Raw genomic sequence first — 60,948 nt, 5'->3', positions numbered from 1 at the left:
TCTTTCCAGAGCCGGTTCACGATTCCCGTCCTCCCCTTCCCCTCCTCCGCAGTCCCTCAGCCTCACTGGTGTCATTTCAGGAGGTCGTGGGCCTCCTGTCATCAGAAGGGATGGACGTGCATCCTGACTCCTCCACCCACTGCTCTGGGACCCTGAATTAGTTTACCTCTGGGGCCTCAGTGTTCTCATCTGTCAAATGGGTGCAGGCTCTACCCGTGAGGTCTCTGAGACCACCCAGGGACAAGGGGTCCAGCGCTGTCCCCACTGCCTGCCCTCCCCCCCAAACCCTGCGCTGTGAGCAGCAGACCTCCGTTCCAGGGCAAGTCTGTGACATGAACAGTACACACTGCCCAGTCCCCACAGCTGCCTTGAAGCAGACTAAGGACCTCTGTCCCTTCCCCTAGCCTGGCCAGCTGGCCTTGACCATGGTCCAGTGGCTGGCAGCCCCAGTGGATGAGGTAGCGTCTGTGCCGAGACTGGCTCTGGGGCCCGTGTGGCCAGGGCTCAGGAGAGGGACCAGGCGGTGCAGAGCACAGGACTTTGGGGGACGCTGGGCGCCGTGAGCCCCGCCCCCCTCGCCGGGGACCGCAGCCCCCATCTCTGCGGCAGGCGAGACACCTGAGCTGACCTCCTGCCCAGGAGACTGAGGGACGCAGGCACACAGAGCAGGTCACGAGGACAGGGGGTGTCACTCATTTACAGTAAAACACCCATAGCCGGCGACACTGCGTGGAAACTCACGCGCAGTCCGTGGAGGGACAGCGAGGCCTGGCAGTCATCGGCCAGCTGGCACGTCTGCAGCAGGTCTGAACCCCACGGCTGTGACACACGTCCCAAGTGAGCAGTGGGCTGTCAGGGCTTCAGCCACACGGCCTGCCGGTTCCCGTGCAGGAACCTCCCTGCTGGGCTCCAGAGAGGGGACAGGATGCGTGGCCAGGAGACTTGGCGCAGGGAAGGAGCACGGGAGGGCGAACCTGGGCTGCCTTGGACCCACAGAGAGGGGACCCCCAAGGCCTCGGAGGGACCACAGGCCTCGGTCTCCCCGAGTCACCCAGGCCACCAGATCAAGAGGCGTCAGCCTCTTCTGACTAAAAGCAGGAGCCTCGAAAGCATATTAGTCAGAAGTGCAGGGTGACAGGGAGCTGCCCCTCTGCAGCCCTGGGAGAGGGGCTGGGGCCAGGTGGGGGCTGCAGGGTCGGGCAGCCAGGAGGTCACCAGCACGTGTGACACACACATCCCCACTGAATTCACAGTTACACTCGCAGACTCACACTTTCTCACCCACTGGACTCTCTCTCTCACACACCCACATATACACTCTCACGCCCCGTGCAGTCCAAGCCCTAGGAAGGCGTGGGCAGCTCCCTTCTGCTCACCAGCTGGCACTGCGTCCCACACGCAGCATCTGAGCCTCTGCCATCCAGAGGAAGGGGACAGGAACACCACGCCCACTTCAGCAGGGCATCAGGACCTGCCCTCACAGCCCAGGACACCGACAGCCACCTCCCGCCTGCAACCTGCCAGAGCCAGGACGCTGCCCTCAGATGACCCCAGGCTTGCCTGTGACAGCAGGATGCAGTAAGGAGGAAGCCAGCTGACTCTCCCACAGGGAAGAGCAGCACATGGCCGCCCCCAAAGAACTGCTCCAGCACCGTTTCTGCACCGGGCCCAGTGCCGCTCCTGGGAGGCAGAGACTGTCACTGCCAACCAGGAGCTCTCAGGGCTGTGAAGGGGTTGTCTTCATCACTGGGGCAGCCCCACTGGCATTGGGGGGGCTACTGAGAAAAAAGAGAGCCTGTCTAAGAGTTATAGGTGGGGCCTGGGCCCCCAAAACACTGCCTGACCCCTGGATCCAGCGGTGCCTGAATCCTGATCTATACTTAGCCTTATCAGTCACTGAGTCAAAATCAATCACCCTTTGCCTAAGCTGGTTTGGACTGTGTTTCCACACCTTGTGACTGAGAGAGTCCAAACGAACCCCAGAGAGAAGACCTGGGTCCTGAGGATAAGTGAAGAAGCAGAGTCCTCGCATCAGGAAACAGTCGCTGGTGCATTTGCCCCACGTGCACCCCACTTGCCTACTTTGCCCAGGGCCACACAATGACTTCTGTGGGCCTCGGTGCTTCTGCTCTCATGGACTCCTTCCTTCACCAAAAAAAATTAAAATTGTATTTTACAACTGTGTTAGTACAAATATGAATGTGATCCAGGCCAGACTCATTGTTATATAGTATTACCACTTTTTCTTCTAATTTTTGTTTTGTTTTGTTTTTTTTAGGGCCTCACCCACGGCATATGGAGGTTCCCAGGCTAGGGGTCAAATCGGATGGATGGAACTACAGCTGGCGGCCTGCACCACAACCACAGCAACTCGGGATCCGAGCCGCGTCTGCGACCCACACCGCAGCTCATGGCAGTGCCGGATCTTTACCCCACTGAGTGAGACCAGGGATCGAACCCACGTCCTCATGGATACTAGCCGGGTTCGTTACTACTGAGCCACGATGGGAACTCCTTTTCTTCTAATTTTAAAATAAATTAGAGTTGAACATTCCCACGGGCTCCGGGAGCCTGGTGGCCCTCAGGTCCGTGTGTCTGCGCCCACTGGGGAGGCTGGCTCTGTCCCAGCCGGGCAGAGGCTCGAGGGCTGAAACCCCCAGCTGTGCACTCCACATGCACAGGGGCAAAGCGGACACAGAGGAAAACCCCCCTCCTGGCAAATCGTTCACGGAGCGGGTGGGTGCGGGAAAGCCACTCAAAACTCCCACCAAGGCACCCGTGCCCGAGGTGGACCCATGGACCATGAGGCTTCGAAGGAAGACCCCGAGGTGGAGGCCCAGGAGGCATGGTCCAGGAAGGGCTGTCGGAGCGTCCCAGGCAGGCCTTGGGGCACAGAGAGCACTCCTTCCCAGCACCTGGCCAGGTGACCCCCCAACCCTCCTAGCCCCATAGTCCCGTAGCCCCACCTGCCCCATCCCAGTCACAAAAATCACCCTGCACCACCCACCCCCTCAACCCCACCTCCAGGAAATGCACCAGTCCAGTGTCCCCAGGTCCCAAGAGTAAGAGCAGCTCCTTATTCCATCTTGCCAGCCTCTGCCCGTCTCCGCCTTCGGGACCACCCCTTCTAGCCCCGCTCACCTGCCTGCAAGAGAGGCTCCACCCACATCTGGAAGGCCCACCTGCCGCCTGGTTCAGCACCTGTGGCCCAGCTCACAGAGCATGGGACAGAGGGCTTGGTGTTGAATTAACAAGAAGCACGTTAAAAAAAAAAAAGAAAGAAACACGATGCAATACGTAGTGATTGGTAACTGAGGGGCGGGGGGAGGTAAGGCAGGCAAAAGCTATTACAGTACCTTACCTGGCTCTGCGGGCCGTTCCGGTCACATGATCGTGGGACTGGGACTCTGGCCACAGGCTTTGTGTGTGTGGCGGGGGTAGGGGTGGGAGGAGACCCTCTTCCCTGTACGGAACGTTCGGAGATGCTGACCAAGCTGAAAAAACAAGGCAGGGCAACACAAGAATGTTATTTAAGAGACAGACATAACTACCCAAAGAAGCCGGTTTTTAAAAAAGAGAAAGCGCTGGCTCTGGGGAAGCATAACTGGGGTGGGTGGGGTGGGGGCAGGGGGTTGCTGCTTTTGACAACAAGCCCTGGGAATGAGTCAACGCCTTCAATGACATGCACATAGAACTTTGATTTAAAAAGAGACTTGGGAGTTCTCGTCGTGGCGCAGTGGTTCACGAACCCGACTAGGAACCATGAGGTTACGGGTTTGGTCCCTGCCCTTGCTCAGTGGGTTAATGATCCGGCGTTGCCGTGAGCTGTGGTGTATGTTGCAGACGCGGCTCGGATCCCACGTTGCTGTGGCTCTGGCGTAGGCCGGTGGCTACAGCTCTGATTCGACCCCTAGCCTGGGAACCTCCATATGCCGCAGGGAGCGGCCCAAGAAATAGCAACAACAACAACAACAACAACAAAGACCAAAAAAAATAAATAAATAAATAAAAATTTAAAAAAATAAAAAGAGACTTGGAGGGAGACCAATATCCTATGATCTCACTTATATGTGCAATCTAATTAAAAAATGATACACATAAACTTACAAAACAGAAACAGACGCACAGCTCACGAGATCAAGTGTCTGGTTGCCAAAGGGGCGGCATGGGGTCGGAGGGATAAACCCGAAGTTTCGGCTTGACACCGACACGCCACCGTATCAAAAATACCCCGCAAGGGCCTGCTGTCGAGCCCGGGGACTTCTGCTCGAGACTCGGTAATAAGCGACGTGGGAAAAGAACCTGAAGAAGAATGAACACGCGGACACGCAAGATGGACTGGCTGTGCCGAGCACCGGAATCTAACACGACATTGTGTAAATCAACTCTATCGCAATACAATTTAACAAATAAAGAAATAAAAGGAGAACCGAGACCGTAAAAAAAGACTTAAACACTGGAGGAGCGCCTGTCGAGGCTCAGTGGAAACAAATCTGACTAGTATCCATGAGGACGCAGGTTCGATCCCTGGCCCCGCGCAGTGGGTTAAAGATCCAGCGTTGCCGTGAGCCGTGGTGTAGGTCGCGGGCACAGCTCAGACCTGGCGTTGCTGTGGCTGTGGTGCAGGCTGGCAGCTACAGCTCTGATTCACCCTCTAACCTGGGAACCTCTGTATGCCGCAGGGACGACCCTAAAAGGATAGAGAAAAGTAGAAAAGGTTTCCCTGTGGGCCATGAGTAAGAGGGAGATCAGACCAGGGCTTGAGGGAGGAGGGCCCCGGGGGCGGGGAGTTTGGAGACCCGGCCTCTCCCGAGAGGCAGGAGGGAGGCAGGAGGAATGAGATTCGGGGCCTGGGGTCCCTGGTGGAGCTGGAGACCTCCCAGCCCAGCGGGCAGCGTGGCAGGGAGTATCTGCCCCCACTGCAGCTCCAGGAGAAGCCGGGGGCCCCGAGATGCTGGGACAGGGACAGCGGCAGTGGCAAGGCCGTGTGGGGGTGCGGCCGGGTCTTCCCTCCTGGTCAACCCCCGCTTAGAGCCTCACTGGGGACCTCGGGGTGGGGCCGGGCACACGGCCCGGTGCTGTGAGCTGAGGGGGCCATCCTCACGCTCTGCCCTCCAGCTCCACAGGATGCATTTGGGTTCTGAGAAAAAAACGACATCCGGCCCCTCTGCCCCCGGCGTGGGAACAAACAACCCCAACGTGGCGGGGGCGGGGGTGTGTGGGCAGACTCACCCTCAGGGGCCCCACTTCTGTCCTCTGGGCTTTGGGCTACTTTCCCCCAAATTGTTGGCAAATTCTTCAGTTCTGACAACAGCTGGGAGCGCTTTGCTCGGTCTGTGCCCCACAGCCACACAAAGGGTTCGGTCGGCCAGTCCCGAGGCCCACCCCCAGCCCTGTGCGGCCAGGGACGTGAGGGCGGGGACCAGCTCGGGGGCTCCATGTGCTGGCCGGTGTCCTTGCTGCTCCGAGGGCGAGCGCTGCTGGGCAGCGTGGCGTCACTGCGAGCTTCTCGGAAAGGGGACTCGCCCAGCTGCACCCCTAGATCTACTCACTTGGGACCCACATTTGAGCAGACACTGAGGAGGTTAAAGCTCCGGGCCCCCTGGTTCGCAGGACTTTGTTCTCACCCCAATCACGCAAGGCTGGTGTGTCAACGTCAGCTGAGAAAAATGAGGCCCAGTGAAGCTGAGTGACTGGCCCCGTCACCCAGCTGAGTGCACCTGCACTGGCCTCGAACCCAGGGCCTGGCTGGCCGGGCTCGGCAAGGGACACCGACTGGGCTCAGCTTCCTCCCCCGGAAGGCAGGGAGAGTGCTATCCAGGGGCTCCTGCGTTTCTCACGCTCAGAGCCCGTGAGGGGCAGACACGGTCATGGTCGTGCGGGAAGGACAGAGGCCGCCAGATGCAAGCACCAGGTAGATGCAAACGCCTGTCCGAATCCCCCCTCTGCTCCCTGCTGGCTGTGGGACCCTGGGCAAGCCACGGGCCCTCTCTGGGCTTCAGGTCTGTGAACGGAGAACAGCTAGAGAGGAAATTCGGTGCCATCTGTAGGGAGCTTACAAGGGAGCCTGGCCCGATGAGCACTCTAGCCTTGTTTGTTAAACAGATATTCGAGAAGTGCTGGCTCAAGTTCAGCTCAGGGGGAAGGAGGAGCCAGCGGAGGGGCGGCTGACAGCCAGAGGGCAGCGGGGATCAGGGGAGGCTTCTGGGAGGAGGAGACCTTCAAGGTGAGACCACAGGGAAAGAAGGAGAAGGGGCACAGTCGGGCAGGGAGGAAGGAGCCCAGGGGACCCTCAGGGATGGGGTGCCCCGGGATCAGGGCTGGTTCCAGGGAGGTGCAGGCCCCAGGGGCAGGTGGGGGCGGTGAGGGAAGGCGGGGCCTGCTGGACCCGTGCCCACCTGGCCCATGAGACTCCAGACCCTCCAAGTCTGAGCTGATGCCCGGGCCTCAGGTGAGATGTTCCCAGGGGCGTCCTTCTAGAAGGAGCTGGACGACAGGCGTTGACCAGAGCGAACGCTGGGCCTGGGTCTTGGCTGCAGGGGCTGCACCCCCAGGCTCAGGTCGCAGGAGGGATCCCAGGCCGCTGGGGACGCAGAATATCCCCCGGCCCACCCTCCGCTGTGGGCGCCCCTCCTGCGACAGCCGTCACAGGGCGCTTCCTTCCCCAGGCAGGACAGCTGCAGACCTGCCGACGCCCAGTGAAGTGTTTCCAGGTCCAGGGACGCCGGCCTCAGGCTGGGCAGGGGCAGGGAGGTCGTGCAGGAGCAAGGGGGCCGCAGTGGTGGACCTGGGGGACCAGAATGACCCCTGGGAGCTCTGGAAGCAGCGCCCAGGGCCGGGCAGAGGACCGGCCTTCAAGAGAACCACCAAGAACCTCCTGCCCTGCGGCTGAGCCCAGACCCACCCAGCAGCGGGTGTCAGGAAGCAGAGGCAGACCTGTCCCTTGTCCTGAGTCAGGAGGTTACAGATGGCTGGGCTCAGGCTCCCCACCACCTTCCAAGTCAGTCTGTCCCCGCGGGGTCTGTGTCCTGGAGACTGTCATTGGCCAGCGGCCACCCCATCTCCCCCCCCCATCTCAAGCATCGGACCAGCAAATCCCGAAGGCTACACATCCAGCCGACCTGGAAGTTTCCCTCCACCTCTGCGGCTCAGAACCACCATCAGCTGGCTGGGAACACAGGAGGCCCCCCCCGCCCGGGGCACGGAGACAGGGAGGCAGAGTGAGGGTTGGCCTGGGAAGAGGAGTTGCTGGGAGGACAATGAGGGGAACAGTGTTGGAGGCAGTGGGAAGGGCCCATGCAAAGGCTCTGAGCAGGAGATCACAGCTGCCCCTCCATCCTCGGAGGGACGAGCAGGATTGTGGGAAGACAGCACTTGGCCTTCCACCCTGCAGTTCCAGCCAGGGGTGGGGGGAGGGGGCAGGGGAGGAGGGCAGGGCTCTGCCAGGACCGCATTCTCCAGCACAGCTCTTGGCGTTGTTCACGTGGCAGACAGCAGCCTGGCAAACGTGCTGCTGAAACCCCGCTTAGCTGTTTTGGTTTGGGTTTGTGTTTTTCTTTTTTAAGGAAAAACAGCTGCAAGGCTAGGAAAGAATGGAGGTTTGGGAGACTTTAGATGCCACAGGCCCGGCTTATCAACTCAGGGCCAGGCCCCAGAGCCCCGCGCTGGCAGGCAGGATAGCTTCCTTCCCCCAGGCCGAGGGACGCTCTCAGGAGCCCAACTGGTGCCCAACACTGTGCCCGGTGGGGCTGAGCCCAGGGCCATGTGGCAGTGTCTGGGGGCTGCAGGGCGGCCCCCAGAGCCCCAGAGGCACTGTTCTCCCCACTGTGACCCCGCAAGTGTCCCCTGGGAGCAGGGCCCCATCTCCTCATCCTCGCAGGAGCCCCGCCCCGTAGGTGGTGCCGCCCAGGTTACGGGTGTGGAAACTCAGGCAGCACCAGGTGTGTCGCTCCCCTGAGCCCGGGTGTGGGGTCAGGACCTCTGACTGCCAACACCCTAAGTCCCCCCCCGGTGTCTGGGTCCAGCCTGGAAAGGGGACAAGGAGCAGCGAGATCGAGGGAGAGTTCCTGGAAGTCAGAGCCTGGGATCGCGGCCGGGCTCCGACAGGGCAGCCCAGGGCTCCCCCTCCCTCGCCCCCACCCCAGTTCCAGAGAGGCGGTTCCTACACCCCTCTGAGGCCATGCAGAGCAAGAGGGGCTACAGGGGCCCTGGGGGCGGAGGCAGGGGACGGGCCCAGAGAGGGTCCGGGCTGAGGCTGGCCCAGGGCTTGGTGAGTGGCCCAGGGCTGCAGGACAGGAGGGGACAAGGGAGGGGTCCACAGAGATTCACCCTGAAGCCGCCAATCCCAGGAGCTCCCCACCCCCCGCCGACCCCGAGAGGTGAAGCACAGAGTGAGGCCTCCCCCCCAGGGCCAGGGCGATGGGTGCTGGAGGGAGAGGGGGTGGCGGTGTGCGTGGTTGGGGGGAGCCTCCCCGGAGAGGGTTCAGGACCAGGTCCTGAGGATCCGAGGGTGACCCTGAGGTGTCTGCTGTGGATCCCACGGCTGCGCCCTTCCCTGGGACAGAGCTGACCAGAGTCATCTGGGTGGATGAGACAGGGACCCAGGGCTCCGTGTCCACCCTGCCCCCAGATCCCCGCCACCCTTTCTCTAGTCCTGGCTGGGGGTCGGGGACAACGGCCCATCACTAGAGAGGGTGGAGAATAAAACCCCCTTTCAGCCTGGCTTCTCTGAACCACCAGGAAACACCGAGCAGGTGAAAGCCATGGGGCGGCGGGCTCTCTCTTCTCACCTACTAAATTTAAATGCTCTGAACTAGCAGTGCCCCTGCTGGGGGTGAGCTGGCAGCCACACTCAGAGCCTTGCTGTTGACTTTATAAACCGAGGTAACAGGGTGGACAGCAAACTTATGTGAGCCATTAAACAACAAAAATGTGCACAGACCTCAAGGCAGAAGCCCCACTCAAGAGCTCCTCCTGAGGAAGTAATCCCAACACACCGGGATGGGGGACAGGCACATGCCAATGCTGGTCCACCCTTGCTGGGCCACTTGTCAGAGCGGGAATTGGCGGGCAGCCCTCGGTCCAACCACAGGGAAGTGGCTGAGGCCACCGGGGCCCACTCGTTTGATGGAATGTCATGCAGCCATTAAAAAATAAATGGGTGGAATTTCCGTCGTGGCGCAGTGGTTAACGAATCTGACTAGGAACCATGAGGTTGCAGGTTCGATCCTTGGCCTCACTCAGTGGGTGAAGGATCCAGCGTTGCCGCGAGCTGTGGTGTAAGTCACAGATGTGGCTTGGATCCCTCATTGCTATGGCTCTGGCCTAGGCTGGCGGCTACAGCTTGGATTAGACCCCTAGCCTGGGAACCTCCATATGCCACAGGAGAGGCCCTAGAAAAGGCAAAAAGACCAAAAAAAAAAAAAAGAATAAATAAATAAAAAATAAATGGGTGCAAGGAGTTCCCGTGTGGCTCACCAGGTTAAGGACCTGACATTGCTGCGCACTGTAGTGTAGGCTGAGTATGTGGCTTGGATCCAGCATTGCTGTGGCTGTGGTGTAGGCCCCTAGCCTGGGACCCTCCATGTGCCGCGGGTGTGGCTGTAAAAAGTAAAAAAAAAAAATGGGTGTGAGTGCTACATGATGCCACGGAAAATCATTAGCAATGAATATTAATTAACAGAGGAAGCAAGAGGAAAAATCGTAATTACATCCAAAAAACTCACTGGAGCTGAACCCCCCACAGTGAAGGGTTCGTTATCTGGAGGGGAGTGGGTGAGGCTGTGGGTGATTCTCTTCCTTGAGTTGAGAATTTTATAAATGTTTGTGTTGTTTCTATGCTTTTAAAAAGAACCCTTAACAGAGAGAGGGACTGTGGGCTCAGGATAGAGCTTTGCGTTCAAACTCGCTTGTTTGGTAGATGGGAAGCTGGGGTGCAGAAGGGAAGGTGAGGGCTGCAAAGCATGGGGCCCCCACCAGCCCACTGGCCCCCCCAGAGGCAGGGACCAGGAAGGAGGAGGGGACTAGGGACCCCCTCAGGTGGAGGGGAGCGCTTCCCAGGGACCTGCGAGCTTTCCTGACGCTGACTGACCCTCGACACCCCCTCCCCAGCATCCTCAAGAGTCAGCTCTCCAGGGATGAGCAGGTCAAGCCTTGAAATCCTTAAGGGGAGAGAGTGAATGTGGACCCCTGCGCAGATACGGCCAGCCTGGGACGGCAAGGACGGGCGGGCCGAGGAGCAGGACTTCCTGCCGCAGAGCAGGCCGCGGATAACGCTTCACAGAAGGACGTGACCTCGCGGCCAGATGGGGGCTGCCCCTCCCTTCCTGCCACCAGGGAGTGTAGATTCAGACCCCCCGGCCACGGTTAATGAATCCGACTAGGAACCATGAGGTTGTAGGTGCGATCCCCGGCCTTGCTCTGTGGGTTAAGGACCCGGCGTTGCCACAAGCTGTGGTGTAGGTCACAGACACGGCTCGGAACCCACATTGCTGTGGCTGTGGGGTAGGCCAGTGGCGACAGCTCCGATTCCACCCCGAGCCTGGGAACCTCCCTGTGCCACGGGTGCGGCCCTAAAAAGACAGAAGGCGGGGAAAAAGAGTCCTGGAGTCTGAAGGTGGAGGCCAAGGTGGAGGCGGGGCTGTGCCCTCTGAGGCCTCTGTCCTCAACTTGAAAAACACTTGACGCGTCCTCACAGGTCGCCCTCTGTGCCTGTGTCCATCCTAATCTCCTCTTCTCAGGGCCCCTGTCGTACTGCACTAAGGCGCAGCCATGGGTCCTCATTATACCAAGTCACCTCTTAAGGCCCTAACTCCAAATGCCATCGCCCTTGGAGGTCTGGGGTCGGGGCTTCAACACATGGAACTGGGGGGACCACTCAGTAACACACGCCCCCGGCAGGCCGGCCACACCGCGGAGAAGACGGCTCTCAGCAACGCACCCATGACCTGCGGACCAGCCCCATGGCAGCGAGAGGCATGGGTGGGTGGGGGGAGTCAGGAAGGGGGAGCCAGAGTCGCCTGAACACCCAGCTTGGCCCGGCACAAAGGCAGCGCCAGGAGCACCAAGGGGGCCGGGCCAGGATAAGTGGGCGCTGTCCAGAGGGCAGCGGGAAGGGTGTTCCAGGCAGAGGGAACAGCCTCTGCAAAGGCCCGACAGTGTGCAGAGGGGCTGCAGGAGCAGTTGAGGGGCTAGAGCCTTTGCCTGGAAGCAGGGGAGCCCCGGAGAGTTCAGGAGAGGGGGATGAGGTCTGAATGGAGGGGTCGTGAGGAGGGAGGGGCGACGCTGGACAGCGGGACCCTGGGTGAGTACTGCGTGCGGCGGGGGGAGGGGGAGGCAGCGAGGATACCCCCGGGCCTCTGGCCTGAGTGGACACACAGTCATCGCTGCTTAGTTAAAATCTTAAAATTGCTTTAGGAGACCCCAGCAGGGAAGCAGCGCTCCCCCCAGGTCCCTGTCCTGCCCCGGTGGCCTGGATGCTGAGCTCGTGGTGCCTGAGTGGTAATGTGCTGCCTGGCTTGGCCAAAACGGTGTGGCCAGCTTACCGGAGGCCTCCCTGCCCGGGCCTGGGCAGGGCCATCTCAGAAGCCCCTGTGCAGGCTCCCTCCTGCGCCTCCCAGGGTCGGGCCTGACTCACGGTCAGGCTGATAAACGGACAGCGGTGACCTCACCGGCGGCGCCGCACGACGCCCGGTCTCGGCGATAAGGGATGGACAGAGACCCGCGACGGGGAAGGATCAGCCGCCGGGGACAGGCCGCAGGCGGAGAGCTGGCCCTGTCTGCCAGTGGGGACCACTGTGGTATTCCCCGGAGCCCCAGGACCAACACGGAAGAGCTTAGAAATGAGCCTCCAGGCCTTGGTGTGAGAAGAGCCGTCCACGCTACTCAGGGCGGTGTGTTCTGGGGGCGGGGGAGGCCCGGGGCAGCAGGCAGACCTGGCCCCTCACCCGAGGACCTGAGGTCAGGCCAGGCGGGGACCCCGGGGCGGGGGAGCATGGACAGCAGGTGCAGCCATGCAGGAGGGTGCTGCCCAGCCCAGGGGGGCAGTGCACAGAGGAGCAGCCTCCCCTGGCCGTCCCGGGTCAAGGGCTGTGGCTCAGCTAGATTTGTGGGGTTTTTTTTTTTCTTTTCTTTTCTTTTTAGAGCTGCACCCACGGCATATGGAGGTTCCCAGGCTAGGAGTCGAGTCAGAGCTGCAGCTGCTAGTCTACACCACGGCCACAGCAACGCAGAATCAGAGCCACATCTGCAACCTCCACCACAGCTCATGGCAACCCTGGATCCTTAACCCTCTGAGCGAGGCCAGGGAGCAAACCTGCAACCTCATGGTTCCTGGTTGGATTTGTTTCCACTGCGCCACGACGGGAACTCCAGGCTCTGCTGGATTTGGGAATGCCAGGCCACTGCGCTGGTGGCAGACGTGTCACATACTCCTCCAGGCCCACCGCTTGGGTGCACACTCCAATCCCAGACTTTGTGCCCACGGGACCAGAGAGCCAGTGGGCAGAGGTGAGGAGAGGCAGGAAAGGCCACCTACTGGCCAGCCCTCTGCAGGACACGTCCAAACAGTGGCCAGGTAGCGCCTCCTCTCACGGCTCAGGGCAAATGCTTCGTAGGTGTCTATTACACAGGATTGGTGGTGCATGGGGTGGGGCTGGCTGGATGGGGCCAGGCCCGGTGGGGTGGGGTGGGGGTGGGGGTGGGGGTGGGGTGGGGGTGGGGGTGGGGATGGGGGTGGGGTGGGGTGGGGGTGGGGGCGGGGTGGGGTGGGGTGGGGGTGGGGTGGGGCTGGATGGATGGGGCCAGGCCCGGTGGGGGTGGGGGTGGGGTGGGGTGGGGGGGGGGTGGGGTGGGGGCAGGGCTGGCAGACGGGGTGCTGATGGACGTGGCGGCTTTGGTCCACACACGCCTCGCCTCTTGGAGCCTGTCATCCCAGAGGTTTCCAGGTTGCTTCAGGGAAGCGTGGCGCCCTGGTCCAAGACTGTTGAAAGGGCTGTGGTTCTGGGGGCCCAGCAGCGAAAGGAAAGCTCTCCCTGGTGGCCAGACCGCAGGGGGCGCTTCCCCAGCCTGGCTGTGGGATGACTTCGAGCAAACACAGACCAGACAGGGTCTGATGCCAGCAGCTGGGCAGGATCCTCAAGCCTCCTTGCCTCCCATCCCCGCAAAGGGCTCTGTGTCCCCCTGGCGGGGCCGGTGTCCCAGCTTTCTGAGCAGTGTCCTCTCTGCTGCCTGTGACCCGTGTGGGCCAGCTGGGCAGGGCGTGGGGGCGGGGGGTGGGGGCGGGGGCGTCTTCGGTGGAGCGTGGAACTCTCACCCCACCGTGGGCTGCAGACCAACAGGTGAGGGTCCTGCAGAGGTGCCACCTGCTCCCTAAGGGCGTCCCCGGGGAGAAGGGTGCCTTCCTGGAACGGCCCACCCTCTTCAGGAGGCCTCAACCCATCCCCACCCCCACTCCCGCCCCGGCCCCTGGCAAGGCCCTCCCGACGGCAGACCCCAGGGAGCCAGTGTGCCGGATGCCCGGGGTTCCTCGCCTCCTGGGGAGGGTCAGTCATCCCACAGCCCCGGTGATTTCTACCCCAGCACTCCAGACAGAACCCCCACACCGGCCCTGAGGCCCCCGCTATCTCTGTGGCTGGAGAGGGCGGAGGAACCTTCCAGAAGAACGGTTTCAAGCAGACAGAACACGGCTGCCGGTCTCCTCCACACTCTTTCTGGACTCACGAACCTCCTCTGGACTCACAAACATCAGCCCTGGACGGGCTGCAGCCCCAGGCCGGGAGCCCCTCCCCCAGGGAACATGGAAGCACTTCGGGCTGCAGGCTGGTCACGTGAGCTCTCTGTCGGGACTTCAAGGCCCCTCAGGGAGACAGAACTCAAGGCCTCCGGGCAAGACAAGGCTTCACCAGACCCTTACCAGCACCCCACCTGTCTCCTTGCAATGCCCCTCCCCCACCTTGAGCAACCTCGCCCTCTCTGCCCCCACCAGGAAAGGCAGGTGGCCCCACTTCTCACCCTGCCCCTACAGGGGCCTTGTATGCCCCCAACCAACCAGTGAGTGTATCCTAAGACCCTCCCTTTCCCCAACCCATCAGCTGGTCGGCAGGTGTCTCGGGAGACCTCGTCTCCCTGGGCTACAAAGACAGACCCGCAGCATCTCGTCTCAATAAACTCTTCCATCTCTTCACCTGGCTATGCCGGAAAATTCCAACGGGCACAGACCATGACACTCTCAAGCGGCAGGGTCCTCACCCTGAAAAGGGGGACACCCGCCACCTCTGGAGCCAGATGAACGCTGTGCGTTGCGCGTGGCCTGTGGTTCCCCCAGCGGCAGCCCAGGGCGCTGCGGAGCCGGGAGCTGGGGTCTGCGTCCCGGCCCCTAACTGTGGGCTGCCTGACCCCAGAGCCCACTTCCTCGCTCTGGCCACCACTCCGGCAGCTGGCGGAAGGGAAAGGCAGACGGCGGACCGCTGGCCAGGACACTGGCCCCCAGGCCAGCCCCGCACGCAGCTCCTCCCGGCTGTTCCCTTTCAACATCCACGTGGTCCAGCGCCCACAGCCACGACTCCCCTGGACACACACATCGTCCCTCCGCCTTGGCCTCTTCCCTCTGGGCAGCAGAACAGAAGTCAGAGTGCCCGCTGCCAGAGGGACTTTGGACCGGGCACCAAGCCACCCTCTGAAATGGGTGAGTCACGGGGGCCCTGGCTGAGCTCGTGGAGGTGACACAGGTATGGACCCTTGTGCGTTAGCCGCTTGGGCTTCCAAACCACAGCCTGGGTGGCTTGAACACCAAAAACAGAGGCCGGACGTCCGAGACCCAGGCCCGGGCAGGGCTGGTCCCTCGTGAGGCCTCCCCCCTGGGCGTGCAGGTGGCCGTCTTCTCCCGTCCTCGTCACGCGGTCGCCCCTCTTCTTATAAGGGGCTCAGGACCCACATGTACGCCGTCATTTTACCGCAACCCCCTCATTAGAGGCCCACCTGCAGGTACAGCCACGAGCTGGCAGGGCGCACCCCTCGGCGTGCGGATGCAGGGATGCAATTCAGCCATAGCACCGCGTGCGGTCATTACTTCGGGAAGAAGGGCGTCAAATCTGAGGCGCAGCAGCAGCCGCCGGCGAAGGCGGGGGCACCGCCAGTCCTCTCTGCGGAGCCCCCTCCGGAAGCGGCCGAGGACGCGCCTTCCCTGGGGCCGCCTTCCCACTCCTGCGCCCCCCTCCTGCACGTGCTCCTCGGCGGCCAGCACCCCCTTGCTGAGGGACAAACGTGAGCCCGACCCCTGCCGCGTCCCTGGCCAGTCCAGAGCTTGTGTTCTCAAAGGCTTCATCCCGCGTTCTGTCGCGTGGCACACAATTCTCTGCACGGGGGGCAGACGAGCACACGTTAAAAAGAACCCCGTTCCTGAGCCGGGAGAGTGAGTCACTCTGGAAAAAGCCTTAGTTCACTTAAGACGCCTGGAGGGAGGGGAACAGAGGCTTTTGCTCTTTTTTTTTTTTCCTTGGAATGATTTTTAAAGAATTTTAACTGCAATGATATTGCAGGGGTCGAATGGGAGCTGTAGCTGCTGACCTACACCGCAGCCACAGCAACGCCAGATCCGAGCCGCATCTGCGACCTACACCACCGCTCATGGCAACACCAGATCCTTAATATGCACTGAGCGAGGCCAGGGATCGAACCTCGTGGATGCTAGTCAGATTCATTTCTGCTGAGCCACGACGGGAACGCCTCATTCTTTTTTTCACGAAATCCATTCATTCATTCGCTCACCCACACACAGACCCACCAGTCCAATCAGTCATCTCTCCGCCATCTACCCACCCGCCCTGAACCCACACCTCCGCCCAGCCAAGCAATCGCCACCCACCCAGCCACGCCTCCCTCCAGCCCTTGCCAAGCTCTTCCCTGTGTGGCTGGGAGCTGGGAGCCAGGACCGCACAGGTGCTTCAGACCTGGACCCTGACCTCAACGAGCTTCCAGACCAGTGGGAAGACGGGCTCCAAACCAGTCAGAGCCGCCCAGGGAATTGGGCTGTCACTGCGGAGAAGGCGGGTGTCCCATAATTCCTCCAGGCAAACGAGTGAGAACTCAGCAGCGCAGCTGACACGCACCCTGGCTTGGACACCAGGGGGGAAGCCAGTCTGCTGCCAACACCATGACAGGTCCACACAGGGGCTGCTGGTCGGGGGGGGGGGGGGAGGAGGGGCAGGGACAGGACAAGCAAGGTGGGAGGGAGCCGGGCTCCGGTGCAGCACCCACGGCTGTCCTGGAGTCAGGACACCACGTGGGCAGGCGGCAGTGGGCAGCACTGGGGACAGAGTGAACTGCCCCTGGATCCCTGGCCCTCGACGGCCAGGTGCTGAGGGGCCCTCACACAAAGACCACGTGACCAGGGCTGCCCCGCAACCAAGAGGTTTTTGGGTTTTGTTTTTTTGGCTGTGCCCATGGCATATGAAGTTCCCAGGCCAGGGATCCAACCTGCGCCACAGCAGCGACAACGCCAGATCCTTAACCCACTGAGCCACAAGAGAACTCTAAGGGTGGGCTTTCTGCGCAGCCTACAACTGGCAGAGAAGCGCCAGCCTGAAGCCGTGTGAAGCCTGTCCTGTGGTTACCCAGGTCCTTGGTCTCTGGGCCAGACCCTCCGTCCAGGTGAGAGGGGCTGGCAGCTGAGTGCAGAGCTGGTCCCTGGTACCTGCAGGCAGGTAGCGGGACCACACCCGGTCACCCTCCATCGCGGCCCCTCCCCTGTCCACAGGACCACTGACCCACCCACATTCTCCCCAGAACTCAGGCCCGCAACAGAGGCCAGGGTCCATACACTCTGAACACACCAGAACTGCCCAGGGTCTGGGAGGAGGGTGGAGTCCTGGGCCCGGCCCCGAGGGTCCCAGTCGGCGGGCCCAGGACTGCAGGGGACATCAGCTCAACCCACCCCACGCCCCTGGCGGAGAGCTGTCAGGACCCTTGCGGGAAACAGCTCTGGATGATTCAGAAACACGCCCAGGTCCTTGCAGCAGGGACCACATGGGACCTGGACCCGGGCCCATTCCAAGGCCTGTCCCTTCAGAAGCTGCCTCCAACCCCCGGCTGCCAGAAGAGACGCAGGCCAGGGCCTTTAGGGATGATGACGCGGGAAGAAGTTCCTGGAAGCCTTGCTCGGGGGCGAAGAGGAAGAGTTTCAAGAGACGTCCGGGATTTCTGCAAACCAGATTCGTGCATCTCGAAGACACCAGGGAGCATCTGGGTTCAGTTTTCCTGGGCCTTGGCCTCCGCAAGACAGTGCGAGCGCTTCCTCCTGCAGAGCCGATGGCCTGTGCGTCGCGGGCCTCCTCGGGGAAAGAATCGGGCTGGGACGTGCCCCCGATAAAGGCCGAGGGCCCCACTTGGAGCTCAGGGCCACCGAGAGGGAGCAAGGCCTCCGGTGCCGTGACAGTACATAAAGGGGGTGACAGGCCCACAGCCACGTCACAGGAGGAGGAAGCCGGTTCTCACCGAGCCTCACGGAGCCGAAGGCGAAAGCACCCAGAGGCCGCGGCGGGGCGGCCGGGAGCTTGCAGACCACCCCGTGGGGAGCGGGCCTCCCGCACAGCCAGCCAGGCCGAGCCGGGCTGGGGCTCTGGGTGTGGGTCGCCGGCCCAGCCCGCCGGCCGCTCATGAACCTGGGAGCTGCCGCCGCGCCCCTGCCCCGTGGAAGCAGGAGCACCTCGGTCCCTGCACCCAGTCGGTCCTGGCCGCAGCCCGGCAGGACCCTGGGCAAAGGACCAGGGGGCGGAGGAGTTTCAGCCAAGCCAGGCCCCGTCCTGGGCAGGAGCCCGGACAGAGAGGGGCGGCATCAGGAGGAGGCGGAGGCTCAGATTTGGGGCAGAAAGCCCACAAGGCGCACCACACGAGAGGGGACCGGCCCACCTGGGTCAGGCCTGAGCGCCTGGTCCAGCTCTGCCATGTCCTGGCCGTCCGGCCTACGGCAGTGGTTCCGCCTCTCAGGGTCAGTTTTCCCGTCTGTAAAATGGGCACAATACGGCCCACCTCACGTGGTCTGAAAGTCCGTGAACCATGAGCAGAAAGGTTCAGCATGAACGGCTCCTTGGACAGAGTCCCTGCTACCCCGGCGGTGCTCCTCGGGGCGGGGAGCTGCACCCCTTTTCTAAGGCATGAAAATTCAGGCGTGGGAAGTTAAGGAAGCACCCCTGCAACTCCAGAGTTGGCAATACAGTCTTTAAGAACCGAGTCTTGTCTTTTCTCTTAGGTAGGGCCGCACCTGCGGCCTGTGGAGGTTCCCAGGCTAGGGGTCGAATCAGAGGTAGCTGCAGCTGCCGGCCCACACCACAACCGCAGCAACGCGGGATCCGAGCACCACAGCTCATGGCAACGCTGGATCCTTAACCCACTGGACGAAGCCTGGGATCGAACCTGCATCCTCGTGGATACTAGTTGGATTCGACCAAGCCTTTCATGTGCTCAGAGGTTCTCTGGGCTCTTTTGGAAAAGGTGGGGGGGGGGGCAGGGCATGGGGGGCTGCTGGTGACAGATGCCCCGTCTCTCCTGGACCGATCAGAGGCTGAGGGAACGGAGATGGGGCCGAGAGCGAGGGCTCATCCACCAGGCGTTGTCCTGACTCGGGACACAGGAGTCAGTCTCCGCCACCCACCTCCCCCGTCTGTGCCCCTCTGTCCCCAGGGAGCTCACGGGCCGGAGGGCGCACAGCGTGGAGGAGCGTGGAGCAAACGCCCGGTGGGGCCAGGCACCATGGAGCGGTTCGCTGCCTGGAGGAACAAGCCGACTCACCTAACAAAGGGACACAAAGAACAGCGCACACAACCGCAAGGCTGGGACTAAAGGACCAGACGTTCAAATCATCATGAATTTATTTTTTCCATTGGAAACATTTCCTTGATGGAAACGTCTAGTTCCACATGAGAAAGTAACAAAACTGATTTTCTTAAAAATCTTCCGCTAGGTCATTTGGTGGCTCTACGGTGCATTCGAGTAAGGTTATGATACGGTTTAATTACAGGAGAAAGTCAACGCAGAGTGAACAGAGAATCAGACTGGCACTGCTCAGGGTTTAGCGAAGCAGAGCTGTGCTAAAAAACTTCTCAGGGGAGGGCAAAACACCGCCGGACCAGGAAACCCCGCATCCCGAGCAATCAGCTTATTATTCAGCATGTGAAAACAGAAGGTGCCAAAAGCTCTAATGACCAAATAGCGCCCAGTCCATCAGAAAGATGGGGTCATACAGGAGTTCTTTTCACCCAGAGAATCAGGATGCATGCAAATGAGCCCCGCCTGCTAGGCATTTACCTGCCCTGGTGGCACACGGGGGGACCCAGGCCAGGACGGGCCGGTCCTGCTCGGGCTCGACACGACAATCAGCCGGGCGCACGCAGAGCAGCAGGCGCAGCAGCGGCCCCGGCCCACACTGGCGCCTTCAGAGCTGGAACGCGAGGCCATGTCCTCCGGGGCTGGTGCATCTACAGGTTGGATTTCAGACCGCCTACGATGGGCTTGTTAACAAAGTCAGACCACCACGAGGCTCTCTCCAGCACCTTGCTGCCCTGCAGCACGGCGCCCCAGAGGTTTTTGTAGAGCTGCAAAACACCCCAACAGCACACACATAAGATTCCTTCCGCGGCAGAGTGGGTCCCTGCCCTCGGGAGCGTCTGTGAAAAACTCACGCAAGTTCTCTCCTGACCTTCCTGGAAACATTTTAAGCTGATTTAAATCTAATTAACATAACCCTTTTGTTCGGTCCGTGAGAACAATCGTGCAGATGCAGTCACAAAAGCCCACCATGGACATTTCTGATGGGAACACCCCGCTTCTGCTTCTCCTTGGAAATTCTCGGGGAAGGCGGGTTCTCTGAGACGACGGTTGCCGCCTGCTCTGAGGTCGGTCCTCTCGCACCCAGGTGACTGCCGCCTGGCAGGTGACAGCGCGGCCAGGCAGCAGAATGATGGCTTGTCCCCTGAGCCACCAGGCCCGGGCACACCCTGTCCCCTCTGCCTGTCCTGCCGAACCGCTGCCTCGCCCATTGTCTCAGAGGGAGGCGGTGCGCGGCCGGCAGCTGACCCCACCCGCTCCCAGCAGAGTCCGCCCAGCCTGAGGCCAGGGGACAGGGAGGGGCCGCCACTCTGTACCTGGCCGATGGTGAAGCTGACCACCCCGCACCTGCTAGGCATGCTGGGCACTTCCCAGGGCCGCCCACGTTCTGCTGTTCTTGGCTCCCAGAACACTGGGCTTTCTCTCCACAGGTCACATCCCACACTTTGGAGCACTAGGCTCCGTTTAATGCTCGTCTCCACCTCCTACAGCGCTCGTGAGTTCACCTAAAATGAATTTCTTCGCCTCGTTCAATCCTCAGCCCTTAAAACGGGGACGAACACAGGCTCTGTAACCCCCGTCGGGCAAGGCCTCAGGCCAGCTCTGGTCTCCACGCGGGCTCGGGGCCCCCATCTCAGAGGGGACGGGGTGGCCCTCCCTACTCCTCGGTCGCCTGCCCACCGAGCATCAGGGCTGCCTGCCCTGGAGCCACCGGGATGGCGCTCACGCTCCCTGCGCTCCGCGTCCCGGGCGCCCGTCAGTGTCGCAGCAGCCGGCCCCCATCCTGCGCTGTCCCTGGGGCCCAGGCCACATCAGGGTGCAAGGTCACTCTCTCCCGTCCCCCTTCCAAACAATCCATCTTACCCACGGCTCTGCTGCCTCCTGGCTGGGCAACCCCGCTGGGCCCTCCCTGGCAAAGCAGATGGGCCAAGGTGTGAGGTGCCCGCTGCCCAGCTGTGCCTCCCCCAAAGATGCACTGTTCTTGCCGCTCTGATTCCACAGGGACTCTTCCGTCCTGCCCACCCCAGTGCGTGCTACACCCATCCCAACCCCAGGTGTGGCCTGGGCTGGGCAGAGGTCCAGGGACCTGTCCCCCTGGATTGATTACAGTGTCCCCTGGGGGCAGATGGAGGCTCCTGCCCCTGCACTGTGCCCTGGGGACAGATGGAGACTCCTGCCCCCTTTCAGTGTCCCCTGGGGACAGAGGGATGCTTCTGTCCCCTGCAGTGTCCCCCATGCTCAGTCTCTATTTACACAGACTCTTGGGTCGGCCGGAGACCTCGCAGCGGAAAGAACAGGACAGCTGTGAAACCTCAGGTATGTGACTTCAACACTTTGAAAGCCATGTCTCCATGGGAACCCAGGGACAACAGCCCCCGAGTGCGGGGGGGGGGCCCGCTGCACAGACCCATGGGCATCGTTCAGCACGGGCACCTCCACGCGGTGGAGAAGGTCACGTGGAGATAAAAGCGGGCTCAGTAACAAGCACCGTGAGGGTCACAGAGCAGGACAGGGGGGCAGCCGGGGCCAGCACTTCAGCTGGAGGCCAGAGAAGACCCCTTTGAAGAGGCGGCATGGTCTGGAATGACGGGCAGTGCCCTGGGCAGTAGGAACGCAGGGGCAAAGGCCCCGGGGCGGGGAGAGACAGGAGGACAGTGAGACTGGAGGCCAGTGGGCAGAGGAGCTTGCTGTGGACTGACCGTGGACACCCAGGCAGAGGTCAGGCCTCGCCAGCTGGGGGTGCCAGAAGGGATCCGGGGGCCACTTCAGGGGGTGGGGGGTGTTGCTGGAATGGGGCGAGCAAGAGAGATCGGGGAGCCGGGTGGGGGCTGTTGGGGAGATGCAGGGAGATGGGGAGGGGCCTGGAGCCAGCACGGCGAGGAGGTCAGAGGGCCCCCAGGAGAGTGTGGGCTTGGGAGAGCAGGCAGGGCCCTGAGGTCCGCACAGGCTCCTGCTGACCATGGCAGCCCAGCCCAAGAGGGCAGTAACACCACCCCATCTCTCGGAGGAGGGCATGGGGGCCGGCTAGCCCACCCACGACCACCCCACTTCCCCAGCCACTCCTCCCTGCTGCCCAGGCAAGACAAGGGGCTCCGAGCCAGGGGCTCATCTGGGGCTCTGCAACCCCGGCCGTCGGGACCCAGCACAGGCCCCCAGCTCACACTCCGGCTCGCGGTGCCTCCCACCGGCCATGGGAGGAGGCTGCCTCTTACCTCGCCATTGGCTCTGCCAATCGGTGAGTCCAGGATGAAGTCAGGGGGGGCCATCACATCCACCAGGGCAACAGAGTCATCTTTCAGCTGTTAGAAAACAAGATCGTACCCTTGGCAACTCCCAGGATCTCCATGGCAACCACCGAGCAACAGAGCCTCCAACCCACTAGCAACAGCGACCCCAGGGGTGTGCGGCTCGGTTTCCAAAGCATCCTCTTCTCACTGGCCTGGATTTCAGATTCCCTGAGCGTCTGTCTGAATTTTTTCACCATGCTGCCATCCGCTCGGGGCTTCCAACGTCTGAATTTTTTTCAACAAGGTAGGGACTGCTCGTAAAAATGACAACCCTGCAGCTCAGCTGGCAGCAGTCTTCAGAGCAATCCATCTCTGAACCCTGACCTATCTGGGCAGCGGCTGTTTCATTAGAGGAAAACACGTCCAGAAGGAATGAGAGGGAGAAGAGGCCCTAGGAGCACCTGGAAAGGCCATCATTCGAGGACGCTTTGGTTCGCAGGAGTTTTATGGCTCTTTCGTTTCCATTATACAAACTATTCTTCAATATGACAAATGGAATTTATGAGGAGACTCCCAAGAATTTTCTTGAAATGCAAAAAAAAAAAAAAATGTTTTTTCTTAAAATAATTGTGAGACGCCATGGCTGTAGTGACTAGAACCATGGCACAGGGGCAACTGGAACCACGTAGGTGAAAGCCACCGGGGAGCAGAGTCACAAACCCACAAGAACGGAGGAAGGGTGCCCAGCGCCGGGGTTCGGAGGCTGTTCCTCCAGGCGGCGGTGGTCCTGGCTGGGGGGTGTGGGAAGGGCCATGCCTGCCCCCGCTTAGGTGGAAACGGCAGCAGAGCAAAATGAGACCAGGCGTTGGCCACAGGAAACAGCCTGGCCTCGTGGGCCACTGAGGGGCCATCGCATGCTCACCTCCTCCGAGACGGCACTGACGCCCCCAGAACAAGGTGCAGGGAACAGCTGGGCCAGGAGAGGAGTCGGAGCCCTCCACCCGGTGGCCCCCGGCCTCCCCGAGTCAGGACGAGGACCTGGATCTGCCGGGCGGCTCGGGCTACGTGACCACACACGTCCTCCCAGCCCGTCACCTCCCAGCGCCTCCAGCTCCAGGGGGCAGGCGGTGCGTTTAAGAGCAAGGGAAACGGTGTTCCTTCGTGGCTCAGCGGTGAATGAACCTGACTAGGATCCATGAGGTTGCGGGTTCAATCCCTGGCCTCGCTCAGTGGGTTAAGGATCTGGGGTGGCCGTGAGCTGTGGTGTAGGTCGCAGAGGAGGCTCAGATCCTGCGCTGCTGTGGCTGTGCCTCGGATCGGATAGGCAGCTGTAGCTCCGACTTGACCCCTAGCCTGGGAACTTCCATACGCCACAGGTGCGGGCCTAAAACGCGGGGAGAAAAAAAAAAAAAAAGGGATGGAAACAAGTGCTGGGTTTCTCACAAAGGCAACTGGCCACCGTGGAACACATGGTGTTTCGTCCCTGGTTTCACTTTAAGTAAGCCTGGCTGCGATGCGCCAACGCAGCCTCAGGTGCCCTTGCGTGGAGCCCATGTGGAGACAGACGGGCGCTCGGGAAAGGAGCCCTCAGAGAGGCTGAGCTATAATCAGAAAGCCATCGTCCCCAGCACGGGAGAGCACTGACGGGCCTGTCACCATCGTGATACAACGCTGGGGGCTCTGACTCTCATCTTCCCATCAAAAGTCAAGCCTCCAGGAGTCCCCTGGTGGCCCACTGGGTTAAGGATCTGGCATCACTGCCTCAGCTCAGGTCCCTGCTGTGGTGCAGTTTGATCAGGGACTGCTGCATGCTGTGGGTGTGGGGGAAAAAAAAAAAGGGAAGCTTCAGCTGCACTGCCCGATACGGCAGCCAAGACACGTGTGACAGTTTGATGGTAAAGAAAACTAAGACTCCTCAGTCACCCCGCCACGGTGCCCCTGCCAACAGCCCCTCCTCAGTCACCCCGCCACGGTGCCCCTGCCAACAGCCCCTCCTCAGTCACCCCGCCACGGTGCCCCTGCCAACAGCCCCTCCTCAGTCACCCCGCCACGGTGCCCCTGCCAACAGCCCCTCCTCAGTCACCCCGCCACGGTGCCACTGCCAACAGCCCCTCCTCAGTCACCCTGCCATGGTGCCCCTGCCAACAGCCCCTCCTCAGTCGCCCACCACGATGCCACTGCCAACAGCCCTGGGGGCCAGTGGTGGCCGCACGGGACAGCCCAGCCCCGTAGAAAGTCCCGGAGGCAGGGTGCCACCAGGACACAACGTGGGGCTGGGGCGGTCCGACTTTTTGGGGTAACCAGGTTAGGAGGATGCGATAAAAAAGTAAAATACCAGGAAATGAACCTAAGTTGGAGGCTGACTTTGAAATGCTCGAATCATCCACAGCTCTGAGGGGAGCAGAGAGTGACAGTGTGCAGACGCTGTGACAGTCCCCGAAAGGGGCCCTTCCTGAAATTTTTGACAAGAGCACATTCTCCTGTCACGTTCCCGTCTCCGCTCACCGTGGCGGGCCCAGGAGCGAGCAGGAAGCCAAGGCCAGGGAACACTAACGCGCAGGTGACACCGAGGAATAGGCGAATAATCACAGGTGATACGAGAGATGACAACTCACCTGGGCACACAGGGTCAGGATGGCGTTCTCGACCATTTTACCCGCTTGCTCCCCAGAAAAGTAGCCACCTGTAAGCAGAGCATCAGTGACCCTGGGGTCTGGTCCCTCACCCCCAAATCACCCACAAACAGCAACATCCTGCAACAGCTTTTCCGAAACGGCCCATTTTGTGTGAAACTGTCTGGCTACCGCTGCCGGAGCCCCACTGAGCCCCCTTGGCTGCCGGTTCACCGACACAGGCTGGGAGGTCAGGGCTGGGAGCTAGGGACGCAGAGGCCCGGGGCCCAGGCGTAGGGAAGGGTGCCTGCGGGGCGCCCACAGTGGGGGGGGCTCGGCAGAGGCGGTGGGCAGGCGGGGGCGGGGCTCCCTCCAGAGGAGGAGCCGGGACAGCAGGGCCCTGGGCGGCTGGGCTGGGCAGCAGCACGGAGCTACTTCCTCTGCCTGCCCGGGAGCCCTCGGCAAACCAGCCCCAGGGCTAAACGTGGGTTCTTGGCAAAGGGGAAGGGAAACAGCTCCCCCGCACAAGCCAGATACACACACCGGAAGTGGACAGATACACAGAAGAGCTGGCGTGGGAACACGTCATGGGGGCAGGAAGAAACTGCCTAAAAAGCCTTCTTGGGGGCTAATAAGTTAAACAAAGGTTCATCAAATAAAGACTGGGACACCAAGGCCTACCCTCTTCCCACCCATCTTCCAGGAATCAGCCTACTCATCACCTCCTCCAGGAAGCCCTCCCCCGGGGGCCCCCGTCTGGGCATTGCTGGGGGGGCGCCGCGGCAGCCTGGGCTCAGCCCTCTGGGCGCCCTCCTGACGCTGCTCAGAGGACCCCGGTTCGACGGCCCGAGGCTCACTCGGCTCAGCAGCCGGGCCGGAAGGGGCGCCACGCCGGGAAGAGCAGAGCCTCCCGGGGAAAGGGCCAGGGGCTCACCGCGGTAGAGCAGGGCCGTGTGCTGGTTCAGGGACCACAGGGCGTAGAGGGCGCTGAGCCGCCGGAGCACCGGCTGCAGCAGGGGCGGCACGTGGGGCTGGTGCGTGAACTGGTGGAACATGCGCACGACCGTGAGCTCCAAGTACGCCAGGGCCAGGGAGCGGCAGTAGTACACCTTCAACAGAGCACAGGGGACCGTCACGGCGCCCCTCGGGGACTCAGGCATCCAGACGCACCCAGGCCTGCGGGCCAGGGACTCCAAGCGAGGCAGGGACAGCACCCGAGGAAGCACATGGGACAGCCTGCAGGAGCACACACCCTGGCCGCAGCCACGTGGGACCGCAGGGCCCAGCCGCCAGGCTCGGCTCCGACCCGTCTGGATGCGCGAGGTGGCCCGGCAGCAAAGGCACAGACAGAGCGGCTGGCGCCCCAGGGGGTGAGTAGGCACAAGGTCAGTTTTCTTCTGCACCCCGGTCCCCGAACAGGCGCTTGGGACGGCTCCCGTGACCCCTGAAAGGGACGCCCCCGCTCCCCACATTTCTAGAAAAGCATTGGTTCTCCCCCGCTCACTGCGCACCCGGAAACCAGAGGGAAGGGCTGAGTGGGCACCAAGAAGTGAGGCCGCTCCCGACGGAGGCCTCGCGCGTGAGCCCGGATGCTGGCTCTGTCTGGGGGAGCAGGAAGCCGTCACGGATCTTTGGTCCCAATTTTCTCTTTGTTAACCAATATCCAAAACGCCTGCAGCTAGTCCCTGTGCTTGTCAGCTTTTCTTTCCCGCCTCTCATTTTCCACTTTGCCGGTTTCTCATTAGAACAGTTACAAATGCGGGGCTGATCTGTTGCCATGAAAATGTGTGGCCTTTGAAACTAAAAAATAACCCAGGACCGTGGTGACGGGGCCGGGGAGGGAGAAGCCCCATCCAGGGCCCCATGACTCTGCCCCAAAACATCAGCCAGAATCCGGAGAGCAGGACGGGCGGGCGCCCCGGGGGAGGTGGGGAGGCCCCCGCTGGGGGGGGTGCGTCTGATGGCAAGGCCTGCGCTGGACTTCTGGAGCAAACTCGGGCCCTCTGAGGCCTAGGCTCTCGGAGGGCCTGCCAGAGACCCTGCGGCCTCAGGAGAAAAGCCAGGGGGCAGGCTGCCTCCCCGCCTTGTGCCAGTCTGGCGGGTCCAATCCCAGACGCTGCTGGGCTTCTGATGCCACCAGGGCACCTGTCCTGTGTCCCTGCGCAAGGTCCTGCCTGGGGCCCTCAGAGCGGCCTCGCCCCCTCCCTCTCACACACAAAGTGGTGTGTGTGTGCCCTTGGCTTTGGAGGGTGAAGGCTGGAGGCGGGGGGTTACGGGAGGAGGAAGGCAAGAGGGAGCACCCCCGGGCCAGGCTCTAAGCTGAGAGCCCTCAATGCGTCACTTTGATCCCTGGATCCCGGGGTTAAAACAAGTCACACAGCCGGTAAGTCACACCCCAGACAGGCTGGCCCTGGTGTGCGCCCCGACCTACTCGACGGCAGCACGCCGTCACGGCGAACCCTGGCGACACCCCCAGATGTGCTCAGGCGCTGCAGGCTCAGAACTGACACCAAACTCTCCACACTCCTACTCTCTCCTTTTCAACCACGGGGACTTTTCAGGGTTAAATCACACTGCCTTCATCTCCTTTTTCCAGGACAGCAGCGCACATCCGTTTCGGCTACGGCATTAGCTGGTGCAGACCTGGCAAGGCAGCCCCGCCTGTGACAGCGCCATCACGACACGCACCTGCAGTCAGCTGAGCTCTGAACCACTGACCAGCAGCTCAGGCCTGGCCCTCAGAGTCAGGGGGCCGGCTTCCAAGCCCACCGGGCTTTTCCCAGCGTGCGAGTGGGGGAAGCACTTCTGCCAAGCTGAGCTTCCTGGTCTGCGAAGTGGGAGTGGGGCGGCACCTGCTTCCTAGCGATGCTATGAGGCGCATCAGACAGAGTGGCCCGTGTCCTGAGCCCGCCCGGGGCTCAAGGAGCTGCCCCAAGATGGAGGTGGCTGCGCGGCTCCTGCTCATCCCAGTTAAATTGGACACACGCAAAGCTGCCAGGTGTTCTGGGAGACGCAGGTGAGACCCGCAGACGCCTGTGGACACGGCCTCCTTCCTGGGCGCCCGAGGCAGCGGCTGGCTCAGCTCATCTGCACCTGACTGGGTGCCACAGGATGGGTGGACGACGGAGGTCCCGTCATGGCTCAGTGGTAAGGAACCCGACTAGGATCCATGAGGACGCAGGTTCGGTCCCTGGCCTCGCTCAGAGGGTTAAGGATCCTGTGTTTCCATGAGCTGATGGCTACAGCTCCAGTTTGACCCCTAGCCTGGAAACCTCCATATGCCACAGGCACGGCCCTAAAAAGACCAAAAAGAGGCGGGGGGGGGGGGGGGAATGGGCGGACAGTTTTCCTGACCCTGGTCAGGCCACCCAACCTGCTGTCTGAGAATCTGAAATAACAGCCATGGAGAACACGGTGTGAGGCCAGTGTGTCTGGGCCTGGAGAATCAGGTGGACCCAGGGTGACAGCCACACCAGGCCACAGGCAGGCGGGAAGGACGGCTGAGGGGAGACATGGCAGGGTCAAGGTTCCAGGAGCCCCGGGCAGTGGTGGGCCTCCCATCAGCTCCCCACGGCAGACAGGAGGCCCCACTGACCCCGGGGTTCTCCAGGGGAGCACTCTGCCCCCGGACACGTGGCACTGTCAGGAGACTGCTGGGGTTGTCACACCGGGGGGGGGGGCATCTGAGGGGTGGAGGCTAGGGGCTGCTGAGCACCCCACAATGCGTGGAAAGGCCCAAGAATCCTGTGGCCAAAGGTCCGTGGGGGTGAGGGCCTTGCTTCAGGCCCCCTGCCCCCTAATTCCCCCAAATCCTCACGCACGGTACTCGCCCTTGCCTCCTCCCGGACAGCCCGTCCTTGCTGTCAAAGACCGGACCACATGGCGCGCCCGTCGTGGCGCAGCGGAAACGAACCCAACTAGTATCCATGAGGATGCGGGTTTGTTCCCTGGCCTCGCTCGGTGGGTTAAGGGTCCCACGTTGCCGTGGCTGTGGTGTGGGCCGGGAGCTGTGGCTCCAATTTGACTCCTGGCCTGGAAACCTCCATGTGCCATGGGTGTGGCCCTCAAAAAAATTTAAAAATAAAAATAAAAGGTGGTGAAAGATATGGGCCACTGCCCACCAGGCGTCCTGCACGGTGTCCACTCTGGGGCCCCGGAAGGGACACACTCAGCTGTGGTCCTACCCACGGCACAAGCTTCTCCACGGCTGATGTTTCGGCCACGTGGTCATCATGAAACGCTCCGGCGACAGGACTCCTCGAAGCCAGGCTGGCCGTCTGACGTGTGGGCCTGGAGGGTGCGGCCCCTGTCCCTGCACGGGTCCCCAGGCCAGGCTCCCCGTCACATGAATCCCACCCCCAGTAAACCTCCAACCCCAGGAAAGGAATTCAGAGCCTGGCACTGATTTCTGGTGCGTGTGACCTTCTGAGAAGGTTTGCATTTTAACAAGGAACAAAGTCTTTAGGGAAAAACCAGACTCCTCGGCCGAGCCGGGCAGCGTGGGCAGGGCTGGGCTCTGGGCTCCGCAGGCCTGGGTTCAACGCTGGTCCCGGCAGAGTCCAGCCGGCGACCCGGGGAGTTTCTCGGTCCCTCACAGACGATGGCGTGAAACATCTCGTGTACAGAGCCGGGTGTGTGGCTGCTCCGGGCGCAGACGCTTCCGGAGGCTGTCCCGCCGCCCGCTGCTTCGTGGTTTCTCGCCTGGAGCATGTGAGGCTGTCCCACAGCCAGAAAGTGCAATAAATGCATCTAACTTTTTTTCAAGGATCCTGCCGTGGGGGTCTGGCTGCAGGTAACCAACAGTAGCGGCAGCCGTTGGGAGCAGGAGACGACGACGCTGACCCAGCGCCCGCTGAGTCACCCCGGGAGCTTGTACATCCTCACACAACCGCCAGGAGGCTCCTCCGCAGAGCAGATGACGTCCCACCCTCCACTGACAGCGCACGGGGGCCTGTCCAGGGGACTGGCCTGTGACCTGCACATCCCCAGCCCTGCTTCACGGTCCGCGACTGCTCTGGCTGCCCCCTGGGGCTGATGGCAGGTTTCCGGGCCAGGCTGGTCCTCAGCTGGGGGACACCTTCCCACCATCGGGGATGTTTCGTGCTCCCCCAGGCTGGAAGCTGTCTCCTGACAGTACTTTTATTTTATCTTTAATCTTATTTTATTTTGCTTTGCTTTGCTTTTTAGGGCTGCACCTGCAGCACATGGACGTTCCCAGCTAGGTGTTGCATTGGAGCTGCACCTGCCGACCTCCGCCACAGCCACAGCAACACAGGATCTGAGCTGCGTCTGAGACCTACACCACAGCTCACAGAAACGCTGGATCCTTAACCCACCGAGCAAGGCCAGGGATCGAACCCATATCCTCATGGATACTAGTTGGGTCTGTTTCCACTGAGCTGCAGCGGGAACTCCCGGTCTTTAAAGACTGTTTTGTCTGATATGAGCGTTGCTACTCCCGCTTTCCTGTGATCCATTTGCATGGAATATCTTCGCCATTCTCTCACTTTCAGTCTAACGTGTCCTGAGTCTGAAGCGGGTCTTCCGGAGACGGCGCACACGTGGGTCTTGGTTTTGTCTGTCTTTCGGTTGAAGCATTTACTCCTCTTACATTTAAGGTAATTATCGCCATGTACGTTCTTACTGCAAACCTGCTACTTGTTTGGATTCGTTTGGGTTGGTCTTCTTTCTTTCCTTCCTCTTTTGTTGGCCTCTCTTCTCATCCGATGGCTGCCTTGACTAACCTCGGTGTTGTGTTTGGATTCCGGGGTCTTGGGTTATCACGCGGGGCATCTCCACTTCCACTTCGAGGGCATCGACCAGACGTGCAGGGAAAGGACGGATGTGGGACGAGCTGAGTCGCAGCCATCAGTGTCCGAGGGACCGAGCCCGCCACGGGCCCGGCCCACCTGGAAGGGTGGTGTCCACGCCTCCCCCCTCGGGTCCCGGACTGAAATGGGGTTTCACCAACCTCGCCGTCTGCTGAATGCACTTCTTTCGAGGCACGGTTTTGATCGTGGATTCTTGGCCCTCGGCTGGACCCTTTCCAATCAAGGCCCATCCTGTGCGCTGCTGTCCCTCTCTGGGGCACGCGTGCCCACAGGTCCCTGGACGTCTGCTCTGCTCTGGCTGTGCCCAGTGAGTGGGAAGCTGCCCCTCGCAGCCCAGGGGGCGGGGCCTTCAGAGGCAACAGGTAGACTTGGCCCCAGGGGAGGCTCCATCACCCAGCGAGACATGGAGCCTTGGAAGCAAAGCCCAGCAGAAGGGATGGCACTGGTTTTAGAAGCTTCTTGGGCTACATTTTTCCCAAACAACACGCATCACTGCAGACGCACAGGGCCCACAGGCCACAGCAGAGCCAGATGCCACATGACAAGGTGTTGGGAGCCACTGTTTTCATGGTGGGACTCTGGACACGAGAGAACCAGAGCCACCCTCGGACCAACCCCCCCAGAGCTCTTTGGGGAGGGTGACGATGACTTTGAGAAACCAAATGCAGAGTGCTGACCTCATGGGGGTCCACGAGCTGGTGCTCTGCTGGTGGGGAGGGACCCGCTGCTGACCCCACCCCATGACCCCACCCCACCACGTGCCTCAGGCTCCAACAACTGTGTCTCAGGTTCAACAACCACAGCTCTGGCCAAGGGCAGATACTGTCGGGCCCTTAGACATGATGCCCACAACCTCGTCCATGCCCGGCAAGGGGGCACCACCATTCCCACAGCAAACCTAGGTGCAGAGAGGCCAGGCCAGGCCCCAGGCCTCAGGGCTGAGGACCAGGCCCGCTGTCACCAGGACGTGTGGCTCACCAAGGACACCACAGCGCCGGAGTTAGGAGCACATCACTGAAGAAGCAACCCTTTAAAGCTACATGGAGGTCCCGTCGTGGCTCAGTGGTTAACGAATCCGACTAGGAACCATGAGGTTGCGGGTTCAATCCCTGGCCTTGCTCAGTGGGTTAAGGATCCAGTGTTGCCGTGAGCCGTGGTGTAGGTTGCATGCGTGCCTTGGATCTGGCGTTGCTGTGGCTGTGGCGTAGGCCAGCGACTACAGCTCGGATGGGACCCCTAGCCTGGGAACCTCCATATGCTGCGGAAGCGGCCCTAGAAAAGGCAAAAAGACCCAATAAATAAATACATAGAAATACAGCTGACCATACCTGACAGTTGTTTCTCGCTTCGAAGTCGCTGCTTCCCGACTGTTTCTCCTGACTGAACTTTTGGTAACTCTCCCGGAACAGGTAACAAACCAGCCACTTGTACGCCGCCAGGGGGACTTCAAAACAAAACACGGAAAGAAAAGTCACCGTGGGGCCGGGAGCCCTCGTCGAGGGCTCAGTCCTCGTGCGTGGGCGTGAGCCGGTCCAGCCACAGACCCGGGGACGGAGGCCCAGGGCCAAGAGCTGCCCACGGCCCCACGGCGGGATGGGCACGCGTGAAGGCCTTTCCTGGCTCTGCTGCGAGGCCAGCCCGAGTGCCACGCAGTCCTGCCAGCCGTGGCGCCCGTGGGGTCTCGGAGCCGCTTTTGGGCGCCTGCCTATTTGCCAGAGCTGCGCGTCCAGGTGAGACGAGGATTTGCACTCGTGTCAGGATGACTCTTCCTGGGGGGGGGGGGGGGGGGGCCTGGCCGGCCACGGATGCCACCCCAGCTCTCCCGAGGCCTCAGCCCGCCTCTTCCTAGCCCTCCCACCCACAGACGTGCCCTTCCTTGGGCAAAGGGTCTTTGCAGACGGCATGACGAGTCCACGGGGACGTCCTGGATCCGGGCGGCCCCGAATCCAATGACACAGAAGAGAAGGCGTGCACACGGAGGGAGGCCCTGCGAAGGCAGGGACGTGGCCACGAGCCCGGGGGTGTGCGAGACCGCCAGGATATGCAGGGACAAGGAAGGGCCGTCCCCGGGGCCTCCGAGGGAGCGGCCCCGCCCACACCTGGACAGCGGGCTTCCGTCCAGGTCTCGAGAGGACAGACTCCTGCTGTCTTGAGCCCAATCTGGGCCCCAGGACACGGACACACCAGGGGCCCGGGGCGCACGCCCAAGCTCTGAGAGCAGCCTTTGGGACATCCCTGAAAGCCCAGGCGGACCCGCGCTGACGCCCACGTGTCCCAGGGTCTTTGTGGCTAAACTCTTCCCGCCGGACAGGCCGTCACCAACGATGGGAAAGGGCGGGCGCCGCAGGGACTCAGACTTGCCGCCGTCTGTTTATGCAGCAGCGAAACCCAAGGAGGTCACCGAGGCTAAGCTAGAGCGGATTCCAATCCGAGCCAGAGGCCCCTGACACATCAGCCACAGTCCGTCCAGGCTGTTCCCAAATGCTGCCCAGGCAGGCGACCCCCCCCCCCCCCCCCCCCCCCCCCCCGTGGAAGCGAGCCGGTGCTCCGGGGCTAAGGGCCCAGGACACACCCTGCTTCAGCTTTGGCCATACGTCCCTCCCGGCTCCTGGGTCACGAGTGGCTCGTGAGGTGCTGCCCCACAGGGTCTCCTTGGACCCCGCACCTCCAACGGCCCCTACACCCCTCGATGGCCAGGAACGCCGCCTGCCTCACTGGCCGGTGCTCCCCACCTAGGAAGCGCCCACAGCCACTGTCACTAAGCTCAGTCCCGCCCATGTCCGCAGACCTGTGCAGGCCCTCAGCCCCAGGGCTTCCAACACGCCCACCAGGCCCTCAACTCGACGTGGGACACCGGCCCAGTGTCACCAGCTTCCACCCCTAGGGTCACTCCTGCCTGGCCCGCCATCTGCTGTGCCACTTGAGCCGTCCCGTCCATCTTCCAACTGCCTCCCTGGCCCCTGCCAACCCCCTCCGGTGCCGCCTCTGCCCGGGCCTTCCGAGCTGCCCTGCTCTGCGTCTGCGCCCGGGTGCATCTGCCCGAGAGGGGCTCTGACCCAGGGGTACCCCACCAAGCAAGGCCTGGCCACCGGGTCCCACCTGCTCCCCAGCCATACCCACCCCTCTCCCACCAGGGGCTCTTGCATGGCTCACTGCTCCCCAAAGGCGCAGCTCTGAACCTCCAAGACCCACCTTGCAAGCCGCTTCCTGGAAAAGCTACACTCGCCCTGCAGAACTAGCTCTGCACCCACCGTGCCAGGAGAGCGCAGAGCACTGACCCCCAGCTCACAGTGGCCCGCTCCCCACCCTCGAGAGAGCCCACCACAAGAGGAACCGCCACCCTCCCTGTACCTAACAGGGAAACAGGCTCAGAGAGGTTAAGCATCGGGCCCGAGGTCACACAGCTGACACCAGAGCCTGAGCCCCTAGCCCGTGGGTGGCGTGAGGACCACACCTCGCACCCCTGAGCACGTGAGACTACGCGACCCCCCCCCCCCCAACGCCACCGCCCACGTAGACACACGGCTGCCAGAGCAGCGAACACGCTGAACTGAAGTTATATAATATTTTTGCAAGTGGGCCAATGGAGAAAGAACCGGGCCTTATGTTGTCCAGTGACAACACACCTCAACACTCAGGGCCACTTGTTAAACCGTCCTCGCGCACAGCAGCCTCGGCCCATAAATCAGAGGAACCAACAGAGCCCCGCCCCCCACCCTGCTCCCGCCCCACAAACACGTTAATCCCTGAAGGAAAAACCCAACCTTCCCGCCAGGCCACGCTCAACAGGCTCTCCGGTCCCGCGGAGGCCGAGGGGCATGTGTCACTTGTGTAATGTCTCCCTAAGGCCCAGCGGACACACAGTGGACCCGAGAGGGAGCACTTGACGGTCAAAGGCCCTGGAGGTGAGAGGCTGGCCTCGGCCCCGCGCGGGCCGCCCCCTCCGCGTGCAGAGCAACGCCCGTGCCCGATGCCAAGCTCCTCCTGCCAAATGAACTCTACTCGCCTCTCTCCTCCAGAAAATGGGTTCGCTTTGTTGGAACCCGCGACAATGAGAGCAGTCGCGGGAAAACAGACGGCGCTGCCCTGGCGCCCTTCCCGATCCTGGTCCCCAAGCTCACGGCCTGTGCTCTCAGGGCCCCAGGGACGGACAGGGACACCAGCCGGTGCAGGGACACATCCAGAGGCCCGCAGGCAGCCTGTATGCCTTCCGACGGGACACCGGGCGGTGGGCTGGGGGGAAGGCTGCTAGAGCCATGAGGTCACTGTACAGCCCGGGGGGAGCGCTGTGACCGAGGGAGAGGCCTGCCCTCCCAGCTCTTTAAAAGGGGGATAAAGACGGCTGTCACGTCTAACGTGCTAACCAAGAGGGGTGAGGGAAACGAAGCCATTACTGGCCAATGATGCAGACGGAGGTGGAGCGACGGCTGGAAAGTCAGCCCAGCCCGGGCTCGACGGCTGCTCTGGCCCCTGGTGTGGATGGGGGCAGACTGGGTGGCCTCGGCCTCCTCTCCCGGGGCTGGCAAGGCAGTGCCCGCCTGGTGCCCGCTGACACCATGATGCCACATGCCCTCCAAGGGAGGGTGGCCCCTTCACCCGAGGACCCTGAGGCCCCCGGGGGACGTGCCCTGGGGTCTCCTGCTAGCAAAGCCACTGCCCTCCTCCAGGCCAGAGGCTCCGTGCTAACAGCCACTCCTGTGATGAAAACTGCAGCCATGACACAGTTTCGACATGGCAAGGATGGTCCCCGAGCCCCTGTGGGGCCACCACCTTGCTGAGTGTGTAGGCGCCCGCCCTCCCGCGTCCTCGTGGGCCTGCAGAGGCGGGCTGTCACTCCCAGGGTGCAGGGGGTGGGGACCTGCTCTACGCCCACAGCTGGGGGTGGCCAGGGCCAGACCTAGTGCCCTTGATGACTGGCAGGTGGGCCGCCTTTCCAGCTCCTTGGGTGACCGGCCAGAGGCCCAGCTCCTGTCCGCCTGCCGGGGCAGGAGCCCAGGGCGATCACCTTGGGTCACAGGGGAGGCCCCGAGGTGCTTGGTGGCAGGAGCTCAGGGCGGCAGAGGGACGTGCTGGGCACTGACAGAGGCGGCGGTGACGATGCAGCGAGGCTTCTGCGGTGGAGTAAAGCTGCTGTTTTTGATACGGGATTTGACCAAAAAACCGAGCGGGCCCCTGTTGCGGGGAAGGTGCAGCCTTCAGAAGATGTCAAACACTGGGGGGGGCAGTTACCAACCCTGCTCTCCCCGACCACTCACTACGGAAGCGTCCGTGCTGTTAATGGACAATGGTGAGCTTTGTAATGGGCCTGGGTCCAGATATGGGGGCTGAAGACAGCCCAGGGGGGCTGCTGGTCAGGGGGGACAAGAGGCGGGGGGCGGGGGGTGACCAGGACAGAAAGCCTGGCACATGCAAAGGCCCAGAGACAGCCAACAGCGTGGATCAGGAGTGGGGCACGCCGAACCGCGGGTGGGTGGGTGGGAGCTGAGGCCACCTGGTGAGGCAGAGCGGGACCCAGAGGCCTCCCCCTCTAGCCCTGGGGCGGGGGCAGGGGACCGCCAAGTGGGATCCCTTCACTTCATCTTTGGGGTCAACACCTGACTGACTCGGTGCGGACACCCGGTGACGGTCCATGGGTGAACCATCGAATGAAAGTGGGAACAAGCCCACAGGTGCCTCCAGGGTGCCTGCCGGGCAGAGGGCAGCCCTGGAGACAGTGGGGTGGGGGCTGTACTTACCCGAGGAGTCCAGGAAGTCCTCAGGGCTGCAACCTTCGAACCTCTGGCCAAGGATGTCAGGACAGGCGTCCAGAAAGTCCACGGTCTCGAGCGGGCTCTCAATGCGGCCGCCACCTAGGAGCACAGCCGTGATTGGGGAGAGCCAGGGCCCCCACCCCAGGGCGTGTCCAGAGGAAGGACCCCACACGCCTCACCCATCCCTGGGGAAGCTGGTCCAGCCCCCTCTGATCACACGGGCCCTTCCTGCACACACTCCGTCCCAATAGAAGCACTAACTCAAGGGGCCCGGGACCCGCGCCCCTGCTGAGCCGCGAGGGCGCCGGAGCGCGTGGGAGCCTCACCTTGGCTGCGGCGCTCCCACAGGCTGAGCAGGTAGTTGCTGGTCTGCTGCAGCAGGACGTTGTTGTCACCCTCGTACGTGCAGTTGGGATCGTTGTCGTCCCTGAGGTCGCCCAGACGGTTCACTGCAGGGAGGCCACGGGGTCCTCGTCACGGAGGGCCTGGACGGGACGCTCCCTGCCTCGCTGTCCAGGACTCCGAGGTCCCAGGCCCGCGTGGACCGGACAAGGCACGTCCCACCCTGCTCCAGGTCCCAGCTCCCCACAGCCAGCGGGCCCTCTGCATCCAGCCAGCCCTAAAAGGACACACTGGGGCCACCTGGCCAGGAAGGGAAGCGGGCAGCTCCCCGCGAAGGCCCAGCACGGCCTGGGGAGCAGCGGATGCTCAAGAGGCATTCACTGCCCTCGGTGGCCCCACGGCTACCATGAGCATCACAGGTCACCTGGGGAAGCTCCCTCCTGGGGGGTCACTGACAGACGTGACGGCTTCAGGAGAGCTGACTGCCGGGGGTGGGGGGTCTCTTCCTCTTACACCCCAAGGAGCCCTTCTTCCTACACAAGCCATGTCCGGTATCTCAAGACAATGCTCATCTTGTCCTTCCTACCGGTTAAACAACCCAAATCCCCTGCAGGTTTTCTAAGCTATGCCTCCCAGGCCGCGCCACCCGGGTCTCTGTCCGCCGAGGCAGAAGGGGCTCCCGAAGGGAGGCTGAGCTGGGAGAAGCCAGCAGGGAAAGGGCAGGACGCCTCACTCTGCACCCTCCCACGCCGCTGTGAACGGCCCGAGAGGGTCTGCAGCAGACCTGAGGCTTGCGGTCACCTATGACACCCTGGTCGTTTTCCCCTGACTCGCGGCCCCGGGCCGCAGCGAGACCCCTCAACACCAAGGCCTAAGAGATACCCTGCAACGGCTATTCGACGCCGTATGTGTATCCCCGCTGAGTCTGGCCTCGCTGGCCTCGGCTCGGCCTTAGTGTGTGTGATGACACTGGCTTTGGCCACTCCTGCCGTCGGCACGGCTGCAGGACTCAAGGGCCTCATTCTAAACCATGCAGAGCGTCTCTATGAGCTGCCACAACAAACGAAAACCGCAAAGAGCACCGCACAGAGGACGCCACACACACACACACACACACACACACACACACACACGGGAGGAACTTCGGCAGCCCCCTGGTTCCCCACGCGGCAGGAAGGCGGGCAGGGGCGGGACGTGGAGGAGCCGAGGGGCACCTGGGACCCTCCTCGCTGAACGCACCCCGGAAACGCTCCGACTCCACCAGAGCCCCACAGGCTGCCGAGGAATCGACTGCGCCTGAGGTCCCCGCCGGCTCCGGGGTTCGGAACACGTGGCTTTGAGTAACCGGACTTCAGCAGTCGGTTACCGGCGACTGGCCCACGGGAGGTTGGCTGGTAACTGCACACGGCATGATGACCAGGACGACGAGGCCGCCGTAACAACAGCGGTGCTGAGCCCCTCACGTGCGTCACTTCGCTTGCTGCGGAAGCCGTGCCGCACTCCCCGCCTCGGTCCCCACCAGAGAGAAGGGGAGGGACCTTGCCCGCGGCCACCCACCAAGTGACCGGCAAAGCCAGGATTCAGTCCCAGGCCATCGGTCACCCATCCTCGCAACCACACAGCTGCCAAAGCCAAGAAAAAGGAACTCTCTTCTGAGTTTCAGGATCTTTCACCAGAACGAAACTTGGGGCCATCACTGCCAAGTCGTTAACCAAAAAGTTGCAATTCAAACGAGCAGATGAGTCCTTTCCATGCCGGTGCTCAGGGGCCCCTCCCCACAGCGTCTCCGTGCTGCCTCGGGAACCCCGGATGGCAACAAGGAACACCAGGCATCACAGAGCCTGGGCAGGGGCTGGCACACTTGCTCTGGAAAGGGCTGGGCAGTGAATGGTCTAGGCTCTGCTCAGACTGGTCAGCTCTGCAGGTGCAGAGGGAACACAGCCACAGGAAGTGCGCACCCGAGAGGCCTGCGGGCTGTGGCCTGCTGACCCCTGGTCGTGAGCCGCAGGCTAGGGGCAAGGACAGAAAACCAGCCCACGTCTCCAAAACCTACCGGCCAGATAGCCGTGTCCTCCGCACGCCTCCCGACACTCCTGAATTCCCCGCTGGGCAGTCCACGAGGCCAGGGGCTTGCCGGCCGACGACAAGGCGTGGACCTCACGTCCTAGCTCGGCCTTGGGAGAGGGAAGCCAAGAGGACGAGGTGAAAAGAGGCTCCAGCAGCAGAGGTCGGGGCTCAGTTCAAGCCCAGCACCCAGGCTTATGTCCCTGTCCACCTGCTCCAAGGCACCTGGTGACAGCAAATGAGAAACCCAGAGAGGTCCCGTCGTGGCTCAGCGGGTTAAGAACCCGACATGGTGTCCGTGAGGATGCGGGTTCCATCCCTGGCCTCATTCAAGGATCCAGCGTTGCCACAAGCTGTGGTGTAGGTCACAGATGGGGCTTGGATCCCGCGTTGCTGGGGCTGTGGTGTAGGCTGGCAGCGGCAGTTCCGATTTGACCCCTGGCCTGGGAACCTCCATGTGCTACGGGTGTGCCAAAAAAAAAAAAAAAAAAGAAGAAGAAAGAAGGGAGGAAGGAGGGAAAGTAAGAAGGAAAGAAAGAAAGAAACCCAATTTTAGCTTAAAACCCAGTATCCACCTCGGCTGGACACCCTGTGGCGGAGGCGCCCCCACACAATCTCACAGTGATGAAAAGAAGGGGCCACGGCGCTGCTCAGCGGGTAAACCCCCGGGGAGAAGGCTGACCACAGAAGGATGCCTAGGACCCAGTTTACACCAAATTCACAGCCTGGACCCAAGTGACACGCTGTACCTGCTCCGATCAGCGGTGGTGAGATGCCAAAGAAACATCCCCTGCCTTCACACCTCTGCTGGACATTCTTTAGCTTCCACTCGGTATTTAATAAAAACAACAAAAACAAGAAAGAGACCCACACATCTGCTAAATAAGGGGATGCATTTTTCCAGCATTTGCAACCTCCAGTAAAGGCTGCTTTGTTTTTGTGGCCACACCCACGGCACACGGAAGTTCCTGAGCCAGGGATCAAACCCGCACCAGAGCAGTGAGAATGCCAAGTCCTTAACTTCTGGGCCACCAGGGAACTCCAAGTAACAGCTCCTTTTTAACCTGGGCCTGGGTTAAACCACTGAGTTTCAGAACGAATGGGGCTTTATTCCACTTCAAAACATGATTAACAGGACAATTCCATTGTCAGCTGGCTGAAGTTTCAATGACTCACTTTTGGGGCAAAAAACATGCCTAAGGCTGCATTTCCAAGGAAAAAAACGGCCCTCACAGGCGGCCTGGCTGCTCGGCAGCGCACCCTGCTGGCCTTCCTGCCTCACCCACTACCTCAACTCCTAGATGTTGCTGCTGAATATTCGGAAACGTGCTAATTTGAGACAGGTTTTTCGGGGCGTAGGGCCCCGAACTCTGCAGCATTTCTCATGAGCTTTCAAACGTAGTTTATGATTCACATTTCACTCCTGCCCGGGGGGCCGCGTGAGGTGGAAAATCAGTGCATGAACCATGCACGCAGCAAGGAGCACGGGACTCCTTTGAGCACAGGGGCTGACCTCAGTGGATTTGCACGCTCGTTTCTGGCACAAAGCCTCGCCTGTCAGCTCAGATCCACTCAGTGGGATTCAGACCTTTGGAGGGCTGTTTACACAAGGATCAGAACCATGAAATCGACTGCGGGGCCGGTAACGGGGATTTTGCAAACCCATCATGTTCTCAAGAGAACAGCAGTTGAACTCACAGACAGGAGGCAGGAGCCATGTCAGCACATCCCTGAGAAGCAGGGACATGGACACAGGCCTGACACGTGCGGGCCACAGCCCAGGAAAGAGGTCTCACAGGGTCCCCTCCCTGTAAACCCAGGAGGCACTGAGGCTGATTTGAAGGAATGGCTGCATCTGTGCTGTTTGGCCCCAGAAACTTCAACACCACCGCCTCTGCTGCTGCAGAGGGAAGCCGGGTCCTCACCTGCCTGGTGCTCTGGTCGTTCTTCAGAAAGCCTAGCTGCAGCTCCTGCAGAGCCAGGAAGAGGCATCTGGAAAAGTGGTCCAAGGCCCAGGTGGCGGCCAGGTACGGGAGCAGGCGCCATTGCTGAAACCGACACGACCCACCTGAGCGCCGGAGTCCCCTGGGCCCGCCTGCCTCCCGGGGTGGCCGTGAAGGCGAGGGAGCAGGGCACCCACCGCCCACGGCCCCCACGTCGACGCGGACCCCGTGAGCCCACGAGGAGGGGAGCCACCACCCCTGAGCCAGAGGAGGCTCGAGGAGGCCGGGGGGAGTGATCTCCTCCACCAGCGGATGGAGGCAGCGGCCTGAGAGCACCCGGAGGCCAGCCCCACGGGATGCAGACGCGGTGCGCCACCGGCTTCTCACGCGCCCACCAGAGGCAGCATCAGCGATCTCGACTTACAAAGGAGAGCACAGAGAGGTTCAGTGCCTTGCCCAAGACACACAGCACGGACGGGTAGCACCAGGGGCCAGGAGCCCCAGCACGTGGCTCGGCGGGAGGAGGGGGGCCTCTCTTAACGCCCCGGGAAGTCACAGAGTGCGTGTGGAGGGCGCCTAGGGCCCCCCCAGGCATGACCCATGAGTGGACTTCTCCTTATTTGGTGTCAAAACAGGCTCATAGTAAAAGAAGTGATGAGAGAAAAGCCTCGGACTCTGTTCCGTTTCCCGAGACCGTCGCAGAGACGCCTCCGCTCACGCGTCAAGGCCCGGGCCGGCTCAGCCGCTGCCTCTGTCGGGCCCTGCCGGCAACCTGGGGAGGATCGCTCCAGCCCCGGGCCCGGAGGACCCGCTGCTCAGAGTGCGGGGAAGGGCCGGGGTGCAAGGGGCTCCCCCGCCCGGCCGGGCGTCCAGGGGACACCTCTGCCATCGAGGGCTGCCTCCTCTCGGAGGCCCCGGCAGAGCAGCGTCCCCTCTGCTGAGGGACGGTGGCGTGAACGCGCTGCCCACGCGGCTGCTGCGTCCTGGGCCCATGTCACGGGGAGGGATGAGCTCGGGGCCCCAGGCGGGCAGCCCGGGAACCGCAGCGCAGACCCCGCACCTGCGTCTGGTACTCCAGCACGGGCACTTCCTCGCCATCTGCAGGTCCGAACTGACGCCGGGTGGCCGAGAAGCGCAGAGCTATGGAAAGGGCCAGCTTTAAGTTGATGATGGTCAAGGCCACGATAAAGACCCGGCTTGTGGACAGGCTGCCCAGGGCCCGGCCGAAGCGCTGCCGGACGTCCTGCGGGACGAGATCTGGTGAGAGCAGATGTGGGCCGGCTGCCTCGGGACAGGCCCAGGCGGAGGGCGCCCTGTCCTCGGTCAGCACGGCCGGCCCTGCCCGGGCGCCCGGACACAGAGCCCCAGGCCCGGAGGGCCGCGCTGCCGGGGGCCGGCGTCCCCATTGTGGGACGGCGTGGGGAGGCACGAGGGATGCTCAGGGCACAAGGACAGGGTCCGGGCAGATGTGCCATCTGCAGAACCTGCAGGCGGCCACCTGGAGGGACCGAAGCCCTGCTCTGGACCCACCCAGAACCGGACGCAGCTCATGCCGAGAGCGAGGCGGGGGCCAAGGCAGGTGCACTGCTGGCCCAACAAGGTTTCTAAAAGGGGCTCCTCCCTCCCCATCGAACCACCATCCTGCGGGTGTGACGGTGACCAGTCTTTCCTTGCGATCTTTTCAACAGGGCGACGGCCTGTGTGCATCTGTTTCTAAGGTGATAAAGCTCAGTGCACGTTCCCTCTTTCCAACAGCGGCCCGTGGGTGGCACCAGAGTCCGTCGCCTGCCCAGGGGCCTCACGTCCCGCCCTCACCCCCTGCTGCTTCTCCTGGGTACACGTCTTGTCTTATTCGGCCTTTTCTTCCAAAACCACGTCCACTCTGGTATGCGTGTGGCAACCTTCCAAGCCTCCGGCTGAGAATCACCCTCTCATGTTCTCACGCACGAGCGGCAGCTCAGGTGGGTTTGGAAAAGGCACATTCGCAGGCGTCCTCCCCCAACGTAGAAAACGTCACTCGACAGTCCCCCCGCGTTCAAGTCCCTCTGGAGACCCCAAGGGTGAGGGGTTTACTCTGCGGGACCAGGGCCTGCCGCACCCTCTCTGGGGGTCTCGGAGTCCCCTCTCCGAGGGGCTGACGTTCCCTCCGGCGGGTCGGGGAGGGGGCGCCTGGCTCCTCCCCAGCGGCCCCCCCTTCCGTCGAGGTTTGCTTCCTGCTTCACGGCCATTTCTGCAAACTGTCCCCAGCCCGCTTCTCTCATCCCCGCCTGCGGCCCTGCACTGTGATTTCAGCCCCTCACACTCTCCCCCCGTGCTCTCCGCATCGACGGGGCGCTTGCTTCCAACGACTTACTTTCACACTTTTAATTTATGTTTCCTATCACTTTCTCTTCCCGAAAGGCTTCCCATGGCACCTCCAGCTTCTTATCTGGAGGTTCCTGTCACACTTACTGAAGACCCGCTCCTTCAGTGCCAAGCATGTGACACGCTGTGACAGGCCGTGTTCTCAGGAGAGCACGTGCCCCCTGGACATGTCATCCCGGCCATGGGTTTAGGACTGGGAGGGCTCAGCCACTGACTTGGCCACGTCTGCAAAGCGCCCAGGGCTGTGCCACTGCATGTCCCTGCTCAGTGCACTGACGGGCACAGTCGCCCCGACAGTGGACATTGGCACCCCGTTTGTGCACACGCCCAGGTGACCTTCCGCCCTTAAGCCCCTGGCAGGAAACGGCGCTGGTGGGGGGCAGCTCCCTGACTATCACCCGGGACGGGCTGGGGGGGGCGCTGGGCGGGGGTGTCCGTGCCTGGGGTCCCAGGGCTGGCAGCCAAAGGGCCTGAGCCTAGGGAGGTTTGCACGGGCCGCCTGCTCCCGTGGCCACCCTCCTCCTCCAAGCACAGGGGGTGTCCCGTGGGCACGGAGGGGATGGCTTCCCACACGCAGAACCCATGTTTGGAGGCGCCTGTACCTTAAGTTTGGGGACGTAGGTGCCCTCGGGGGTGACGTCTGCCGTGTGGTTCAGCAGGTCCTGGCGCGGAATCCGGACCTGGTGGAACATGGCGAATCTGGGCGGAGACACAGCGCTTCTGGTTAAACGGGGGTCAGCTCCCGTGGCTTATCTCCCCCGGCCCGAGACCCAGATAAAAGCAAAGGACAGCTCAGAAGGTGACATAACCCCACGACCAACCCCACACCAACCAAGAGAAAGACATTTCAACCGTGAGGTTGCGGGTTCGATCCCTGGCCTCGCTCAGTGGGTTAAGGATCCGGCGTTGCCGTGAGCTGTGGTGTAGGTCGCAGATGCAGCTCGGATCCCGTGTTGCTGTGGCTGTGGTGTAGGCTGGCGGCTACAGCTCCAATTAGACCCCTAGCCTGGGAACCTACATATGCTGCAGGAGCAGCCCTGGAAAAGGCAAAAAGAAAAAAAAAGTCACTTAGTCACAAAGCTGCTCTGAGCAGCGGGCCAGCAGGGCCGGCCCTGGGACTGTGTGTCCTTAACACCAGATTCAAATCCACACGCCCTCTGCTGGAGGTGTGCTGAGGCTCTGGGGACTGCCCGCATCGCCGCTCCTGGCCCAGCTCCCAGCACCAGCCTTCGAAGGCTCAGGGACGGAGATAGCCGTCAGCTGGCTTCCATGGAGCCCCACGGGGAGAGGGACCCAGGTCTGGGGGAACGGCCCTGGCCGCCATCAGGATGGTCACCATGCCGCCCCCTGGCGGCGCCCAAGCTGGTATTTCTGAGTCTTAGAAGCGCTTGGTTCCACGGCCAGGAGGTGACATGCTTGTTTAGGGAGACGTGCTGTCACGGTGTGACGTGTCTCTGCTTAAGGTTCCTTGTGGGCCATCACACCAAGGGCCAAGACCTCAGTCTCCTGAGACAGGAGTTGATGTGGGGGGCACCAGGGCGGGGGTTTTCACCGATGTCCTCAAACAGCGGTAAAGGGTCCAAGCTGCAAAACCCAGTGGCCAAGGACTGCGGACCTGTGACTGCGCCTGACGCTGTCCACTGCAGGGACCGGCAGCATCTGTTCACAGCCGGAGGGTAACTTCCCACCACCAGCCCCTGGGCACACACCTGCCTGGCCTTTCAGGTAAGGGCAGACCCTTCCGCAGGTGGAGTCACCATACAGGTATTTGCTGGGCCCCACGCCGGGACACGCGGATCCGGTAAGAGGCCGCTGGTTGTCAGCCCAGAGCGAGACGCTCCCCCCGCCCCGCCCCGGCCCCAGCCCTCCTGATGCAGCCTCACCTGCAGCCAGAACCACCTTCTCAAACATACCTGTGCCCTGCTCTGAGGGCTGCAGATTGTCCTCGCCGCCCCGAGAACCAAGGGCCACACAGCCTGTCCCTGCCAGGGCCCCGCACACCTGCACGAGGCAGTGATGGAGGGAAACGTACGCCCCCTCCCGGCCAGGCCCCAACACTAATCAACAGGCTCTCGGAGTCCTTGTCGTGGCGCAGCGGAAACGAATCCAACTAAGGAACCAAGAGGCTGCGGGTGTGATCCCTGGCCTTGCTCAATGGGTTAAAGAGCTGGTGTTGCCGTGAGCTGCGGTATAGGTGGCAACGGCAACTTGGGTCCGTGTGGCTGTGGCTGTGGTGTAGGCTGGCAGCTGTGGCTCCGATTCAACCCCTATTCTAGGAACCTCCATATGCTGCAGGTGAGACCCTAAAAAAAGAGCAAAAAGCAAAAAAACCCAAAAAACAAAAAACAGGCTCTTTACACAGGACAGCGAGAGAAGCGCTCAGAATTCTAGGCAGGTATTGGAAGAGCTGGCTGTGTGTGCATCTGGTTTTGCTTTTGAAAAACATCCTTCCGTTTCCTCCTCTGGCTACAGAGTGAAAATCAATGGTCTCCACCCTCCCCCGGTACAGGCCGGGGCCCCTCGTTTTGAGGGTCCAAGCAGACATGAGAGACATTCTGTGCCTCCGGCTGCTTCTGGGGGGCAGCAGCTGAAAGGAGGTTTCTCCACGCGAGATGGTGGTCCAGCTTCTGTCTCGGAGACGACCAACAACCTGGCTCAGAATGACGGGGGTCAGAATAACCAGGGGTTCAGACTACAGCAGGGCAGGCTCCTCTGATCCTGCTGCAGCAGCAGGTATACAAACATCCGGAGACCACAACTGAGGTGCCCGACTTCGCTTCCGGGACAGAGGGGCGCAAACCATCTCCGCCTGGCTTCCGGGGGACGCGTGCCCAGGTGACAAAGGCACTGACAGGGAGCAGACGGCCCCCAGGCCTGGGACCATGCCATGGCACCCCCTTACAGACGAGGAGGCGGCCCAGGAAAGCCACCAAGATAAGGCAAGGGGCAGAGGCGGCCCAGGATTTGAACCCAAATCTGTCTGATTCCAAAATTCATGGCATTAATGATGACAGGAGTCCCTCGGTGAGACACCTTCCCGACATGGCTCCCCACGCCGCCTGCTGCAGGACCTCCCTGCCCCGCGTCATCTCAGACCACACTGCCCCCTCCCCCTGGAAGCCTGTTCCAACCCCCATCCCGCATGGACTCATGCTGGGTGCCCGAGCTCCGGGGTAGGGAGCAGGCATGGCACAGAGGCGGAAGCCCCGCAGGCCACAGGGGTCCGGCCTGAGCCTCGTCTGAGAGCGGGAGCCACCCCCTGCCAGGCAGAGGCCCGCGTCTCTGCACCTGGGGCATCTCCACCTCCGGGGGTTGGCGTGCATGACACGGTCTCAGGTGCGGAGGGGAGGCGTGTCCCCACCATGGTTCTCCCGAGTCCCCCGCTGTCAGGTCAGCTCCGAGGGCCCAGGCGAGGTCACGGCCAGGGAGGTACAGAGCAAGGACCCTCGGGTCACGCCCCAGAGGAGTGGCCTTCGAGCTCGGCCGCGCACTCACCCGTTGCCCAGGCCGTTCTGCCCGAGCTTCCTCCCCACGTCGCCGACCGTCACCCCCGGCATGGGGAGAAGGGTCCTCGGGTCCCGGATCTGCACAAACCGCAGACGGCAGCTGTCACCACAGGCGAGCCGGAGGGAGATTCCCAAACCCCAGGGACTGGGCCACAGGCTCCCCCCAAAACCGCATCTCAGGGGAGCCAGGGTCCTGCAGACGCACTTGAGGATCTGGCGGGCGCTGGCCCTGGGTTAAGCTGGGGGGGGGGGGGGGGGCGCTTAAGCCTCATGACCAAGGTCCTCGGAAAGTCAGAGGAGGAGACGACGGGGGCGGGGGGGGTGTCACATGAGGACGGAGGCAAGGGCTGGGGGAGGGGGGCAGTGGCCACAGCCCAGGAAGGCCTGGAGCCCCAGAAGCTGGAAGAGGCAGGAGGAGGGTGCCTGGGCCTCCCGGGGGCGGGGGCGGCCTTTCTGACATCCTGACTCAGATGCCAGCTTCCAGACCAGGAGAGAGTCAATTTCTGTGGTTTCAGGCCCTGGTTTGCCCTGCTTTGTTGGGTTACAGTGGCTCCAGGACATTGGTTAGTACGAGCTGCCAGGGGGTCGTCCGGCATTTCCTGTTCATGGGTAAGATGCAGGGCTTTCCACGGGTTTTAATGAAAGGACAAAACGGCTGTGGGGGAAACAGCCTAAGACGATGGCCGGGCACCTCTGCCCCCACAAGTCTCTAATAAACACGGGGGCCTGACGCCCACAGAGAAAGCGGACAGGCCCCGCCACCTCAGCTCTACGTGGACGGCATGGAGCCTCGTCCCGCCAGGCGAGAGTCCGCCTCCCCCTCCCAGCCGCGGGGAACATTCGCCAATGTCTGCAGACATGTGCAGGTGTCTTAACTGGGAGGGACCACGGGCATCTCGTGGAGAAAGACCAGCGATGCTGCTGAACACCCTACAGTGCAAAGGACGGCCCACAGCTGGGGCGAGCCAGCCCCAAATGTCAACAGCAAGGCTGCAAAAACTCCATGTCAGAGCATTCTCGGATTTGTGCTATTCAGAGCTGAGCTACCGGTAGAAATTGGCAGCTTTTGCTTATTTCCGGGCAAGAGTTATCTCACTTAGTGGAACTCTAAAATACTGATACTTAAATTGAAATAGAGGCGTTCCCGTCACGGTGCAGTGGAAATGAATCCGATCAGGAACCATGAGGATGGGAGTTTGATCCCTGGCCTTGCTCAGTGGGTTAAGGATCCGGCGTTGCCGTGAGCTGTGGTGTAGGTCGCAGACGCAGCTCGGATCCCTCGTTGCAGTGGCTCTGGCGTAGGCTGGCAGCTACAACTCTGATTCGACCTGTAGCCTGGGAACCTCCATATGCCCTGGGTGCAGCCCTTAAAAAAAAAAAAAGAAAGAAAGAAATAGAAAGCTAGAGTCAAACAATAAGTTCTGCAAAGGTTCAGGGGAAAAGGCAAAACCTCATGAAATAGAAAAAATAGTTTTAAAAAAGAGAGGGAGAGGAGAAGAGCTATTTTTAAAAGTTAGCGATTTTTCAAGTAATCCATCAGAAAAATACGGCTCGTGCTAGTTTTCAGTTCATCTCGAAATAAATGATAACATCATCCTTACAAATTTCATGTTCACCTCTTGAATCAAAAAAGGACGCTCACTGAGGTCAAGGGCAGAACAGAGCAGAGGGACAGCGCCCGAGCCCTGCTCAGACAGCCCTGAGCAGCTTTTGCTCTTGAGTAGGGGTGGGAGTGGGCATGGGGGTGTCTGCTTAGCCCCACAGGGCAAAGGGCTTGAACAGACCTTTCCTGAAAGAAAATAAATAGCCCACTGGCACATGAAAAGATGTGGGTGGTTATTAAGAAATTGCACAGGGGTTCCCGCCATGGCTCAGCAGTTAATGAACCCAACCAGGATCCATGAGGACACAGGTTCAATCCCTGACCTTGCTCATTGGGTTAAGGATCTGGCGTTGCTGTGAGCTGCAGTGTAAGCCAGCTATAGCTCCAAATGGACCCTTGGCCTGGGAACCTCCATATGCTGCAGGTATGGCCCTAAAAAGCAAAAAAAAAAAAAAAAAAAAAAGCAAATGCACAATCAAAACCCTAACCAGATACTGCTTCACACCCGCTGGGGGGTCATGGGGACAAAAGAAAGTAACAAGTGTTGGTGAGAATGTGAAGAAACGGGCGCCTCAGCATCGCTGGTGGGGGTGTAAGATGACGGAAGCCAGTACAGGAATCTACAAAAGGTTCCATACAGAAGCACCGCACAAGCCAGCAATTCCGCTCCTGGGAACAGACCCTCAAGAGGTGAAAACAGGTGCCCCCTCAGACACTGCTCATCAAGGTTCTCCCAGTCGCTGAAAGGTGAAAACCACGCAGCACGTCCATCCAAGGACAAGGGTCAGGTATGCAAACCAAGGACTAGCCGCACAGGGGCTCATTCAGCTGTAAAAGGAAGGGGGACCTCCCTGGTGGCTCAGTGGGTTAAAGATCTGCCGTTGCCATTGCTGTGGCTCAGGTTCAATCCCTGGCCCCAGAACTTCTGCATCTGCAAGTGCAGCCAAAAGAAAAGAAAAAAAAAAAGAAGAAGAAGGGGGTGGTGCTGGGAGAGGCTGCAACACGGATGAACTTCACAAACACGTGAAGGGAAAGTAGTCAGACACAAAAGGTCACCGTTGACAGGATTCCTCTTAAAAGAGACGTCCAAAGAGGCAGAGCCACAGAGAGAGACCAGACCAGACCAGAGGGGGTGGCGGGGAAGGAGTGCGGACAGGTGCAGGGTTCTTCTAGAGGGGACGGCTCTGAAACACCGCGAAACCTCCAGTGAAACGTTCACTTTAAATCAGTTCATTGTATGTTACGTGAATTGCACTTCAATTAAAAAAAAAAAGATGCAATGACTTCTCTGAGAGCCACTCCCGCACCTGATCAGAAAAGTCTTAAAGAACAAAAGCACCAGAGGGTGGCGGCGGGGGGGAGCAGGGCTTCACCGGGACCCCGTCAGCCCAGGTGGGAAGGTCCTGCACCAGCTCCAGGCCGGGGGAGGCTGCAGCGCCCAGGCAAGCAGGACACGGGCGGCCATCCATTCTGGGCACTCCATTGGCCAAAGCTCCTTCGTGACCCAGGAAGGGGCTACAGGAAAGCGCCCAGGTCAGACTTCAGGTCGAAACACCCGGAGCCCCTGGGACCCAATGTCCTGCTGGTGTCCACACAATGCCGGTGTGGCTTCCAGGAGGATGGACCCTCTGCCCAGATGATCTCAGGCTGGTGGCCCAGGGTTTCTCAAAGGCACCCCGCTGCCATGTGGGGCTGATCATTCTCGCGGGGGGATGGGGGCGGCCCCGTGCCCTGCGGAGTGTTCACTGCACCCTTATCGGGTTCCCTAGACACCCGGCTGTGATGAAAATGCCTCTGGACGTTCCAAACACCCCCAGGTGAAACCCAGTCTGACCTGCACGATAAAGGGGTGTATTCCGTGGCACTGGCCCCCTGGCGTGTAGAGCTGAGCAAACACCACCGCGTGAGTCGCCACCTTGCCCATGTTGCCGACCCAGAACTTGGCCGCTTCAAAGTCAGGGGAATGTATGATGAATTCCTGCACAGGGAAGAAAACGAAGTTGCAGTTACCTTTTTTTTGGTCTTTTTAGGGCCTCACCTGCAGCATATGGAGGTTCCCAGGCTAGGGGTCAAATGGGAGCTATAGCTGCTGGCTGTCACCACAGCCACGGCAACACCAGATCCAAGCCATGTCTGCGACATATATCACAGCTCGTGGCAACGCCAGATCCTTAACCCACTGAGTGAGGCCAGGGATCAAACCTGCATCCTCGTGGATGCTAGTCAGATTCATTTCTGCTGCGCCACGACGGGAACTCCCAAAATCACAGTTAGAGCCTGGAGCTCATGGAATATATGTGTGTATATATACACATATTAATGCATATATACTTATATATTTATATCTATATACTTTTTATATATTCTATATATTTATATATATATTTATGTATGCATTTATATGTTTTTACATATTTTTATATATTTACATATATATACTTTTGGGGGGGCGGCTGCACCCATAATATGCGAAAATTCCCAGGCCGGGGATCAAACCCTTGCCACAGCAGTGACAACGCCAGATCCTTAACCTGCTGCGCCACCCGGGGACTCCACATGGACTTTCTTTTCATCTCCGATACGATCGATTTGCTCTGTTCAGAGCCTTGGAGGCACGCACAGCCCCACTGTGAACCAGAGCACGTTCCTGGGGCTTGTGACGTAGAGAAGAAGCTTCCTACGGAAAACGATGACCAACGTGTCCCCCAATAAGACATGCAGATATTCTGGAGGCTGGCGCTTGCCGCAGACAGCATCCACCTTCTCAGCGAGGCTGAGCACGGCCTTGGGGGCCCCTCCTGTTCCCCTCCCACCTGACCCCTCGCCCACCCCTAAGGCACACGCACTCTTCCTCTTCCCAACCGTCTGGGTCGGGTCTGCGGGTGGCAACGTCCCACAAGCCTGGGGGAGCCAGACAGATGAGACTCCGAGGAGAAGTGGGCACAGGGCTGGGGCTGCCCTTGGGGGGAGCCCAGCAGGGGGCCTGGGAAGTGTGTGACACCAAGGGGAGCCACCTGGTGGCTGGACAGATGGCGTCTCTCGGCAAAGCGTAAGGGCCAAGCTGCTGAGGGCCAATCCCAGCTCTGCCTCCCCTGCTCCTGCAGGTTCCCAGCGAGCTTCCCTGGTAGAGCTCTGTCCACTGTGTGTGCCACAGTACAAGCCCAGACAGACGTCCTCTGCGCCCCCGGGCCCAGCACATCCAGCTTCTCCATGCTGGTGACCCCGTCTGCATAAGGGGCCCCCCAGCCTGCCCTCACAACAGCATCTAGCATACAGTAGGTGCTCAACAAATAACCCGCTGTCCAGATGAAGCACAGCCTGTGGCCTGCAGGAGGCTCGGGGCTCCTGACTGTGACCCATCTTCCTTTAGGACACAGGCCGAGAGGGGGAGTCAGAAACGACATCCGCGTCCCCTCCCCGCCCGTCACCTTCCCGGCACCGAGACCCCAGCAGGCATGGAAAGAGAAGGGCCGAGCGCCAGAAAGACCTGGGTCCAGACAAAGGCATCTGGAGGCTGAGATGACAGATGAACACCCGGAGGGCGGGGCACACAGCCTGCTCTCAGCCCTGACACGGGGCTGACTCAGCCTGCTCCCTGGCATCGCCCAGCAGCCTGTGCGGCGCCCACTATGACCTCCTCCACCATCCCTGCTCTGCCGGGGGCTCCTCAGGCTCGTCCCCCTTGGGGTCCCAGCCCCCAGCAGCGGAGGCACATGGCCCACGCTGGCAGGTGAATGCACGGGGGGTCACAGAGGCACAGGAATTGGCCCCCTCCCTGCTGCCTAGACCGCTGCCCAACCACATGAGTAACCAGGCGGTGGGCAGGGTGCAAAGGCTCCTAGAACACACAGGCAAGTGGCAGAAGCACGAGGTCCTCTGGGAGACACGGGGGCAAAGGGCCCTCCCCAGCATACCCCCTCCCCTCCCTGCCCTCCCCCCACGCCCCTCCCCTCCCTGCCCTCCCCAGTGCCAACACCCCTACACGTCATGACCTCATCTGCTCAAGGTCTCGCCTCCACCAGAGCATGTGCTCCCTGAGAGCAAGGACCTACCAGGTCCCCAGAGCACTGAGAACAGCCCTCGGTGGACATGCCAAGTGACCCATGTCACAGTGGCCAACAGGGCAAGTGCCATGGAGAGTCCACAGATGCAGGAGGAGCGCCAGGCTCAGAGGAGCAGAAAAGAGAAGGCAGGCTACCGGCCGAAAGAGCCTGGGCCCCGGCAGGGGAGGCTGAGAAGCAGCTAGAAAGGTTCAAGGGCCATGGGGAATCTTCTTTGCTCGTTTTATAAAGCAGGAGCAGCTCCAACTGTTTACTAAGGCAATACCCATAGACTGCCTGGTAAACAAAGATATCAATTTCACAAAATGACAGCTGTATCTTCACTGCACTCAAATTCCACACAAATCCAAACCATGACAGGTGTCCAAGGGGGAGAAGGTTTTGCGTCTCAAACTCTTTTTTTTTTTTTTTTTGCTTTTCAGGGCTGCATCCAAAGCATGTGGAAGCTCCTGGGCTAGGGGTTGAGTCAGAGCTGCAGCTGCCAGCCTATGTCACAGCCACAGCAACGCGGGATCCGAGCCACCTCTGTGACCTACACCACAGCTCATGGCAACGCCAGATCCTTAAGCCCCTGAGCGAGGCCAGGGATCGAACCTGAGTCTTCATGGAGGCTAGTTGGGTTCGTTACTGCTGAGCCACAAGGGGAACTCCTGGCTGGCAAACTCTTTATCTGCTAAGCCCCCTGCATTCAGCATAACGGATCTCAGAGGGCACTGTACCAGCGCACACACATGTAAAAAGATGGGCTCCTGGAGTTCCCGTTGTGGCACAGCAGGTTGAGGATCTGGCGTTGTCTCTGCAGTGGTGTAGGTTCAATCCCTGGCCTGCCAGTAGGTTAAGGATCTGGAGTTGCCACAGCTGTGGCATAGGTCACAGCTACACTTCGGATTCGAATCCTGGCCCGGGAACGTCCATTGCCTCTGGTGCGGACAAAAACATAATAAATCAGTGAAATAATCAACAGATGGGTTTCTTGGCCTAATTATACGACAACACCATGTTTCAAAGTCCAGAGACGGACCGGCAGGTGTCACCTACCTCGGTGGTGGGGTCGTAGTGAGCGGTGGTCCGGATGGCCTTGGTATTACTCCCGTGACTCAACTCGGTCAGAGCAAAACACCCAAAAATCTAACGTGGAAACACAAAATGACGTGAGGCAAGAAAGGGCCTTCCTGGGAGACATGCCACCTCCCGCCTTTGGCGCCAGGACCACAGGCTGAAGCGCCAAAGCGCCACTTCCTGTCTCCCCACCAAGGATCTTGCTAAGTCACCCAGCGGGGCCCTGCAGCCCCGGCGGGATGCTGTGGGAGCAGCGGATCCGAGGAGCTGACAGCAGCCTCGCTAAGTCCGCAGCGTGGTCAGAACAGCTCCCAGGACGCAGGAGAAGAGGCCCAGATACGAAAAGGCTACATTCCTATAGCTCTGGGAACGCAGGTCCCCGGCCTTGGGAAAGAGTTCCATGAGGAGTTCCCGTCGTGGCGCAGTGGTTAATGAATCCGACTAGGAACCACGAGGTTGCAGGTTCGATCCCTGGCATTGCTCAGTGGGCTGAGGATCCGGCGCTGCCGTGAGCTGTGGTGTAGGTTGCGGACGCGGCTCGGATCCCGTGTTGCTGTGGCTGTGGTGTAGGCCGGCGGCTACGGCTCCGACTAGATCCCTAGCCTGGAAACCTCCATATGCCACGGGAGCGGCCCCAAAAAAGGTAAAAAGACAAAAAAAAAAAAAAAAAAGCCCCATGAAATCAGAAGCGCATCCCCTCCCCTGGGGCCCCCTTTCCACAAGTGTCTACGGAGAACAGGCAAGAGCTCACAGCTCCCCGGGAACCCCAACGTACCTCTGTGCTCACGATCTGTGGGATGTATTTGAGATGCCTTTCGGAACCAGAGGTGTAAATCAGTGATCCAAAACTCTGAAAATGTAACATCACCGTGTGAACAGGCGGAAGCTAAGGGGGGCGGCCGTCCCGGGACTTCCTAACGGGGACACGTTACACCCTCCCCATGGGGGTCGCGAGGGACCCAGGTTCCGAGAGGCTAACGGCCTACTGTCCAAGGCCCAGGGTCCCCGAGACATGGCTGCCCGGCCTTGAGCTCCCGGAGAGAACTGCGTGCTGGTTTGAAGCAGGTAACAGGAGTTTAACGGAACCACAAGGTTGGTGACCGGCGAGGAGATGGGGGGTGAGAGGGAGGAGGGTGTGGGATGGGCAAGGTGAGCCCACCTTTCCGAGGACGGCATGTGGCTGGGGCTGCCTTCTCGAGTTCATGGCCACCCACGGATTGAAGAGGTGAGGAAAGAGCCCCTCACCTCTGACCTCCATTCCCTCTCTCTCTCTCTCTTTTTTTCTTTTTTGGCTGACCTGCAGCATGCGGAGTTCCCAGGCCAGGGATCAGAGCCAAGCTGTCGTTGTGACCTACACTGCAGCTGTGACAGGGTCGGATCCTTAACCCACTGTGCTGGGCCAGGGATCAAACCTGCCTCCTAGTGCTCCAGAGATACTGCCGATCCTGTTGGGCCCCAGCAGGAACTCCATCTCTCTCTCTTCTTTTTCGTTTTTGTCTTTTTTAGGGCCACACCGGTGGCATGTGGAAATTCCCAGGCTAGGGGTCGAATCAGAGCTACAGCGGCTGGCCTCCACCACAGCCACAGCAACACAGGATCCAAGCCACGTCCGCGACCTATACCACAGCTCACGGCAACACCAGATCCTTAACCCACTGAGCAAGGCCAGGGATGGAACCTGCGTCCTCATGGACGCTAGTCAGATTCGCTTCCGCTGAGCCACCACGGGAGCTCCACATCTGTCTGTTCGGGCATAAAGCACGCGTTCCAACGCTCCTCCTCTCGTGCAGGAGATCCCTGCAATTTATCCGAGGACGTACGCGTGCCAATTTGCACACAGAGCTGGAAAACCCTGACCTTGTCTCTAAAAAAACACGATGTGCCCACACATTCTAATCTCCGCTTTTATCTCCTAAATTAGTTTTTAAAAAATTTCTTTCGGAGTTCCCGTCGTGGCGCAGTGGTTAATGCATCCGACTAGGAACGATGAGGTTGCAGGTTTGGTCCCTGCCCTTGCTCAGTGGGTTAAGGATCCGGCGTTGCCGTGAGCCGTGGTGTAGGTTGCGGACGCGGCTCGGATCCCGTGTTGCTGTGGCTGTGGTGTAGGCTGGCAGCTACAGCTCTGATTCGACCCCTAGCCTGGGAACCTCCATATGCCATGGGAGCGGCCCTAGAAAAGGCAAAAAAAATTTTTTAAATAAATAAATAAGTAAAATAAAAAAATCTCTTTCAACGAGCATTTCCCAAAGGCATCCACCTCCCAAGCCTTTTAGGGGCAGGCAGCCTCAGAGGCAACCGTCGACCCCCCAGGCTGCGTGTGTTTCAGGCCCACGGGGCGCCTCTGGCCCCGGGCGGGGCGGGGCGGGGCGGGGCGGCACCGCCTCGGCGGCTCCCTCCCGGGCCTGCTCACCAGCAGGTGCAGGATGAGCATGTTGGCCAAGGACCAGTCGTAGGCGCCCAGGCAATGCAGCAGCGACGTGACCCTCTGCGGGCTCCACAGCATGTCCTCCCCGCGGGGGAAGCTGTACTCCAGGACCCGCTTGCAGCGCAGGAAGTTCACCTCCTGGTACTTCTCCACCGGGAGCCCGGCGCCCCGGGGAGGGGAGAAGAGAGGGTCGTTCTCCAGAGCCGAGAAGATGGTGTTCTGGAAAGGCAAAGGATGGAGGCCGCCTGCACATGGGCCACGGGGACCGGGCCTCACCCAGAACCGCAGGACAGGGATGCGCGCGCGGCCCGGGGGACAGAGGCGGGCCTGAGGCCTCGCCAGTGCGACCCAGCTGTGTTCACCCATTCGGAGCTGAGGCAGGGGCCGCCCGCAGCCTCCCCCACGGCGGTGCCCGGGCCTCACCTTGAAACGCAGTGTGTCCTCGCCCTCCCAGAACAGCGCCAGCTCCCTCCAGGGGAAGGAGGCCCGGGCGCGGGCCGCCTGCAGGGGCCCCCGGGGCGGCTCTGGCAGCAGGGCGACATTCCTGACCTCGTCGTCGCTCCCTTCCCTGGCGGATGCCATCCCTCACGGCCACCTGCGGACACACGACCTGAATCAGAGCTGGTCCGACCGCTCACACCGCCACCACCCCAGACGTGTGGCGGGACGGACAGCCGGAGGCCACCACCGCACCGAGCTCACGGCCACCTTCCCAAGACGGCAGCTTGGGAGGCATGCCTCGTTTCCAGTCGGAATGGAAGTGACAAGAGGCCAGACAAGAGCAAAGGGTAGCCTGTGGCTGGCACTGGGACGTGCCAAGAGGAAGAGCCCAGGGCTCTGGGTGCTAAAGCCTGGCCTGAGGACACCTCGCCCACTCAGCCAGCCCAGGAAGCCTCAGCCGGGATCCAGCCAGCGCTGGCCAGTCTGCTCTGGCCACGCCCCCCCATGTCCCCTGGAGCCCACCTGGATGGGAGGGTCTGCCCCTGAGCCTGTGACTCGACTTGACAGAGAGACCTCTGGTGTCCACTAACACAGCAACCTAGCTCTCTTGACCAGAGAACCATTCTGGAATGATCTGAGCAGACCGACTCCTCTTGCACAGTGCCTGGGCCAATGGAAGGCCTGGACAGGACAGGCTTGCGAACAGAGACCTAGGGGGACACTAGGACAGCAGAGTCCCGGGCCTGGACCCTGGGCTCAACTCTTCAGGGCCCACGGGAAGCTTTGAACCCTTCCAAGTGAGCATTTCCCCTAAAATCAGGAATGAGAGCAGGATGTCCACGCCTCCTCTGCTATTCAACAGAGTTCTGGAGGTTCTAGCCCCATGCAATCAGGCAGGAAATGAAATAAAAGGCATTCAGGCTAGAAACCTATCTCCATCTGCAGAAGACATAAGTCTGTCTATAGAAATTCCTAAGACAGCTGCCAAAAACTATTCAAATTAATAAATCAGTTCAGCCAGTTGGTCGGGTACAAGATCAGTATGCTAAACTCAACCGATTTCTGTACCAGCACTGAACGACTTAAAAAGAAATCAAGGACTTCCCGTCGTGGCTCAGTGGAAATGAACCTGACTAGGAACCATGAGGACGCAGGTTCAATCCCTGGCCTCACTTAGTGGGTTAAGGATCTGGCTTTGCCATGAGCTGTGGTGTAGGTCCCAGATGCGGCTCGGATCTAGCGTTGCTATGGCTCTAGTGTAGGCCGGCCGCTGTGGCTCCAACTCAACCCCTAGCCTGGGAACTTCCATATGCCACGGGTGTGGCCCTGAAAAGACAAAAAAGGAAAAAAATGAAATCAAAAAAGAAAAAAAGAATGAAATCAAGAGTGCCCTTTGCAGCTGAGTGCTAACAAACCCGGCTAGTACCCATGAGGATGCAGGTTCCATCCCTGGCCTCACTCAATGGGTTAAGGATCTGGCATGGACATGAGCTGGGATGTAGGTCACAGATGCGGCTCAGATCTGGCGTTGCTGTGCCTGTGGTGTAGGGTGGCAGTCACAGCTCTGATTTGACCCCTAGGCTGGGAACTTCCGTAAGTTATGGGTGCAGATCTCAAAAGAAAAGAAAAAAAAGAAATTAAGAAAACAATTCCAGGAGTTCCTGTCATGGCTCAGAGGTAACAAATCCAATCAGTGTCCATGAGGACATGGGTGCGATCCCTGGCCTCGCTCAATGGGTTAAGCATCCGACATTGTTGTGAGCTGTGGTGTTGGTTGCAGATGAGGCTTGGATCCCGCATTGCTGTGGCTCCGATTCCACCCCTAGCCTGGGAATTTCCATATATTGCAGGTGTGGCCCTAAAAAGACAAACAAAACAAAACAATTCCATCTACAACCACAACCACAATAATAAAATACTTAGAAATAAATTCAACCAAAGAAGTGTAAAACCTATAGTCTGAGAACCATAAAATGTTTTGGAAAGAAACCTGAGACCTAAATAAGTGGAAAGACATCCTTGTTCATGGGTCAGAAGCCTTTACACTGTGAAGATATTAATATTAACCAATATTCCCCAATGCATCTACCAATTCAGTGCTGTCCCAGTCAAAATCCAGCCAGCTTCTTTTTTTTTTTTTTTTGGCAGGAATTAAAAAGCTGACCCTAAAATTCATAAGGAAATTTAAGGACCTCTGAATAGACAAAACCACTTTGAAGCAGCCCAAGGACACTTTAGATGGGTGAACGGTACCATGACTCCTAGCTCAATAAGTAAGTTTTTGTTTTGTTTCTGTTTTTGCTTTAAGTAAGGCACAGATCTTAAGAGTTTCCTTTATGGTACAGCGGAAATGAATTCAACTAGTACCCATGAGGATGTGGGTTCCATCCCCGGCCTGGCTCAGTGGGTTGGGGATCCAGTGTTGCCATGAGCTGTGGTGTAAGTCACAGACGCAGTTCAGATCTGGTGTTGCAGGTCCGACTGAGGGCTCTCGGCAGAGACCGAGCGCCCCAAACACAAGCGACAAGGTCAAGGGAAAGCGCCTTTCTGGAACTCCCCGTCCCTGTCAGTGCTCACGCTCCCTCCCTTTGGGCCAGAATATCACACTCCTCCCTCTGCGGCTCTCCTTGCAGACTCAGCCTCAGCCACTCTCACCCTGTATCGCCTCATCCATTTAAACTGTCGTGATGCATGGCGGGCCCCCATGTCCAGCCCCCCAGCCCCATGTGCTCCTTGGCAGTTTCCTCAACACCCTCTTCTCAAACTCTGAATGTTCAGCACTGAACTCACCCTCAGCCCAGCACAGTCTGTCCTCCTGCAGGGCCCGTTCTGAGGGGGTGGTGGCCCAAGGGTGATTCCATGACTGGAGGGTCCTCCTGAAATGACCTTCTGCCACCTACCCTGCACCCCAGTTAGTCAACAACCCCCACGCTGCACCTCTTTAATGCGGATTGCATCCCTCTTCTTTATTCCTATTAAATCTTTCTTCAAAAGCTCCAATTATGCCACAAACACTGTATGTGGGGGGATGTGTTCATCTCACACACGGCTAATCAAGACTGGGCAGCTCAACTCCATGGTGCTGGCAACACCAAGTATTATCAGCACTCTCATTTTCCAGGTGAGGGAAAGAACTTGTGACGGTGAGGTATATACTGCCACCAAGTACATCCCACCCCAAATCCCAGGATCCTAAGCAGCAAAACACCCCCTGAGGTCACCACCCCTGCAGGATGGTACAGCTGTTACAAGCAAGGGTCTGAAGCCAGACGCCTGGTGTCAGATTCCAACTCTGGAGCTTACTCTCTGGGCGAATTTAGCAGTCACTTGACCTCTCGCGGTGATGAAAACACGGTAATCTACTCCAGTATCTAGTTGGTAAACTGTTCCCATTCACAGCGGCGCCTGGCGCAGCGCCCAACAGAGAACCCCCACTCCGTTAGCGAGGCTTCCGCCTCTTTCAGACGATTTAGACGCGGCCCCACCATGCAGATCCGATCATTCTCCTTTTAGGTGGGAGCTGTCTGGTGACCTCAGAGGACAATGTCTGAACTCTTCAACACGTCTCCCGAATTTACCTGCCCGGCTAGCGGCCCTCGCAGCCTCTGCACCCAGCAGTCCCGCGTATGCCCCCGGACCTTTGCACGTGCCGCCCGCACGCCCGGGGCAAAGACGGGCTGGCCCTCCGGATCTCCCGGGGCCGTCGGGCTCGCGGGTCCCCGCACCGCCCAGCGCTCACTGCAGGTGCTCAACAGCGGTCCCAACGAGCGCTGCGTAGCGGAGAGCCCAGGACAGGGTGCCCGGCAGGCGCAGCCGCGGACAGGCCCCGGGTCTTCAGCGCAGCCCCGCCTCTCGCGCCCGGCCCGCCCTGACGTCATCATGCCGCGCCGCCCGCCCTGTCGCCAGGGAAACGCCCGACGCGTCCTGGGTCCAAGGCCGCAGAGGCTTTGCGCAAGCGGGGAGCCGTCCCAGCACTCTCCCCGGCGCTCTGCCCAGTGGACCTTCCTGCGTTTGAGTCCCTGGAATTTATGTTTAATATGCAGGCTCCTGGGCCCACTCCGAAGCTCTGGAGTCAGAGCCCCTAGGCTGGGGCCTCGGCATTTTCAAGTTAGCTCAGTAAAGCTAGGGAACCGTGGTTCTACCCAGTTCTTCCGGGGGTCCCCAGTGGGTGAGCCTCATTGCCCACCGCACTAACCAACTCGAGAATCCACCTTTTACTAGCGTTTCTTTCTTTCTGTCTCATACTTCCAACGTCTTCACTCCTGCATCTCGAGGTCAGCTCCACATTTAAATTAAATCTGAGACTCAGGCTCTGTTTTGGCGGGTCCAAACCAAGACACACATCCAATGAAATTACAGAGACAGGATCAACTGAACTTAGCAATGTACCACATACAGAACAAGGAAGAAAGAGAAGTCGAAATGTTTCCCTTTAAAGGCGCCTGAAAGGAGTTCCCGTCGTGGCCCAGCAGAAATGAATCTGACTAGTATCAGGAGGAAGGGTCCATCCTGGCCTCGCTCAGCGGATTAAGGATTGCCATAGGCTGTGGTGTGGGTCACAAACACGGCTCGGACCTGGCACTGCTGTGGCTGTGGGGTAGACCCGCAGCTCCAGCTCCGGTTCAACCCCTAGCCTGGGAATTTCCTTATGCCACACCTGTGGCATTTTAAAAAAAGAAAAAAGATAAGAAAAGATAGGATGCTTGTGAGAGATACAAGTGGACAGGCGAAAAAGCACTGCCCCGAGGAATAGGTGGGCTACATTTTTATAATCCAGGGAAGGTGGGGAAGGGGGAAAGACCGCTTCTTCCTCTTTCTTCAGGGAGACGTCGGGCTTACATCACTAGCTCCTCCTTGGTATCCGATCAAAGAATATTTGACCCTATGAGGTCAAACTAGGA

At 60.5% G+C, this 60,948-nt stretch overlaps 1 protein-coding gene across 2 annotated transcripts; it reads right to left on the bottom strand.

Moving 5' to 3' along the window:
* Positions 1–18,845: 18,845 nt before the first annotated feature.
* On the bottom strand, positions 18,846–59,890 carry ACOX3 (acyl-CoA oxidase 3, pristanoyl). 2 transcript variants are annotated; one of them, XM_047798306.1, is made up of 18 exons: positions 59,626–59,890; positions 56,030–56,201; positions 55,592–55,825; positions 53,957–54,031; positions 53,161–53,250; positions 49,896–50,039; positions 46,448–46,536; positions 43,555–43,651; positions 41,649–41,831; positions 40,571–40,693; positions 38,635–38,755; positions 36,566–36,688; positions 36,225–36,338; positions 31,818–31,933; positions 25,593–25,767; positions 24,662–24,729; positions 22,032–22,118; positions 18,846–19,586 (listed from the first exon to the last, which is right to left on the bottom strand). In XM_047798306.1, exons 2-18 carry the CDS (start codon positions 56,186–56,188, stop codon positions 19,470–19,472), a joined length of 2,115 nt encoding a protein of 704 aa, XP_047654262.1. In that variant the 5' UTR covers positions 56,189–56,201; positions 59,626–59,890; the 3' UTR covers positions 18,846–19,469. The 2 variants fall into 2 exon arrangements, with proteins under 2 accessions (XP_047654262.1, XP_047654263.1); XM_047798307.1 differs by lacking the exon at positions 59,626–59,890 and adding an exon at positions 58,838–59,578.
* Positions 59,891–60,948: the final 1,058 nt, after the last annotated feature.

The sequence above is a fragment of the Phacochoerus africanus genome, chromosome 10, assembly GCF_016906955.1.
Source record: "Phacochoerus africanus isolate WHEZ1 chromosome 10, ROS_Pafr_v1, whole genome shotgun sequence".
In the NCBI taxonomy this organism is placed as follows: domain Eukaryota; kingdom Metazoa; phylum Chordata; class Mammalia; order Artiodactyla; family Suidae; genus Phacochoerus; species Phacochoerus africanus.
Note: the sequence above shows the minus strand (reverse complement) of the source record. Positions and strands in the feature narration are given on the sequence as shown.

Coding starts and splice junctions, on each gene's coding strand:
- ACOX3 (XM_047798306.1), bottom strand. CDS start 56,188: ATGGCATCCGCCAGGGAAGGGAGCGACGACGAGGTCAGGAATGTCGCC. Junction 50,040..53,160: donor ACTACGACCCCACCACCGAG/GTAGGTGACACC, acceptor TTCCCTGTGCAG/GAATTCATCATACATTCCCC. Junction 40,694..41,648: donor TGCTGGAGTACCAGACGCAG/GTGCGGGGTCTG, acceptor TGTCGGTTTCAG/CAATGGCGCCTGCTCCCGTA.